Source organism: Urocitellus parryii, chromosome 11 (assembly GCF_045843805.1).
Source record: "Urocitellus parryii isolate mUroPar1 chromosome 11, mUroPar1.hap1, whole genome shotgun sequence".
In the NCBI taxonomy this organism is placed as follows: domain Eukaryota; kingdom Metazoa; phylum Chordata; class Mammalia; order Rodentia; family Sciuridae; genus Urocitellus; species Urocitellus parryii.
In genome coordinates, this window is record NC_135541.1 from 7812098 (window position 1) to 7884186 (window position 72089).

Sequence of the window (72089 nt, forward strand, 5' to 3'; positions counted from 1 at the left end):
TTGCCCAAGCTGGTCTTGAACTCATGGGCTCAAGCAATCCTCCTGCCTCAGCCTCCCGAGTAGCTGGGAGTAAAGATGTATGCCATGGGGTTTGGTGACTTACCAGAGCTGGACGATAGGCAGGGTGTTCTGAATCCTAGCAGTGCCAGAGAGTGACACAGGTTCCAGGCTTCTGTGCTTCTATGGCTCCTTGAAGCTTTTATGGGGTCTTTCTAATTCCCCCTCCTCTTTTCAACTCCTAGCTCCAATCAGAGTTATCTGGTTAAATAGTTGAATCTCCACCCACTTAATCCCACTGAACTTCTTCTTTTTTTCCCCAAATTAACTGATTTAATCAAAAGTCCATACCTGAAAGGGAATACCTGAAGAGTAGGGTCTCAATGAAGGACACATTAATTGTTCACTCTATATTATTGATTGATTTTTATTATATTTGACTTTTATAGTCCTGAGTGTGAGACAGGAAAGGGTTAAATCTGTTTTTGGTCTTAGGGAAAATCAACTGAATGCATCATTCTTGGGATTTCTTTGGCCATGCCCTCCTGTCTGTCTCTCTATATATACACAGAAATGATTTTTTTTGGTACTGGGGATTGAACCTTGGGACACTTTACCACTAATCTTCATCTCCAGCTCCTCATATTCTTTTTTTCCTGGAGACAGGGTCTCACTCAGTTGCCAAGGCTGTCCTTGAACCTGCCATCCTCTTGCCTCAGTCTCCTGAGTTACCAGGATTATAGGCATGCCCCACCATGCCCAACAAGCCACATGGAATTTACACACATATGTCAGAGTTACTCAGTGTACTAACTGTCACTTGGGTTTTATGTTTCCTAACATACCAGTTCATGTGCCCCCTCAGGCAGGGAGAGAGGAACCCCTGAAGATATGACTGATCTTCCAAAACTTGGGTCCAGAGGATTAGGCCGCAGCTATAATGGGAACAGAGCTGGGCCCTGGGCCACCAAGGCTGCTGTGTGTGGACACTAGAACTCTGGATCATCAAGGCAGTGGGAAGTACATGCAGCTATTTTTGGTGCCTGCCTGGGGCTTTGTTTTGGCGTGGTGCAGTTCTCTTGCGTGGTGGGTGTGGAAAGATTAAGATATCTGTTTTAGAAGGAGTTTAGAGGTCAGAAGGGAAGTAGCTACAAGAGGGACAACAGAGACCCTTCAATCTCAGTGCTGTCCTTGAGGTAAGGGACGGAGATGCCTTCTTTGATTCCCCAAAAAAGAAAAGGGGAGTCTCCATCTGGGATCAGCACAGTCAACCTGCTGGACAAGATTACCTCCAAAAAAGTGAATTGACACACAAAGCCAGAGAGCAGGCTAAGGGTCAGAACCAGGGGTTGAGAGTCTAGATTAAAAAAAAAAAAAAAAAACACTGAGAGCCAGGCATAGTGACCCACACCTGTAATACAGCAACTCAGGAGGCCGAGACAGGAGAATTGTGTTTGAGGCCAGCCTGGGCAGCTTAGCAAGGCCGTGCCTCAAGATAAAAAATGAAAAGGACTGGGCATGGAGCTCAGTGGTAGAGCACTCACCTAGAGATCCTGGGTTCCATCCCCTGTACTGAGACAGGCAGGAAGGAGGGAAAGAAAGAAAGATAGACCTGTGTGAACACCAGGAGTGAATGGTGGGCTCTTAGGGACAGGAGAGATAGAAACAGGGCCAAAGGCATCTGTTCCTTTCTCCATGGTGGCTGTCACCTGGAGCCTTTTGAGTTCCTCCCAAAGTGGGGTATTTCCCAGGCTGCATCAACCCTAATCAGTTTCTATGTCTCTTGAGCCCATAAGGGAATTCTCTGTAGCATAATGAAAGGAGAGAGTTTGAGAAACAGCCAATCAGCAGTTGGGGAGCATCAGAGTTAAAGAGTTGAGCACGTTCATGCAACCTGTCAGACGCAAGTGCCTATGGGAAAATGCAAAAGGGATCTTTGTTGGTGTGTGTTGGTGTTGCAGCTCCAGGGATTGAATCCAGGGTGCTGTCCACCGAGCTCCACCCCAGCCCTTTTTATCTCTGTCTCTGTCTCTGTCTCTCTCTCTCTCTCTCTCTCTCTCTCTCTCTCTCTCTCTCTCTATTTTACTTTCAGTGAAATTTTTTTCTAACTCTTTGAAAATTGACAAACCATCTCATATTGTAAAACTCAAATCACCAAAACATTCTTTCCTGTTCCCCATATCTCCACTCTCTGTTGTCTCAGTTAAATGACAGTCTCTATAATGAACCTCAACTACCTAGAACTTTCTTTCTTTAAGTATCTACCCATTTATTTACTTATTCTCATTAGGGCTATATGACAGCAGAATTCGTTTTGATTCATTGTACACAATTGCAGCACAACTTTTTATTTCTCTGGTTGTACACAATGTATGTTGCAGTCATATGTGTCCCCAGCCCCTTTTAAAATTTGAGCTAGCCCTTGATAAGTTGCCAAGGCTGGCCTGGAACTTGGCATCCTCCTGCCTCAGCCTCCTGACTTGCTGGGATTACAAGTGTGCACCACTACACCCAGATAGTTGCTTTTTTTGTTTTTGTTGGTTTGGACTGTGCCTTTTTCTTAAGTGTTTAGCAGAAATTACCCATGTTCACTTCACTTATGTTTGCAGTTGAAGCCTGCTTAGGATTATTTTTAAGACATAAGGAGGGTTTTTGATGAGAAATATTTGAAGCCCAGCCTTCAAATTTGACGTGTCTTTACCTCTTTCTTGCTTTGGGGCATCTCTTGAGGCAGCTGAGCAAGAGGGCTGAAATGGCAAGGTGTCACTCTCGGCTGCCACCCTTGACTTGGTGCTTGGGACTAGAGACAGGTAGGTGTTTCTGCCACCCAGGCAACAAGAGAGTGGCTCTCCAAAACCTGACTTTAGAAGAGACAGAAAATGCAGGACCCCAAGTAAAGTCAGGCCCATTCAGGAGGCAAAGGAAGACAGGGTTTCAAAGGCCACATAAGGTGCTTTGAAACCATTATCATTGGCTGGAAGGATTCAGGAACAAGGGTGGCCTTGGTCCAGGATGACAGGGACCTGCTGTAGGGTCTGCATCCTTGGACTCAATCAGCCTTGCATTGAACATGGTTGAAAATAAGTGCATCTGGGCTGAATGTGTAGAGACTTTTTCTTGTCATTATTCTCTAAGCAGAACATTGTAAACCGCTATGTAATGTGCCCATTGTATGCAGTGACATAAGGAAGGCTGAGGTGACTTAAAGCACACAGGAGCATGTGCATAGGTTAGGTCCATAGCAGGAACCCCTGGGCAGTTACAAAGCATGGGGATTCTTCAGCGTGCTCCCCAACAACCAATGGGTCATTGAAGAAACCAAAATGAAAGTGTAAAATGCCTGCAGACCAATGAACAGGGCCACACAAGATATTCAAACCTGTGGACACAACAAAAGTAATTCTAAGTGGGAAGTTCCCAGCAAGAAATACCTACATTAGGAAAAAATCTCAAATAAATGGCCCAGTGCTGCATGTCAAGGGACTGGAAAAAATAAGCATGGACTATGCCCCCAATTAGTAAAATTGGGAGAAGATATGAGTTAATTAACTTTACAAGTAGCTGAATTCCAGACATGTGCCACTCGAACCAGCTTTTCCTACTTGTTATTGTCTTGTGGACCAGGCATCACACCCAAGGGTGCTTTGCCACTGAGCCACACCCTCAGGGGGGATTTCGAGACAGGGTCTTGTAACCTTGTTTACAGCCTCACTAAATTGATGAGGCTGGCTTTGAACTCACCACCCTCCTGCCTCAGCCTCTTGGGCTGCTGGGACTATAGCTGAGGACCACCAAGCCAGCTTTTGCAGTTGTTTTTTGGAAAAGAATCTTTGAGGACATCAATTTTACATACCTGTGCAGACCAATTAAAGAATGCATTCCATTGTTTACATGTGGGTTCTGGTTCTTTCTTTTCGAATATTTCTACCAGGTACACAGCTCTGTTCCAATTAAACCTTACCAATGTGTTCACATCATTTTTGGACTTATTTATTTGTTTACTTATTTCTGTGATGCCTTGGATGGAACCCAGGCCCTTCCACATGCTAGCAAGTGCTCTACCACTGAGTGACTCCCCAGCTCCCTGAGTTAGTTTTGATGAAGTTCACTCATTTCTCTAGAAAAGCATGGGTTCTGGGTTCCTAGACTGTACAGGTGAAATTGGCCAGTGTTCCAGAAGGGGTTCTATACTGTTTTGATGCAGATGCACAAAGGACTCTGCATCTTTCAGTAGCCGCTCCAAGTGTTATAGTTAAAGCATCATCCCGGGGTTTCACAGATTGACTTCTAGACCACTCACATGTAATTGAATCAAGCCTTTATTGAAGCACACAGATGGCCACTGACCACGACATAAAGCTGTTCCCCTGATCAGCCCCAAACAATTGCAAGGTTGCTCTTTATAAGCCTGAAAACCACAAAAGGGGTGTTTGGGGGTCCAGCCAATGCAAGCAAGCCAAGTTACAGAAGCGGGAAAGTGCAGTCAGGTGGAGGGACGCTCAACCAATCACAATTAGCCCAGTCACCCCAGTTACAGAAACAGAGCCCTGTTCCCCTAGTTACAGAAACAATGCCCCATTAGGTAGTTCCATGTTCTTAAAGGTTTCTATAGCCAAAGGAAAAGAATATCTTGTCCTGGTCAGACCTTCTACTTGGCATGGTTGTTTTACAAGATGGAGTCACAAAACAATATGCAGTCACTTTGGCTGGACTATAACACAAGGAGTGGAACCGAGTCCCATCTGCCTGACACAGCCACCCTTACACACCCGGTCCTGTTTGTCATGACGTCCTACATTTGTGTGCTGTCTCACAGCACAAATGAACCTAGAGTCAAAAATGAGAAGCTCAAAGAGAGGTGAGTGCTTTATCCCCAGGGCTCTGGGAAGACTAAGAGCCCTCACAGCCCTTCCAGTGTTCAAGGGGTGTGGAGACACCAGGATATCTTCAAGTCCCTTTTTAGTCATGCTAATTCTTAAAAGAACAAATGATGACAGATCTCATTTTGCAGATCTTTGGCTTTATTTGAACCTGGAGTCCAGCAGCAGGGCAGAACAAATGCCGCTCAGAACCTTCCTCCCGCCACGTGTGCACGTTAGACTTAGAGCCACAGAAAAGGAACTTCCATGAAGAGAGGGTGAGGCACAAAGATCACTCTGTGGGTGACAGATAGGCTGGCTGTGCATGGCCCAGACTCTGCTACCTGTTCCAAGAGTGAGCTGCAGTCTGCTTACACATCCAAGTGGGTTCCAGTTCACTATGTGTGGAGAGTTATTCAACCGTAATTAAAACGCATTCACAGGCAGCTTTAGAACACCTCAAATGAAGACTGGGGGGACCTCGTTCTCATCCTTGGATGGGAAGCTAAGGCCAAGGTCGCTGCACAACCCCATCAGCCCAGTCCTCAGTGGAGGGAAGTGTTAGGGGAAGGTCTGTCAGTTATGTGCAACCCCCGCCCCACCAGAGCTTGTAATTTACTCAGATTCATTTTGAAGTATTTGCAAGTGTTATCTACCTATATGATTCTACTATTTTGCTGAAAGAGAATTTGGATACCTTCAATGGGCACCAATAGTTTGAGGACAGACTACCTAGGTGGATGACAGGCAACGTCTGGTGAGGCCCAGAGGCTCTGATCAAAGCACAGCATGGACACCTCCTGCAGGCACTGGGAGCCGGACACTGGGGCCTGTCGTATGCACAGATGCCCTTGCCAAGCGCATCCAGAGACAGGGACCTGAGGTTTCTGGGTCTACATGAAGATCCACGAGGAAGGGGCAGCGTTGAATGTCTGGGTGGCACTGAGGTCCCCTGAGAAGAGGTTTTCTTGCCTTGGCTCATGGTCAGTGCCTACGTAGAATGTTCCAGGCCACCTGTGTGCACCCGCACATATTAAGCCACAGAGTAGCCACACATCATGACCAGATTTCAGTTTGATCCCTTGACTTCCTGGGGCTGAACCTCATTGTTCACCAAGTACCCAGGGCTGTCTTTCTCCATCAGCACCTGGAGAATCCCAAGGTTTCATCAGAAAGCCAGGGAAATCCATCACAGAGGACGTCAGAAGACTAACCCTGAGATTCCCTTCATTTCTGATTGTTTATGGACCAGCCATGAATCACAATAGCTTCCTCCTGTGCCCATCAAGCCCGAATCCCATTCTAGAGATCCAGGTCCCTATGTATGTGTCTATGAAGACACATGTCCTGAAGGTCCTGTCCTCGGGGGGCTTCCCTCCAATGGAGTTCCCTGCTGAACTTTCCTTTCCCATCCACACCTCAGTCTGAAATGGTGGGCTCTGTGTTCCCTCCAAGGTGACCCTACATCCTGGTTATACCTCCAATTGCCTAGAAGTACGCTTTTAAAACACACCCAACTAGGCAGCTGTTGGACAGGAACAGTGAAGGAGGCCCTGGTTGTAGAGGAACATGCTGCCACATTGAGGACATGGGACAGTACAAACTTGCCATCCTCCTGCCTCAGTCTCCTTTTAATATTTTGAAACAATGTAGGTACGGACTTTATTTTTCTTTTTATTTGGCACTAGGGATAGAACCTAGGGGCGCTGTACCACTGGGCTACATCCCCAGTCCTTTGCATTTCATTTCAATTAATTAAATTATTCATTTATGTAGTTTGGGTACTGAAGATTGAACCCACGGGCACTGTACCACTGAGCTACACTGACAGCCTATTTTATTTTTATTTTTTATTTTAAATTTTGAGTCAGGTTCTTGCTAAATTGCTGGGACTGGCCTCAAATTTGAGGTCTTCTGGCCTTAGCCTCCTAAGTAGATGGGATAACAAGTGTACACCATCACACCCCATTTCAAATTAAAAGTTTCAAAAGGTACAGCATTTGTCTAGCATGTACAAGGCCCTGGGTTTGATCCATACCACCAAAAATAAATAAATAAACCTATAAATCCAAAACCTGTGTTCAAGTATAGTTGTTAGAGGTTGTTTGTTTGTTTTTTCTCAGGAATCTAATTGTAGTTACTTTTAGGAAAAAATCCAAATGGTGACCCATATGATAAATACTTAGAAGAGCCATGATTAAAAATCTGTTGGTAATATGCTGTAACCATCTATTAACAAGGTGATTTGGTTTTTTTAATACAGTGGCCTGTGGGAGGAAGCCAGAGCACAACCCGGGGCTCAGGCTCATGCTTCTAAACAGCTCTCAGGAGGACTGACACAGCAGAGCCATTCCTTTCTAAGAACACACACCCAACGACCTCCCAGGAGATTCTGCATCCTAAAATCACCACAATGAGGCTTATCTTTCCAATACATGAAGCTTTCTAATACATGAAACTGCGCCAAACCATAGCATAGGGATACAGCTTGATGTGACCAGAGCCATCTCAGTCATAACCACCATTTACCCACCAGTTGATCCTGACATACATCCCAAGTCCTGGAGCCAACAAAGTTGTTAACAATCACAGAAACATGTTGTCCCAGTCTCTGATTCCCAGACCTTTACTTTTCTTTCACCATTTCTTTTGTACTGGGGATGTAACCCAAGGATGTTTTACCCACCATTACTTTTTATTTTTTTATTTTAAGACAGGATCTCGCTAAGTTGCTGAGGATCTTTCTGAGTTCCCAGGCTGGCCTTGAATTTGCCATAGTCCTGCCTCAGCTTCCTCAGCTGCTGGGATTACAGGCATGCCTCCACCAGGTGTGGCCTGACCTGTTTCTTAATATCCACTGACATGTCAGACACTTTATTGTTTTTGAGAATGTCCAGGTATCATCCCAGTGGAAGTCCAGCATCTTGCTGGTGCCTGAGATATGCTTCTGTCCTTGTATCCAATAAATAGCACTGGATGCAATCCTGGGTCTATCTGTCCCTAGCATTGGTCTCATGGCCCCACCTGCTTTTGGAAGGTTATATAAGTTGCTTTGAGACAATTACCAAGGGCCACAGGGGTCCTGGAGTGTAGTACAGGGCCACATTTCTCTGGAGCACAAAGCAGTTGGGCTTGGGAACACATGATAGACTAATCAGAGGTCAATTTATGTAGGACCTTCAGTTAGAGATGTCACCAGCTTTTTAAGAGGCATCTCTGGCCTTTTCAGGTAGGAGACAGGCTGAGCTACTGGGATCAGCCCACTTAGGTGGAAAATTTTATTTTAATTTTTTTTGTTGTTGTTGTCACACAAGGAGAATCATCTAGCATTCAGGAGAGAAAGGATCAAAGTAAATCCCATTATCCAACCCTTGGTGGTGGTAGGTTGTCAGTCCGTTACCACATCTGCCTCTGCACATTGACAGGAGGAGTGTGTAGTTTAAGTTAGATAAAAACAAAAAATTTTTTATGAATTTGATAAAGTAAACCCCATACATATATCATCTCCAATTAAGCATAATTGAGTTCCTCTAAAAATATACCCTGAGCATTTATTTTGAACCCTGATGCAAAGAAAAGACCACCAACTCCAATTTTAATTTAAATTAAATTAAATTAAAGCAAGCTTGTGTTTGTGTACATGATGAGACTGATCAGCGGCTGTCTCTCCCAACACAGGCTAAAGACCAGCCCCCCAGAACTCCAGGAACAAGGTTTTATAGCTCAAAAAGTTGCAAAGGGGATGTTTTGAGAACTTATGGGTAACAATATTATGACAAGTATAATACAAAGGAGGATATTAGGTTAATGATCTACAGGGCATGATATTTCAAAGTAGGGAGTAAATTTAAATCCCAATATTAGAATTTCTGAGGTGCCACTGAGGTTTCAGAGATGGCTGTTATCTGGTCAGGGAAGGCCAGGCATGGGTGGGTTCAAGGCACAGGCAGGAATTGCAAACAAGTTTAGAAATCACAGTAATTTATAGTAAAACAGAAATGAACTTTTCATGGCTTTATGATGAGATGGTTCTCAATCTTAAAATGGAATCAGGCTGGGTTCATCACTATCCATCCCATACAGAAAAATATAATTTATCTTATAGAGAGAAATTCTATTTGCCTCTAGAATTTCCTTTGAACAAATGTCTAGTTGTTAGTTTTCTTATGTGTGGTTGACAATATCATGGTTCTGTTCTGATTTTATTTGTATTGTTAAATATGAGGGAGAAATGCTAATTATCAGAATATACTCAGAAAATACTTGAGTGTGCTGGGAAAAAGACTAATTAATCCATTGGATGGTTTAATTCACTGATTAGATTACAGCTCTCATGATTTGATCATTTCTCCTCTTGTATTAATACAGCAGCTGTTTTTTTAAGTTTAAAAAAACTTTTATTACACTGTATTTTTACATACTTATATACTGTAATAAATTGTTCTATTTTTGGTTATTGTTGTTTTCTTACAGTGACTAATGTATGAATCATATTTCCTCATGGGTACTTATGTGCAGGAAAGAACTGGGGGTTGTTACTATCTGTGGTTTCAGCATCCACTGGGGTCTTAATGTGTCCTCTGAGGATACAGGACAGGGGCTGCTTTACTGGGATATGCCACCTTGGAAATTGTTGACAACAGGAAAACAAAGAGTTCATCCCTTGAATTCTCAAGTTTCTATCCATTTACTTAAAGAATTCAGGTGGATGTGCCAATATTGTACCAGGGACATTGTGCAGGAAGATGGTGGAGGAAGGCCAGGTTTGGCTCCATAGAAACAAGCAGGAAGGAAGAGAATTCCACCGTGGGGGGAAAAAAGCCTAAATGATTTGAAGCATTTTCTTTCGGCTGGAGGCTACTTAACAGCGGCCTGGTGTGCTGGGGCTACCGTGCGCACATATTCTATCAGTGATCTGCATCAACAGCCCTGTGCAGCACTGACCCATCAACCATGAAGAAACAGACTAGGAGAAGGCCCCCAGCCTTTGCACCATTTCCTACCGGGTTACTCCCAACCTCGTGGAGGCAAGGGGAGGGCAACCAGGACTTCTGACTCCAAAACGTTTGCTTTTTGCTAATGGCCCCTAAAATTGTAAGTAAATTTCCTGTAAATTTTTTTCCAATGGAGCAAAGTGACCAAGGACTTGAGGGGAACACCCAAAGCACAGTGGGAGCAGATGCCAGTCCTTGCAGGTAGCTTTCCTCCCAGGGGCGCTCTCTGTGGTGTGCCCTTGGGTTCCCCACCAGCTCTCCCTGCAGACCTGGGCGTTCTGAGGTCAGAGGTGGCTTTCTGGGGCAGCTGAGGAAGTCTGTGCCTCCTGCAAGGACAGACAGCTTCCCCATCTGGACAGAAGGGCACTTCCTGGCTTTCCACCTGGTTTGCTCCGACCCCTCCCCCGCCCCGCCAGCTTCTCCAACTTTTTCCAGCTGCCCTAGTCCGAGGGATCCAGGGCCCTTCTAAGGTCTTGTTCCAGAAATCACAATGCACAAAAAGAGCTTGTGATGAGGCGGCTCCTGGGTTGCGTTTTGGTAATGGCCCCTCACCTCCAAGGAAGTGGGGCCCAGGAGCAGACAGGGCAGTGCCATTGGGGGAGCCATCAATGCTGACAGATCCCAGCAGGTAGAAGCTGCTGGAGACGGGAATTCTAGGTCTCCTACCCAGAGCCTGTGAGAGTGGGACCCAGGAATCTTTGTTGACCAATTTCCTTGGTGGCTTTTCAGGCATCCTAAAGTTTAGGGGACCAAGGCATCTCGCTGAAGGGCTGGGCCATAGAAAGCACCTACAAGCTCCTAAATCCTCCGCCCAGGCAGGGAGAGGCTGAGAATCCTCCCCTACTAAACACTGAAGTTGCGCGGGGGTTTGGTGACTTAATGGGGCCTCTTGACTTTCTCAGTGACTCCATCCTTCCCAGGTAAAGGGAGAGTAACCCTTCTTAATACAGCAGCTTTTAAAGGACACCTCCCTCATATCCAAACCATGACTGGGACACATGCCTTTGACCCATGTCCACTTCTCCCCAACTTCTCTAAGAGTTTACAGCTTCCACCCTCAGTGGATTATAGAGACTGGACTCTGCCTGCTAAGGTCCTCTGACAAGACTGGTTTTAGGTGGGGTAATGGCAACTCATCACCTTGAACTAGGGAGAGCAGGGAGGTGGGGCTGGAGAGGTGCCCCCAGGGCAGGGCTTCCCAAGAGCCAGTTGGCAGGCTTGCATAATGTTGCAACGTGGCCTAAGTTTGTTTTCATTTCCAGAAGGCTGTTGAGAGGACCAAGTTCCCCAGGATGAATTAACAAGAAATAGGGACACTATCAGAGGACTCAGTGGCACCAGGTGGGAAAAACTGGCTTGCACTGAGTGACCTTGGGAAGCTTGGCACCCTGGGCAACTTGACTGGAGGCTGATGATTTGCACTCCATAGAGGAGTAAAGCTTCTCTTGGGTCAGGAATATTTCTGTAGTGACAAGGGTAGCAAGACTGGCCATGCAGGCAGATGGGGAGTAGAGGCCTTTGGTTCTCAGAGAGGACATAAGGCCAGGCTCTGCCTGCAGCAGGAGTCAGGGGATCTTTAGTCCAGGAAAAGCAAAACCCAGCAGGAAAGCTAGATTCACCAGCAACTAGAATCCAGTTTTCCAGCTTCATCTACCCAGCGACCTCCAAGATGCCCCATATCTCAGGTGCAGAAACCAAGGCCTTGGGGCCAGCACCTTCATATCTAGCTGACAGAGACCTCAAGTGAGCCCTGAAAGACTCGAAGGCCAACATCAGATTGCATTCAAGTTCAATATCTCCAAGCATCAGGACACTACCCAGGTGCACCAACAGTGCTTCTTCCCCCACCACTGTGTCTAATAACAAAAATAAACAAACAGAAAATCACTTTCTGGGGTGGGGGAGGTCTAATTTTGAATTAATTTTCAAGTCTGCTCTCCAGAGTGAGCACCAAACACAGAAAAATGAAATCTGAAGCCAGAGCCACCTGTAAATCAGCCACTAGGGGGAAGGCTTGTTCCAGTGTGTCCCATCTCCCCCAAGCAATTTTCTACTGCTGGGTTCTAGAGCCACATTTCATTGTGCCCAGTAGAGGGAATGGTCAGCTGGAGGGTGACTCTGCCTCAGGTCTGGGTTGTCCATTTGCCATTAGCTGGTTTATTTTTCTGTCCTTTCTTCTCTTCCTCCTCCTCCTTATTATTTTTTGCCACCCTTTCTCCTCCTCCTTCTTCATCTCCTTCTTTCCTCATACTGGGCATTGAACTCAGGGGTGCTTAAGCACTGAGCCACATCCCCAGCTCTTTTTATTTTTTATTGAGGCAGGTTCTCACTAAGCTGCTTAGGGCCATGGTAAGTCGCTGAGCCTGGCTTTGAACTCACTATCGTTCTGCCATAGCCTCTCAAGCCACTGGGATTACAGACACTTGCCACCACTTTTGGCTCCCAGCCATATTTTATTTTGAGACAGGATCTCACTAAGTTTTCCAGACTTGCCTCAACCTCATGATCCTCGTGCTCAACCTCTTGAATAGCTGGATTATAGACAGGTACCACCATGCTCAGTTTAAATGTAAGCAATGCTAAAAGCCACAGATAGTATTTGAGAGCATTTGGAAATCAGAGATGGAAAATGCTAATTCTGAGATGAGGCTCGATTGTCATGTGTATCTTGTACACATGACAGTGTGCCACTGTGGAGTGAAATCCAGGGAAAGAAATAAATCAGAAGAGCCCAGCCTATTAAAAATATTGTGTAGTGCCAGGTTTGGTGACCTGCCCCTGTAATCCCAGCTAATTCATAGTTCAAGATGCCCTCTTCCTAGCACCTCCCTCAGCCCTGTTTTGTCAGAGTTTGACATGGAGTGGTGTCATTTTGATGGAAAACTTTCACCATTAGCTCCACCTGTAAGTGCACAGGAGTTCACGGCTGATAGACATCCTCAGCAAGGACTCAACCAGTTTCCTTGAGTTGTCTGAACCTGATGGCAACAGTTTGGAGTGCTTGTGGTTGTAGGAAAGTGTTTAAAACCCTTTAAAGCCAGGAAGGCAAGCATGGGGACTATAAAAGGAATAATCGCCAATGACGTAGAGATAGGTATGGTCATCCTGCTTGCTTGCCTGATTATTTATTTATTTTTAGTATTGAAGATTGAACCCAGGGGCGCTATACAAGGGTAAGTAAAAGGGCGGTCTCCCCAATGTGAATCAAATAACCAGGACACAGTTTTCAGAAAAAGGAAAAAGAATGTTTATTACTTTGCTAGCAAAGGAGGAACACAGGGGACTTCTGTCCCAAAGGCTGTGATTCTGCCCATCAGCAGGAACAGGTTGTTTTTAAAGAGGTGTTTCAGAGAAAATGAGATTAGAGAGGAGAAACCAGGAAGGAGAAGATCAGGGAAAGGAAGTTGAGAGAGGAGAAGGTTAGGGAGAAGGTTTGGTGGAAAAAATGTAAATTTCAAAGCCACAGGGGATATAGTGAGAAGCTGTGACTCCATTTTTGAGAAACGAGCCTCTACCTCAGAGCAAAGCCTGTCCAAGGAAGGGGGCATGACCCTCGCCATTGGAAAAACTCACAGAGCACTCCTAGGCACATACCCACCCTGCTGAGTTGTTTATGTACAAATAACAGGAGAGATCTGAGGCACCAGGCGTCCCTGACTTAGTTAGGCTAGGTGAGTACCCATAGCAACCCCCTAGCAACCACCAATCAGCATGAGACAGAAAAAAATACCTGGGATGCCAGATGACCCTCCCAGTAGTTTATGGTGGTTGATAACATGTTGAGAAACCATGTAGTTCAGCACATACACCCCTCTTGGCTTAAACCAATCAGTTCAAATGAATACCCCTTTTGTCCTGATCAATCACCCCTACCCAAATTGTTCCCACCAGTGAATGTGCTAATCATGTTTTATAGTTGTTGTTTGATTTTCCCGTGGTGTGTGATGATTTGCTAAAAGATCCTATGATGTATGTGAAGTCCCTGCCTTCCCCAAAGAGTGTATAAAACTGCTCAAACCCTGGGCTCAGGGCCTCTCAGTGTTACCAATTGCTGTGTGCACAGAGGATCCAGCTAGCTCGAAATAAACGCCTCTTTGCTGCTTTCATTGATCTCAGTCTCTGGTGGTCTTTTTGGGGAGGTCTGGAACTGGAGCATATCAATAGTAAAAGAGCATCCAGCGATCCCCTGTTACACATCCCAACCCCCCTCTTTTTTGGAGGAACTGAGGATTGAATGCAGGGCTGTTTGATCACTGAGCACATCCCCAGTCCTTTATGTTTTTTATTATGAGTCAAAGTCTCACTAACTTGCCCAAGCTGTCCTTAAATTGAAATCCTCCTGCCCCAACTCCTGAGTTGGTGGAATTACAGGTGTGTGCCAACGTGTGCACTACAACCACTTTTTTAAATACCCACCCCCAAATTTTATTCAGTAAAAGACTATAACACAAGTCACTTTTTTTTAAAGAGAGAGAGAGAGAGAGAGAGAGAGAGAGAGAGAGAGAGAGAGAATTTTTGAATATTTATTTTTTAGTTTTTGGTGACAAAAACATCTTTATTTTATTTTTATGTGGTGCTGAGGACTGAACCCAGAGCCCCGCACATGCCAGGCGAGCGTGTTACCTCTTGAGCCACATCCCAAGCTCACAAGTCACTTTTTCCTTTTTTTTTTTTTTTTTTTGGTACCAGGGGTGACCCCAGGGACAGTTAACCACTGAACCCTACTTCTAGTCTTTTTCAATTCAGGAAATACAACCTAATGGAAGAGATTGAAGGGTAAGTTAGAAGTGAAACATGGAGACCAGGCAGAGATACATAAGGGAGTTTACTTTTCAGACTTGACAAGGAAAGGCCATCTCTCTATGGAGAGAGGGCAAAACAGCCTTGAGTTCTGGGTCCTTTATGGGGGAGGCTCAGGAAATCAGAGCTGAGCGGGTCCCAAAGCTGGTGGTTAAGGGTCGGGTTGGTGTGTGTGGGGGGTGAGCCTTTCTCAGAAACACCCTTGGGTGGGAAAGGGAAGCTTTTTCCTGAAATGGCAGCTGGCAGTTAAGATGGCCATGGAGGTGCTAAGGAAGGACCTTATATTCCCTCTTTTTTGTTTTTTGTTGGGCCCCATGGGGAACAGGGATGTAGGTCAATCTTCTCTAACTGCCTCCTGCTGGGAAGGGGCAGTGTTTGAATCACTGGGACAATGAGGGAGGTTGAGTGGTGGTGCAATGCTGTCCAGGGGGCCCAGTTTTGGTGAGGGATTGGTATTCCTTCAGCAGAGGAGGGCTGTGTTTTCCTATGTTCAAGGTCTTGTTGGAGTTGTTTTATCTTGTCCTTTACTGACCAGATTGATTGCCATGTTAGTAGCATTCCTCCTGTAGGTTCAGACAAATCCACCTTTCTTGGCCCCAAAAAGGTCAAGGCCCCTTGGATTCTGCAGAGCCACAGCAGCTAAAGAATCAAGCTGGCATTGTATGCTAGTATGGTTTGAGCAAGTTGCTGTAAGTCTCCTGGACACTGCAATGGTAATCAATTTCTGGTGGTGGCACCCCTGGGAGGTGAGTGCAGAGTGAGGGAGGAGGCAAAAATGAAAAAGGGAAGGATGGCTCTCATGGTTCTGCAGTGTCCCCATGGTCCTCAGAGACCAAAGGAAGATTGGGTTTCAACCTTGGAGAGATGCAGTTTGAGAGTGCCTGAGGGTCTCACTGTATAAGGGGGCAGAGAGGACTGTTTTAAATGGGGGTTAGGAACTCGATATGGGATGCCCTCAAGGTGGGCCACCAAACAAGTGGTAAGAATGACCTGATAGGGTCCAGTCCATTTTTCAGAGAATTGAGAGGAGGAGGGAGCTTATTGGGGGTGGTTAAAGTACCAGGTCACCAGGAAACAGAGTGGAAGAAAGAGAAGAGGCAGAATTGGCATTGCCAGAACAACATCCCTGTGTTGCCAAAGAAGGTTCCTAGTGTATGCAAGAAGGGGCCAGAAAAGATGAGGAGCAAGGGGTAGTGGAGAATCAGAGGGTGGTGGGCTGAGCAGGGAGGTGAGCTCTCCCTATACAAGCTAAAAGGGGAGGTGTCGAGTGGCTTCTTTGGGAGGGGCTGTGACAGAGGAAGAGCCAAGGAAGGAGTTTAGTCCAGTCTAAATGTAATTCAAGGGGCAGTAGACATTGAGGGAAGCTCCCTTTGCCAAAGTGAAGGCTCTGATGAGGGCCACAAGTTCATCCTGCTGATATTGGGAGTGGAGGCTCCTACACAACTGAGGCTAGAGAGACTGTTGCCTACCCTGCCCATGAATTCCCTCCTGAAGGAAGAAGGAGTCGTCTGTGAACCATGTGTATGTTGCTTGGAGTGAGGGGCCTTCCTGTGTGTGGGAGGGGTGGGGAAGGAGCTTCTCCAGAGTTTCTAAGCATGAATGGGAAAGAGGAGAAGACGTGGAGGAGTTCTGGGGAGTGGAAATGAGAGTTTCAGGGTTTAAAGGTGAGCAGGTGGGGAAATTAAGAGTAGGATCTTCCACCAGAAAAACCTATAGAAATATCTCTGCTTTCAGGGGGTAAGGAATATAAGCCCTTGTATTTGGGGAGTTCCTTTAGGTGAAAGCGAGACAGGATGCTGAGTGGGGCCCCAAAATTGAGTTTCTTTATCTCATTAATGAGTGCAGAGGCTGCAGCCACATGGGGTTCATCTTCAAACAGTAGTGTCAAGACCCTTTAGTAGATAAATGATCTGGGACAAAGGTTGTACCCGGCATATGTCTGAGGACATGTAGAGCAGACCCTTTTTTTTCAACCACATAAAGGTGAAAAGGGCATGTGAGGTCAGGGAGGTGAAGAGAAGGAGAAACTTTTCTTCTGTGTTGTAGCCAAGGGAAATGTTAAACTGACAATTTTTTTTTTTAGTCTTAGGCCTCTTATGCAGCCAGCCAAGTCTGTCCTTCATATTTCAATGTTAGCTTCAGTGTTTCCTTGACCAGGGACATTGCTTCCCAGGGCTTTACAATGTTTAATGCCATTAGAAGAAGGGAGGGGGTTTCTGGGTCCTTGTTTGTCTAGAAGGAGGGTCTCTGGAGGAATTCAGAGCTTTAGTGGCTAGTATAAGCTGGGTGCAGAAGCAAGAGGATCCCAGGAAGGTTTAGATATGACACAGGAGAAACCTGCATAGAAGGAAATTCCTTCCATTTTCCAGAGTGTTATAAAGTTATAACAAAAGTTATAATAAAAGTTATTTTCAAAAGTTATAAGGATTCCATAAAATATTGTGCTTCAAGTTGCCATTAAGTGATCATTGTCCAAGCCATAAAAAGGCCAAGACTGAATGGAAAGTTGAAGTATTCAGGAGCCAAATAAAGTGGGGCTCCATGGGTGAGGGGGCAGCCGAGAGGGGAGTCAGATGGGATTCTGGACTGGGAGTTTCCCATGGCAAGTTGGATTGCTGCAGTGGCTACAGGGAGGTGTCCCCAGCCCTCGGACAAAGCAGAGTGAGAGAGGGGACAGAGTGAAAAGGTGTCACCACCACACAATTCTCTGGCCCTAGAGCTGAAGCCTTCCTGGGGCTGAGAGAAGGGAGTCCTCACCCTCTACTTCCCTAGTTCCAGGATTTGCCATAGAGAGTCTTGGTGCCTGGCCAGGGCTTTCATGAGCTCCACAGAGGAACTGAGAACCAAGACCCAAGAGTGAACTCGCCAAGGGGAAGGGATGGGAATGTCAAGAATCTTGGTGCTGGGCCAAGATCTAAGTTAACTTTCGTCTTTAGAGTGGAGACTTGTCACTGCCATCTCTAGGAAGTAGACTTGTGAGAAGGAAGGTTGAGGAAGAGCAAAGTCACTTCCCCAAGCGAGGCCAGCGTGTAGTAAAGAAGAGCCCTAGGTGAAGGGAAGAAGGTGTGTGGTCATTGTCCTGGGCTTCAGGCCAGGGATCAAAGCAGCCCAAATAGCTGGATAAAAGAGCAAAGCTGTTGGAAGAATGTATTAAGGCAGCTCTGCAAAGAGAGGGACAGCATCAGCAAGGAGGGACAGCAAGTGTTGTGACTGGGTAGAAAATGGAGGAGGTTTTGAGACAGATGTGAATGGGCTCGTGGTGTGAGGTGATAGAACTGGAAACATCCACCTCAGAAGCGAGTCATCGGAAGGCATTGGCCAACAGAGTGGGGATGGTCCCAAGGTAAGGGTGAGGGTCAGGGGAACAGCAAGTGAGTCTGCATGAAGCGACTATGAGGGGAGAAGGACAGCATAGCCCCCAACTTTGTGAGGATGTCACTACCCATAAGAGGAATAGGACACTTTGGATTGACCGAAGAGGATTGAGTAAAAATTAGAGAGCCACAAGCACAAACAAGGCTAGGTGTCTATAAGGGATGGTAGTTGGCATCCAGAACACCTTGAGGACTGAATATGTAGCCCTGGTGTCTAGGAGGAAGGAGATGGGCCTTCCTGAAATACACAGAGTTACCCTGAAGTTATCTCTTCAACACACAGTAGTTGGAGAGATCCCTGATAACATTGGGATCTATTGTGCCCTGAGTTTCTGTGAAGTGATGGAAGTGGTTGGGTGATGGGGACCTGGGTCTTGTCAGTCTTCTGCAGCCACTCCAAGAGTTGAAAAGTGGAACCAGGAGAGCTGGATGTCCAGGGGCTCCAATGAGCTTGGAGACAGTCAATGGCCCTGTGTCCATCTTGATGGCATTAGACGAAAACCCAGAGGCTTACAAGGCTTAGGACATGTACAAGCCCAAAGACCCATCTGACCACACTTAAAACATGGTCTGAGCAGACCTGAGGGATACTTCCTTTGGCCAGTGGGACCAAGCATAGATGCTGAGGCCAGATAGATGGCTTGAGCAAGCATCTGGTATCTCTACTTTCAGGCCTTCTTGTCTCCCTCATTATACACCTTAAAGGTCACTTCCAGATCCTCACTTGGGGTGTTAGGGGGCTCCTCTCAACATGCCTTAGTTTGGCCTTAATATCAGGGAAAATCTGGGAGAACAATTATGTCCTCAGTACTTGTCTCCAATCTGGAGCCTTAGGGTCCAGATTAATAAATTGTAATAAAGCCTTGGTCAGGCGATCTAAAAATGCCGAAGTGTTTTCATTATTATCTTGGAATTCTTCTTGGAGTGTTTCATAATTGAAAACCTTATGGCTGCCTTTCTAAGTCCTGCCATGAGGCAAGTAATGCATTGGATTCTACTAGTTATTCCTCAGGAAAATTATAATCTCAGATGGGGTCCTGGCCAGGGACTACTTCAATGTCAACCAGATGGGCAGGGGAGGTCTGATGTACCTCATCAGCATAATTTCTAGCTTGCTCCCAAACTCGCCTATGGTCTCAGGCAGGAGGGTGTTAGAGAAGATCATATGGACATCATGGAAGGTCAAATTATATGATTGAGTCAGATATTGAAACTCTTTGATACATGTGGTGGGGCTTGAAGTATAAATCCAAGCCCACTTTTCTGTCTGGGAAAGATCTGACAAAGAGAAAGTCACATGAACCCTTGTTATACCATATTCCCCAGCCACCTCGTGTATCAGACACAGAGATGTGGGTTGGGCAGTGGCAGCCTGTGAGCCTGTGGCAGGAGGAGAGAAGGTGGAGGGGTCGAGGGGACAGTTGTTGTGGCAGCTTCATCAGAAAGAGAACCAAAGAGAGAGAGGGATTAGGACATGGAAAGGAGAAGGCCTGAGCATGTGACATCTCTTTCCATTTTCCTAAACACTCACAGTAGTTGAAGAAATCCCTGATAACATTGTTGTCTAGAGTGCTCAAGTGGCAATTAAGAGTCATTATTCAAAGGATATTGAAGCCAGATCTGATTGCACAAGCAGATAAGTTTTGCGGGGTTTAGATCTGGAGTGAGAGAGACCAAGGAGACAGCCTAGAGGACTCTGGGAGGGAATGGATGAGGAGCAACCCATGAGTCATAGGATGTGAATTTAAACGTGGGCCATCCCCCAGTCTCTAGTATCACCTAGTTGAGAGCATGGTTATGGTCAAGTGGTTGTCAACCCTGCTGGCTAAGTGTAAAGCCAGGAGCCCATAGAGGCACTTCAGACCCAGCCAGGACAATGTAGTAGGGGCAATAGCCCGTATAAGGTACAGATACCCATAGATGGAGGGAAAGTCCATAGAGATTAAACCAAGGCTGAGAGGTCATCTCACCAGGAATAGTTCCCAATCATCATCGGTGGTTGTGTCTCAAAACCCAGGACCCAAGTAAATGACCACTTATACACTGAGTCGATAGGAGGGATCAGCAGTAGCTGTGAATGTTGTGCCTGGGGTGCCCCCAACCACATAGAGTGCCAGATGATCAACCATCACTTCCTGGGAACTGTAGGTCCTTTAGGTTGACTGGAGATGAAATGTCTGGCGGTGGGGGCAATGAGGGCCTTCGGCAAAATAGAGAAGCAGGTTCCATGATGGAATCCAGATTGGGGCCCTGGGAAACTCTACGATTTTGCTGAAAGGTCATCTGGATACCATTATTGGTACACATTGCTAGTTTAATTGAGGGAAGACTACCCAGCAGGATGGCACAGAAGGTTTGGTGAGGCCCAGAGGCTCTGGCCTGTTGCCAGTGCAGCCAAAGCCTGGGACCCAAGGCTTCTGGGTCTACACGAGACCCACAAGGAGGGGCCAGTGCTGAGTGTCTAGATGGCACTGAAGTCCCCTGAGGGATGGTTTTCTTCCAAATCCACTGACCAATTAGAATGTTCCAGGCCTGCTGTGGGCACCTGTATGCCTTAAACCACAGAGTAGATGGCACAAATAATGGCCAAATATCAGTTTGATACCTTGAGTTCCCAGGGCTGAACCTCATTGATCACCAAGAACCCAGGGCCACCTTTCTCCATAAGCACCTGGAGAATCCCAAGGTTTAAATTAGAAATCCAGGTAAATCCATCACACAGGACATGAGAAGACTCACCTTGAGATTCTGTTCATTTCTGACTATTTATTTATGGACCATCCATGAAAAAAATAGCTTCTTCATATGTGCATGAAGCCTAAGTCCCATTCTAGAAACCCAGGTCGGTAGTTATGACCCTATACAGACACATATGGCTGTATGCAGAGGGTCCAGTCTTCAAGGAGTTCCTTCCAATGTGTCCCCTGCTTCAGTTTCCTTTCCCCATCCACATTTCAAGCAGTGTCTGAAATGCTGGGCTCTGAGTTTCCTTCACAATCATACTACATCCTGGTTATACCTCCAGTTGCCTAGAAGACAGCTTTTTATGCACACCCAACTAGGCAGCTGTTGGACAGGAACAGTGAATGAGGCCCTGGTTGTAGAGTAACACAACATTGAGGCCACATTGAGGACATGGGACAGTACAGAACACAAGGGCATTTGGCTGCCTAAAGTCCTTCAATAGTGCCGTGAGCTCAGCACACAGTTGGGAACATCTCCCGGAGTGGATGGCACTCTGTGCATCATAGCTCTCCAGAGGGGCAGGGTACAGTTCTATGCTCAACTGACTCACCCTGGCAGTGTGAAGCAGCAGGTCCCTCAGGACTGACATGGAGATGCGGTTCCCCAAAAAGCACAAGATCCTGAGCTGAGAGCAGTGGCTCAGGGCAGGCAGGATGGCTTGGAGCTGGGAGTCTGTGATCTCACAGGCTTCCAAGTCCAGGCTCCTCAGGGTGGCTGCAACAGTCTCCAGAAGAATTTGGAAGGGCTCCGGACTGAAATTGGTCAGTTTGATGCCCCTTAGATCCAGTCATCTGAGCTGGCTGGTGTTTGGGCATCGGGAAAGGTAATTCCAGTTAGAATCTGAGAGCGGGCAGTTGGTTATTGAGAGGGCCTCTAGGGGGGTCTTAGGTGCCTAAGGAGAAACCAGGCAGTTAGTTCTGAGGGAGAAAATGAATTGGCCTAAACCCAATGTCTCCATGGCCATCCGAACATGGTTGACATTTTGCAGAATCTGCCCGTTCAGGTAACCCCATTTCAGTCTGAGCCTTTTACCACCACTTTTGTGACCAGGTGGATCCACCATCTCTAAGACCCCCATCCTCAAAAACAAGCAGAAAGCCACATCTCTGGTCAGAGGAGGTCAAGGGGAGTCATGTACGAACGGTAAACCAGGCAAGATGTGACAAAACCTACTGGGGTTAACCCCGGCAGGGTTCACACCCTGCTCCCTCAGCAAGGCCTCCATCCCTGCTCCTCACCCTGGACTGCAGATTCACTACCTGGAGCTCAGAACCGCCTTCCTTACATGAGCATTAGAGGTGGGTCTCTGTGCTCCCAGCTGGAGAGCACAGAGCTTCCCTGTTGGGTGTACAGGTGTAGGACTTCCCCTCCTTCATTGCCCTCTCCTCTACCCTGCTTTGCACCTCTGTTGCTAGACAGGCCTCCCAGAAAAGGATCCTCACCCGCCCTCACTAGCTCCTGTTCTCCCCAGCTGGCTTCTAAGCAGAGTTTTGCTTCCCAGACCATGAACCGTGGTTTAATCCTTTGCTCTAACACAGGTTAGGAGATCGAGCTTCAGGATACAATAGAAACCGATGATGGGTTATTTACCTTCCAGTGTCTTGTTCACCACGAGAGGGTCAGTGGCTGGCACACAGTAGGTGCCCTTTCATATTTACTGATACTGCAGAGGATGCTCACCCCCCTTACTCACCCCAGCACCTGCTCCAGGTGGCCCTCGAGGAGGAGGACAGCATCCACACAGAACTTCCGCAGGCAGTCCATCCTGAGGAACTGTGAGGTGAGCTGGGAGAGCAGCCTCTCCTGCTCCTCTGGGGAGGTGTGGGCAGGCACGCGGACCTGGGAGACAAGCAGCTTCCTCAGGTTCCTCATCTGGCCCAAGAAAGGAGCATAAGCAGCCAAGGTGGAGGGCGCCCAGGTGCAGTGCACTTCCACCTTCTGCACAGAGTCCAGCTGCAGCAGTCTCAGGACCTTCCTGGTGTGGCCAGTGGGTTTCCCAAAGATCGTCAGCCTATTGCAACACAGGTGCAGCCTGTCCCTTCTCTGTGTGACCCACAGGAACAAGTGTTTCAGGAATTCATCCAGGGTCCTTTTTGTGAGGTTCAAGTTTATGAAAACATTGAAGGGTGGCTTAGCTAACATTGCTGGACCATGTTTCAGCATGTGATTCTTCTTCATGTCCTCTGGTGAGCAGGCATCGACCATGGCTCCTGACCACATCCTCCAGAAGTTGTGGTGAACATTCCGCAAATCCAGCACCTGCAGTTTCCACCTCCTGCGGGGACCACAGCAGAGTCTCAGCCCTGAGGCCCCTTCCTTCCCCTCTCAGCTGCTGCCCCCTGCCACACCTCTTTCTTCTTCTTTTTTTTTTTTTAAAGAGAGAGTGAGAGAGGAGAGAGAGAGAGAGAGAGAGAGAGAGAGAGAGAGAGAGAGAGAATTTTTTTTTTTAATATTTATTTTTTAGTTCTCGGCGGACACAACATCTTTGTTGGTATGTGGTGCTGAGGATCGAACCCGGGCCGCACGCATGCCAGGCGAGCGCGCTACCACTGAGCCACATCTCCAGCCCACCTCTTTCTTCTGTCTTGCTTTTCTCCACCCACGTCCCTCCAATACAGGCTGCTGACCCGACCTGTAGCAGCTGAGTGAGGGGCAGATTCAGCCCTCTTTAGGGGTCACCGCAGCTGCCACAAGCACCCTCCACATCAGGGTCACATTCCCAGATGGGGCTCAGCATGGCCAAGGCCTCTCCAAAACCTCTCTGGTGGCACTCTTCAGCACCCAGTCTCCCCACCCACAGCCATCACTTCCCTGGTCCCCAGGGTTTTTCCAGGCCACCTGGGTCCCCCTCACCTGGGGCGATCCTGCTGGGCAAGCAGCAAGTCCAGCCCATCCAGGGCCACTCGGAGCATCTCCTGCTGTGGCTGCCTCATCAGGGCGCCCAGGGGCAGGCAGGTGAAGGGCCAGGCCTGCACCATTTTCTTCAGGACCTCAGTGTGTCCCCTGCTGAAGGCCTCCACAAAGAGTGGTGGGAAGAGCTCTATGGGCAGGTCCTCTAGTTCCAGGACGGCCCTGGACTTGTCGCTCAGCAGGCTGCGCCCTGCCAGCTCCAGCAGTGTGGGTGGGGACTAGGTGCTCATCCTGGGGAGTCTGAAAGAAGAAGGATCCTGGAAAATGGTCCAAGGAAAAGGCCACTATCTCATACATGTGCAGCCACTGGTAAGGGGTACGGGGGAGTCTAAAAGCTCACATCACCCGTAATGAGGGAAAGCCTTTGATTATTATTTTGTCCTTATAAAATGGGAAGTGGAGTGTCATAACGCAGTAGGCTCCTCAGTTTCAACAACTACCATGGCTGGGAAAGGACTAGCCCTCAAATGGATGATGTTACTTATAATTTTAAAAAATTAAATATGCAATTATAAAGTATGTACCCATATTATAAAAGATTGGAAATTACAGCAGAGTCACAAGGATATCTGTTACCCATGTGAGATTCTACCATCTTCTGGGGAGTGAAGAGACAAAATGAATTAGAATAGAGTCTGTGAATTGTTACATAATATGGTTTTAAGGTTTTTGTTTAATATGTTTAAACAAATTATAAAATTACAAAACACATAGGCCATAAAGTATCATGTTTTGGAGGGATAGTATTGGGGATTGAACTCAGGGCATTCAACCAATGAGTCATTTCTTCAACCCTATTTTGCATTTAGTTGGAGACATGATCTCACTGAGTTGTTTAGCACCTGATGTTGATGTGGCTGGCTTTGAACACTATTCCTCCTGCTTCCTCAACCTCCTAAATTGCTGGTTTTATAGGCATGTGCCACCAAGCACAGCAAAAAGTATAATTTTAAGGATGCACAATATAAATATTTTTATTATCAGAAAATAGAATTCCAGGGCTGGGGATATGGCTCAACAGTAGTTCACTTGCCTGGCATGCGTGGGGCATTGGGTTTGGATCCTCAACACCACATAAAAATAAAAAATAAAGATATTGTATCTACCTAAATCTAAAAAATAAATATTAAATAAAAATAAATAAATAAATCTTCCTTAAAAAAATATAATTCTAATCAATTAGATTGAAATAGGATTGCAATCTACTTAAGTAATTTAAAAGTGGGTGGGGCTGGAGCTCAGTGGAAGAGCAGTTGCCTAGGACATGTGAAGCACTGGGTTTGATCCTCAGCAGCACATAAAAATTAATAAATGGTGGGCTGGGCATTAGGTCAGTTGGTATATGCTTGCCTCATATGCACAAGGCCCTGGTTTTAATCACTAGCACTGCCAAATAAATAGATAAAAGAATGCAGTCCATGTAAATTTATTTATTTATGTATTTATTTATTTATTTATTTATTTATTTATTTATTTATTTATTTATATTAAATGCGGGACCTGTGTGCACAAGCCTATAATCCCAGGGGCTCCGGAGATTGAGACAGGAGGATCATGCATGCAAAGTCAGCCTCAGCAGGAGCCGGGCTAAGCAATTTAGTGAGATCTTTTCTCTAAATAAAATAAGAAATAGGGCTGGGATGTGGCTCAGTGGTTGAGTGTCCCTGAATTCAATCCCTGGAAAGCCCCCCCCCCAAAAAAAAAGAAAAGAAAAAAAGAAAGTGGAAATCTTAATGTTCAGGATAAAGGTAAAACCACTGAGAGGCAAACCCTAAGTCCTAAATTGGTTCATGAGGAAAAACAGAAAATTGTTCCTGAATTCCCACAGGTGAGGAGGTGAGGAGGTGATGCTCACGGCGATGTGGGACTTACGGGATCTGTCCAGTTGTGCGGCGTGCTCAGAGTCTCAGCATGTCGTGATAGTTCTCCTTGGGCTCCAGGACTCTTGTGTTTCTCCTCTGGCTCCGCAGAAACTTTTATGCACCTCCCAGACCACGCCCCCACCTCCACCTTTTGACTAGTATCCAATCAGAAAGCAGTATCTAATCACATGCCCCAATCTCCACCCAGGTAATCCTGATCGGATTTTCTTTCTCCAGATTAATTGACTGAATCCCATGTTTTTGCAGGAGGGCAGAATCAGGGAGAGTGAGGGCCAGGGTTGCCTCCGTCCATGTACTCCACACGGAGGACTGAATTTTGCCCATATGTGACTCTCCTGTTCCTGCCTGGAAGACAGAAAAGTACTGAATCCCTACAGTAAGAAAAAACAAAACCCCCCAAATATCATTGTGATATCTTTGCCATATCCAAAATATTTTTTAAAAAATATTTCCTAAAGATTCCATAGTAAAACATCTTTTTGAAGATACTAGTGTCATCCACGAAGAAAACAGATGGAAACCAGGTGTCCAACAGTCACGTAGGTGTGACATTACCTTGCAGTAGATCAGGGCCACTCAGGAGGAAGAATGGACACCAAGGGTGAAATCAGTCTTCTAGACTTGGGGCAAGACTTGTCCTGTTTGTCTGTTTGAACTGGGGATTGAACCCGTTGGTGCTCTACCACTGAGCCACATTTTAGGCCTTCTCCCATTTTTTGGGGAGGGGGATTTTAAGACAAGGTCTCACAAAATTGCTTAGGTCCTCACTAAGTTTCTGAGGCTAGCCTCAAACTTCCCATCCTCCTTCCTCAGTCTCCAGAGTCACTGGGAACACAGGCATGGGCTGACATGCCCCACCAGATGGAAATATTGAAATGCAGAGAGGGTGGAAACTGTGGGCAACTTGGAATGTTGGACAGAAAGACACAGGTTTGGATACCAGGTGTCCCTGACTTCAGGACAGCCACCACCTGAGAGCCTTCCCTCAGAATCAGGGACCCCCAAGGCACATCTCCCAGGCAGTTCCCAGGGCCCTTTGGGCTGTGAGAAGTACACAGACAGAGGAAAATATGAAGAGTCTAAAAAGCATAATTCAGGAATTGAGGACAGAGAGACAGAAAGAGAGGGAGTGCTTGGATGGTGAGCCATGTGAGGGGAGGACTTACAGGGGAGATGTAGAAGGAATGGTTTGATTGGCAGCAGTTACAGAATTGCATTTCTGCTTCGTTGTTCTGTCTTTGTGTTAGTCAGCTTTTTCACGCTGTCACTAAAATACCCAACCCCAACAACTACAGAGGAGGAAAAGTTTATCTGGGGACTCATGGTTTCAGAGGCCTCAATCCAAAGACTGCAGGCTCCATTGCTGGTGGCCTCACCTTCAAGGTGAGGCTGAACATCATGGTGGAAGAGTGTGGCAGAGGGAAGTGGCTCACATCATTAGAAAGCAGAGAGAGAGAGAGAGAGAGAGAGAGAGAGAGAGAGAGAGAGAGAGAGATGGCCCCTTGCCAGATACAAAATATACACCCATATTCACACCCCAAGAATCAGCTTCCTCCAGCCACACTCTACCCACCCCCACTTATCCCTAATCCCATCAGGGATTGATTCACTGAGTAGGTGAAGGCTCTAAACCAATCATTTCTCCTGGAAAACAGTGTCATATGTGAGCTATTGGGAGACACAGAATCTAAACCATTATTGCTCTTTAGGCTCCACAACAATTGAAATCTAGTCTCTGACTGAATTCTAAATTTCTCTGCCATTTGTCTGTGTGTAGCCAGCTGAAAGGGTGACTTCACACCACAGCCCTGCCTTCTCTTACCACCCTTGACTTGGTGCAGGAGGCAGGTAGATGTTACTGTCAACCTGAGTCACAACAGACAGTGGCTCTCCAAAGAACAAGGGTAGTCAGACATAATAGGGCAGGAATGCAGGACTCCCAAAGAAAGATGAGTCAGAGCCCCATCCAGGAGGCAAAGGGAGACCGGGTGTCAAAGGCAGCTTTGAGTCAATTCTCACTGGCTCCACAGATTCAGTACCAAGGGTGGCCTCAGTTCAAGGACAACAGGCAGCGACTGGCCAGGTGTCCTCCTAGAAAACATGGGGGTACATGGTGGGGTAGTTTTATGCACAGCTGAGGTTGTGGCTGACTGGTTTGTGATAGTTGTTGCACGAGGCAGTGCTGCCCACTGACCTTCTCCTCACAGCACCCTCGCTCCCCCTCATCAGGTTTTCACACACGTTACTCCCTGTTGATTTGAATGTCATTTATTTGTCCCTCTTGTGATGAAGATCTTTTCTCCTGAAGCATCTTGAATCATCCATTCTTTGGTTAGGGTTTGATTCTATCTTAGTGCCAGGATGCACTTGTCCTGGTTGGTTCAGTCCCCACTGGGGGAATTACTGGATGACTAGGAATCAACATAGAGACCATTGAGCCACATTTGAGCAACAGGTGGTTTTTCAGAGAGTGGCTCTCAGGCTCCCTCTACCTGGAAGTCACTGTTAAAATCAATTTTGTCTGTTCAATAGGCATTGGCTCTCTCATCTCCAGGTCCAGGCCTCTGATTTTCTGTTGGGAGCTGGATTTTGCAGAAAGTTTATTGTTTAGGTGTTCGTTTTAAAAAAAAATTGGTGGTGATTTTATTTAGTTTTAATTTTCTCTAGCAGTGGGGATTAAACCTAGGGAGGGTTTAACACTCAGCTACATCCACAGCCCATGTATTTATTTATTTATTGAGACAGGTCCCTCACTAAATTGCTCAGATTGGGGTCAAATTTGAGATCCTCATGCCTTAGCATCCTAAGTAGATGGGATTACAAGTGTGCAGCACCACACCCTATTTTGATTTAAAATTTAAAAAGGTAGAGCATTTGCCTAGCATTCAGAAGAACCTGGATTTGCACCCTTGCATGAAAAGTATAAATAAATATATAGATAAATAAATAAGCAAACAAAAAAAATAAGAAACCTGTGTTCAAGAACACTATTTAGAGTTGTTTTTCTTCTTTTTCATTTCTTTCTTTTTTGAAAAACTTTTTTGCATGAAGCTGATTATAGTTACTTTTATGGAAAAAATCTGAATGGTTACACTTTCTGATAAACACTTAGAATACCCATGCTTAAAAATGTGTTGATAATTTGCTTTAACCAGCTATTAACAAGGTAATTTGATTGGCATACATTTTAATATAGTTTCCTGAAGTATGTCTGAAAACATATGAGAATGTTTATGAATTTAGTGGAATTTTGAAGCAAATATTAATAAAAGAGCCAAATAAATGTAACTTGAACAAGGTTATATCCTGTCTTATTTGACAGGGCTTCCCATCTCACAAATTAGGCTAATTGCCTTAATGTCTTTCTTCTAGAATTACCTTGAGAAATTCTGGAGCCCTGTGGAACATCCCAATGTTAGCTCAAGGTCAAGTGACAATGTAGAATCTGATCCTAGAGAAGTTAGTCAACAATCTCAAAAGGTTTAAAGCACTTAATGAAAGTAAGGGCCTAGATCATTATGAAACATAAGTAATTTAGCAAAAATGCTGAAAGATTTTGAAACCTAATATAGAAAGTTGTGTCATAGGAAACAATAATTCAAATTTTAACAGAGATGACTCAGTTTTTCTTTTTCCAAGTAATCAGAGACCTTCTTAAAACCAACCTGAAGCTAGGAAGACTGAGAGTTCAAAGCCAGCCTCAGCAAAGGTGAGGCACTAAGCAACTCAGTGAGACCCTGTCTCTAAATAAAACACAAAGTAGGGCTGGGGACATGGCTCAGTGGTCACGTGCTCCTGAGTTCAATTCCTAGGATCAATCAATCAATAAATAGTAAAAGGTTACTCCCCACAGCTCTAGGACTGAGCATTGAACCAGGAGCACTCTGCCACTAAGCCACACGCCCAGTCCATTTTGTTGTATTTTGAAACAGGTTTGCCAAATTGCCAAGTCTGACATGAATCTTGCCATCCTCCTGCCTCAGCCTTCTGAGAAGGTGGAACTACATGCATGGCTCATCTCACCTGGCTTCAAATGTACTTGTTAGAGTGCAGCTATTTGGTGGTTGTTCATCTGGAACATTCCACATGAAAGCTATCACCGTTTTGAATTATCTTTGGTATAATTTGTCCGCCAATTTCCAAATGTGCTTAAGAATGAACCATAATAATCTCAGTTGGAGTGCAGAAGAAAGGCTCTCCTGGCATTCCTTGGAGTTTGCAGGTCCCATTCTGTGTTTTACTAATCTCTTGGGAGCCAAGAGAAAAAATTTGATGATCTTTTTTGGAAAGTCAGGGGTTTGGAGGCAGTGTGTGTGTGTGTGTGTGTGTGTGTGTGTGTGTGTGTGTGTGTTTATGTGGTTTGGGTAGAGTCCTCCTGGAAGTTCCTTTGATCAAAATATCAGACTTAAGGACCTTCTCTTACATGGTCTCCTGCCTCCACTTTTGTCAGGTTTTGGTACAAATAAATTCATTTTGTTTCTGCAGAGTTTCATAGTAGCATCCTCAGTAGGGACACTGTGGTCATGGAACATTCTCAGCCTTTACACAGTCACCGTTGGCTCCCTTGAGTTGTCTGAATCTGATGGCAATCATTTGGCATGCATGTGGCTGCTGGATCATGTGTGTGTGTGTGTGTGTGTGTGTGTGTGTGTGTGTATAGTACTGAGGATTGAACCTGGGACAATTTACTACTGAGCAATACCCCCAGCTTTTTTTTTTTTTTAATTTTGAGGCAGGGTCTCTCTAGGTTGTCCAGACTGGCTTGAAACCTTCAAATCTTTAAACAATAAGAAAACAACTAACCCAATCAACAAATGGGCCAAAGACATGAACAGAGACTTCTCAGAGGAGGACATACAATCAATCAACAAGTACATGAAAAAATGCTCACCATCTCTAGCAGTCAGAGAAATGCAAATCAAAACCACCCTAAGATACCATCTCACTCCAGTAAGATTGGCAGCCATTATGAAGTCAAACAACAACAAGTGCTGGTGAGGATGTGGGGAAAAGGGTACTCTTGTACATTGCTAGTGGGACTGCAAATTGGTGGGGCCAATTTGGAAAGCAGTATGGAGATTCCTGGGAAAGCTGGGAATGGAACCACCATTTGACCCAGCTATTGCTCTTCTCAGACTATTCCCTGAAGACCTTAAAAGAGCGTACTACAGGGATACTGCCACATCGATGTTCATAGCAGCACAATTCACAATAGCTAGACTGTGGAACAAAACCGGATTCCCGTCAATAGATGAATGGATAAAAAAAATGTGGCATTTATACACAATGGAGTACTACACAGCACTAAAAAATGACAAAATCATGGCATTTGCAGGGAAATGGATGGCATTAGAGCAGATTATGCTAAGTGAAGCTAGCCAATTCCTAAAATACAAATGCCAAATGTCTTCTTTGATATAATGAGAGCAACTAAGAACAGAGCAGGGAGGAAGAGCAGGAGGAAAAGATTAACATTAAACAGAGACATGAGATGGAAGGGAAAGGGAGAGAAAAGGGAAATTGCATAAAAACGGAAGAAGACCCTCAATGTTATACAAAATTACATATAAGAGGTTGTGAGGGGAATGGGAAAAAAAACAAGGAGAGAAATGAATTACAGTAGATGGGGTAGAGAGAGAAGATGGGAGGGGAAGGGAGGGGGGATAGTAGAGGATAGGAAAGGTAGCAGAATACAACAGTTACTAATATGGCATTATGTAAAATTGTGGATGTGTAACCGATGTGATTCTGCAATCTTTGTAATGTTTTGAACAACCAATAAAAAAAAAGAAAGAAACCTTCAAATCTCCTGTCTCAGCCTCCATGTTGCTGGGATTATAGGTGTGCACCATGGTACCTGGCCATAGAGCATTTAACACCTTTGAGAGATTGCATCACACCAGGAAGAAGCACCACACCTATGAGGAGAATGATAGCCTCGGACTGCAAAATTTCTCTGGATGAAGATTCCCAGGAACCGAGATTTATCCAACTGAATAAGTCCATGGTGGAGTGTGTTCTCATCTCATGAAAAGCACCCATTTCTTGAAAAACTTTTAGATTTTTATGAGAAACATCACTTTTCACGAATTAGGGCACAAACTCCTTTCTGATGAACAGCAGGACAAAGAGATCACTTCCCCTCTGGAGTGTGCCTGAGGCCAAATCGCTCTCAGACTGCACTGCTAGTAGGCAATTCAAAGGTTCAAACTGTAACAGTTGCTAAAATATTATTAAGTGAATTTTCCAATTTAGAGATTCCTACCTGAGGTAAAATTTCTCCTACAAAAGAATCCCTTCAGAGGATTGGTACTCTAGTCCATTTTCTGTTACTGTCATGAAATACCTGAGACATGCTTTTTTTTTTTTTAAGAGTTTTATTTAGCTCACAGTTCTGAAAGATACAAGGCCAAAATCAGGAAGCCCCCTTGGTTTGGCCTGTGGGAGGAAGCCAAAGAACAACCCGGGGCTCAAGGTCAGGCTTGTAAACAACTCTCAGAAGGACGGGCTCAGCATCCCAGGAGAACCATTCCTTTCTAAGAACACACAAAGCTTCCATTACCTGAAGCTTTGAGGGATAAATTGCACCAAACCATAGCATAGGGATAGAGCTAGATGAGATCACAGCCATCTCAGTCATTGTGGCCAGTTTGCCCACCAGCTGATCCCAAGCCCTAGAGGCCAACAAAGTTGTTAACAATCAAGAAAGATGTTGTTCCAGTCACTGATACCCAGACTTTTACTTCTCTTTCGACATCTATCTTTTACTGGGTATTTACCTCCCCTCACTTTTTATTTTTTATTTTGAGCCAGGATCTCCCTGAGTTCCTGGGGGTCTTTACATGTTCCCAGGCTGGCCTTGAACTTGCCATTCTCGTCCCTCAGCCTCCCCAGCTGCTGGGATTCCAGGCGCTCCCCCACCAGTCCTGGCCTGGCCTGTTTCTTAATATCCACTGACATGTCAGACACAGTATAGTTTTTGAGAATGTCCTGGTACTGCCCCAGTGGAAGTCCACTGTCTTGCTGTTGCTTGAGATACTTCTGCCTTTAGTCTCCAATAAGGGTCTTAAACTGTTTCTGGTATTAGGGAAGAAAAATGGAATTTATCATTCTTGGGGGTTCATTGTCCATGCAAACAAAACAAAAGAAAAACAAACAACATATGTTTACTAGATAAAGACCACAGAGATCCAGGTTTCCCACTCCTGTAATTGCAGCAACTCAGGAGGCTGAAGCAAAACGATTGTGCTCTTGAGGCCAGCCTGGGCAGCTTAGCAAGGCCGTGTCTCAACATGAAAAATGAAAAGGACTGGGCATGGAGCTCAGTGGTAGAGCACTCACCTAGTGATCCAGGGTTCCATCCCCTGTACTGAGACAGGCAGGAAGGAAGGAAGGAAAGAAAGAAAGATAGACCTGTGTGAACACCAGGAGTGAATGGTGGGCTCTTAGGGACACGAGAGATAGAAACAGGGCCAAAGGCACCTGTCCCTGTCTCCATGGTGGCTGTCACCTGGAGCCTTTTGGTTTCTCCTAAAGTGGGGTATTTCCCAGGCAGCTTCAACCCTAATCAGTTTCTATGTCTCTTGAGCCCATAAGGGAATTCTCTGTAGCATAATGAAAGGAGAGAGTTTGAGTAACCGCCAATCAGCAGTTGGGGAGCATCAGAGTTAAAGAGTTGAGCACTTTCACGCAACCTGTCAGACGCAAGTGCCTATGGGAAAATGCAAAAGGGTTCTTTGTTGGTGTGTGTTGGTGTTGCAGCTCCAGAAATTGAATCCAGGGTGCTGTCCTCAGAGCTCCACCCCTAGCCCTTTTTATTTATTATTATTTTTAGCTTCAGTGCAAATTTATTCTAATTCGTTGAAAATTGATAAACCATATCATATTGTAAAACTCAAATCACCAAAACATTCTTTCCCATTCCCCATATCTCCACTCTCTTCGGTTATCTCAGTAAATGACAGTCTCTACAATGAATCTCAAGTAACTAGAACTTTTTTTCTTTCATTATCTATCTATCTATCTATCTATCTATCTATCTATCTATCTATCATCTATCTATCATTCTAATTAGGCAAATATCACAGCAGAATGCATTTTGATTCACTGTACACAATTGCAGCACAACTTTTCCTTTCTCTGGTTGTACACCATGTAGCATTGCACCATATGTGCAGTCACACATGGCACATCCCTTTTTAAAATTTGAGATAGGCCTTGCTATCTTACACAGGCTGGCCTGGAGCTTGTCATCCTCCTGCCTCAGCCTCATGAGTGGCTGTGATTACACCCAGAGAGTCCTTTTGGTTTGTTTTTGTTGGTTTGGGGTGTGTCTTTCTCTTTTTCTTAAGAAATCACCCATATTTGTTTCACTTACGTTTGCAGTTGAAACAGGCATAGGATTATTTTTAAGACCTACATGGTGGTTTTAGCTGAGGAATATTTGAAGTCCAGCCTTCAAATTTGACTTGTCTTACCTTTTTCTTGCTTTTGGGCATTTCTTGAGGCAGCTGAGCAAGAGGGTTGAAATGGCAAAGTGTCAGTCTCAGGTGCCACCCTTGACTTGGTGCTTGGACCTTGAGACAGGTAGATGTTTCTGCCACACAGGTAACAACAGAGAGTGGCTCTCCAAACACTGACTTTAGAAGGGATAGGGAATGCATGATACCCAAGCAAAGAGAGTCAGGGGGCCCATCCAGGAGGCAAAGGATGACAGGATTTCAAAGGCCATATAAGGTGCTTTGAAACCATTATTATTGGCTGCAACAATGCAGTAACAAGGGTGGTCTTGGTCCAGGATGACAAGAAGCTGCTGAGAAGGGTGTCTTTTCATAAAAATATAATTTTGTGCAGGATGCAGTGGTGCATGTGTGTAATTCCAGAGACTCAGGAGGTGGAGGCAGGAGGATTGCAAGTTCAAAGCCAGCAAGAGCAACTTATTGAGGGCCTAAGCATCTTACTGAGACCCTGTTGCAAAATAAAAAATTAGAAAGGGTTGGGGATGTGCTTCAGTGGTATAGGAACCCAGGGTTCAATCCCCGGTACCTAAAAAATTTTAAAGAAAGAAAAATATTTTTTATGTACAATTTGTGGTGGATTTTGCATAAGGCTGTGGTTCTGTGAGTCTTTTGTTATGGCTCTGATTAGCAGGCAGTTGTGGTCCAGGATGCTCACTTCCTAGCACCCTGCCAGCCCTGCTGTGTTGGAATGGTGTCATTTTGATGGAAAACTTTCACCATTAGCTTCACCTGTAAGTACACAGTTGTTCACAGTTGATCAACATCCTCAGCAAGGACACAACCAGTGTTGGATTCCTTGAGTTGTCTGAAACTGATGGCAAAAGTTTGGAGTATGTGGTTGCAGAAATGTGTTTTGAAAGTAAAGTTACCACAATACTTGGAACAACCAAGAGATCTTTATTGCAGCAGTGCAACTGAGGAGAAAAAAAAGAGAAAGAAAAGAAAAAGAGAGCAATGGAGAGTAAAAGCAAGAGAAGAAAGAGAGAGAAAGAGCAAGAGAGAGGGGTCTGGCCCAAATCTAATGGGGTCTCTGGGTCTGCAAGCTGCCTTGTTGGCACAAGGGGGGTTGAGTGTTCAGCCTTGAGCAGGGGCTTGGGCATTTGGGCTTGAAGCAACAGGTGATAAAGAACAAGACAGAAGGGTTGGAGTGGCCAGGTCACCCTACATCTAACTTTGTTAGGCATACCCTGCAGACAGCTTATTCAGCCTGTCCTGAACCTAACATATTTAAAGCCCTTTAAAGCCAGGAAGGCAAGCATGGCGACTATAACAGAAATAATTGCCAATGGCCTAGGGAAAGGTATGCTGATCCTGCTTGCTTGCTTGATTGTTTATTTTTAGTATTGGAGATTGAACCCAAGGGAGCTATACCACTGGTTGCTAAAAGCTCAGTCTCCCTGATGCCAACCATATAAGGAATACACAGTTTTCAGAAAAAAGAAAAAGAATGTTTGTTAAATTGCTAGCAAAAGAGAAAATGTGGGAACTCCTGTTCCAATGGCTGTGTTTCTGTCCATCAGCAGGAACAGGTTTTTTAAAAGAGCAGTTTCAGAGAAAATGACATTAGAAAGGAGAAACTAGAAAGAAGAAGATCATGGAGGAGAGGTAATGGAGAAGATTTGAGGGAGAAAAATGTGAGTTTCAAAGCTACAAGAGATATGTAAAAGAGCATCAAGTAAGCCCCTATTGCACACGTAACCAATTCCTAACCTGCTGTTTTTTGGAGAAACTGGGGATTGAACACAATGTTGTTTGACCACTGAGCCATGTCCCAGGTCTCTTTTGTTTTTTATCTTGAGACAGGGTCTCACTAACTTGCGTAGGTTGTGCTTGAACTTACGATCCTCCTGCCTCAGCTCCTGAGTTGGTGGAATTACAGGAGTGTGTCACTGTATCCACTACAATCTATTTAAAAAAAAATACCTGTGCTCCCAAAGGATACAAGGGCAGAGAGGACTGTTTTAAATGAGTGTTAGGGGCTGGAGATGTGGCTCAGCGGTAGCGAGCTCGCCTGGCATGCGTGCGACCCGGGTTCGATCCTCAGCACCACATACCAACAAAGATGTTGTGTCCGCCGAGAACTAAAAAATAAATGTTAAAAATTCTCTCTCTCTCTCTCCTCTCTCACTCTCTCTTTAAAAAAAATAAAATAAAATAAAAAATAAAAAATAAATGAGTGTTAGGAGCTCGATATGGGATTCCCACAAAGTAGGTCACAAAACAAGTGGTAAGAAAGACCCAATAGAGTTCAGTCCATTTTGCAGAGAATTGAGAGGAGGTGGTGGGCTTTTGGGAGTGAGAAAAGTACCAGGTCACCAGGAGACAGAGTGGGGGAAAGAGAAGGGGCAGAATTGGCTTTGCCAGAACAACATCCCTGTGTTGCCAAAGAAGGATCCTAGTGTATGCAAGAAGGGGCCAGAAGAGATGAGGAGTAAGGGGTAGTGGAGAATCAGAGGGTGGTGAGCTGAGCAGGGAGGTGGGCTGTCCATACAGAAGCTCAAAGGGGAGGTGTCGAGTGGCTTCTTTGGGAGGGCCTGTGACAGAGGAAGAGCCAAGGAAGGAGTTTAGTTCAGTCTAAATGTAATTCAAGGGGCAGTAGACAGTGAGGGAAGCTCCCTTTGCCAAAGTGAAGGCTCTGATGAGGGCCACAAGTTCAGCCTGCTGATATTGGGAGTCGAGGCTCTTACACAACCGAGGCTAGAGAGACTGTTGCCTACCCTGCCCGTGAATTCCCTCCTGAAGGAAGAAGGAGCCATCTGGGAACCATGACTCAGAGTGAACTTGCGAAGGAGAAGGGATGGGAAGGTTGAGAATCTTGGTGCTGGGCCAAGATCGAAGTTAAATTTTGTGTATCAAGAAAAGATTTCTCACTGCCATCTCCAGGGGGTAGACTTGTGAGGAGGAAGGGAGGAAACGGGTAGAGTCACTTCCCATTGGGAGCCGGTGTGTGGATAAAGAAGAAGAGCCCTAGGTGAATGGAAAAAGGTGTGTGGTCAATGTCCTGGGCCCTCAGACTAGAGTCCAAACCAGCTCAATCCTCAGAGGGGAGAGAAAGTCTGTAGGATCAAGTCTGCTCTGCAAAGAGAGAGACAGCATCAGCAAGGAGGGAGAGCAAGTGTCGTGATTGGGCAGAAAATGGGGGAGGTTTTGAGACAGATGTGAATGGGCTCGTGGTGTGAGGTGATAGAAGGACTGGAAACATCCACCTCAGAAGTGAGTCATGGGAAGGTACCTGCCAACAGAGTAGGGGATGGTCCTAAGGTAAGGGTGAGGGTCAGGGGACCAGTAGGTGAGTCTGAATGGAAGCATCTATGAGGGAAGAAGCAGAGCATAGTCCCCAACTTTGTGACGATGTCCCTTCCCATGAGGGGAACAGGACACTGTGGAATGACCAAAAAGGATTAAGTAAAAATTAGAAATCCACAAGCACAAACAAGGCTAGGTGTCTGAAAGGGTTGGTAGTCGGCCCCCAGAACACCCTGAGGACTGAATATGTAGCCCCGGTGTCTAGGAGGAAGGAGACGGGCCTACCTGACATATGCAGTGTTACCCTGAGTTTCCGTGGAGTGATGGCAGTGGTTGGGTGATGGGGACCTGGATCTTTTCAGTCCTCTGCAGCCTGTCCTAAGAGTTAGAAAGGGCAACCCAAAGGGCCAGGTGGCTGGGACCCCCCATGTGCTCAGGGAATGTGAACAGCCCAGTGTCCCTCTTGATGACATTTAGGACAAAAATCCAGAAATTATGAGGCTTGGGACATGTACGAGCCCAGTGACCCATCTGACCACATTTAAAACATGGTCTGAGTGGTCCTGAGGGACCGTCCCATGGGCCAGTGACACCAGAGACAAATGGCTTGAACGAGCATCTGCTATCAGCTTTGGGATTTAGAAGCCCCCTCTCAAAGCATCTGTCACAAGGAGACAAAATTGCAATGTATGCAGTCCAGGGGAGAAATAAAGCATGTCCACGTGCTTTTACCCCTTTTCGTGCTTCATTTACTCAAATTACTCAATGCAATTTCACTCTATAGGTTCTTTTTATTTAATATTTATTTTTTAGGTGTAGATGGAAACAACACCATGACTTTATTTTATGTGGTGCTGAGGATTGAACCCTTGTCCCACCCATGCTAGGTGAGCACTCTACCACTGAGCCACAATCCCAGCCCTCTATAGGTTCTTAATCAAGAAAATGACAATCCTTAATGGTAGGCACCCCAATAGACATAATCAATTCACAGCAAACAATTTTAGATTAATTTTAAGCATTGCAAACACACTTAATCATGAGAGGCTAATGACAGACATTTCCTCTGCATGCTTATTCTTCTCAAGCCTTCTTGCTGAGCCAATCCCCCCCGCCCAAACACCCTTTATCTTGTAGGGGAACCAAAGAGTGCTTCTCCCTCCCTGTTCTCATGGGTAGATTTTAGGAGTCTCTGCTGTGTCCAACTTTCTCTTTTCTTTTTAGGACTTATAAGTTTCTTGGTTATCACCTGGATGGCCATCTTAAATGACAGCTGCCATTTTAAGGAAAACAGTTCACTTTCCTGACCAATGGTGTTTCTGAGAAAGGCTCACCAGCATTCAAATTAAACAATGCATTTCATTGTGTTCATATGGGCTCTGGTTCTCCTTACAGTTAGATTTTTTTTCAAATTAAAACTACCCCCTGGAGTCACATCAATATTGGATTTACTTATTCATTTATTTGTTCACATACATTTGTGGTTCTGGGGATGGAACCCAGGCCCTTCCACACCCTAGGCAAGTGCTTTACCATTGAGCTATGGACCCAGGCTCTCAGTTATTTCTTATGAAGTTCACTCATTTCTGAAGAAAAGCATGGGTTCTGGGTCCCTAGATTGTACAGGTGAAATTGGCCAGTGTTCCAGAAGGGTATCTAGACGTATTGATGCAGATGCACAAAGGAATGTGCACCTTTCAGTGGCACTCCAGAGAGTGGAACCCAGTCCCCTTCTGACCCAGCCACGCTTACACACCCGGTCCTGTTTGTCATGACATCCTACAGTTGTGGGCTGTCTCACAGCACAAATGAACCTAGAGTCAAAAGATGAGGAATTCAAAGAGCAGTCTGGGTGCTTTATCCCTAGGGCTGTGTGGGGACACATGCAGCTCTCAGTCCTTATACAATCCAAGGAGTCTGGACACACCAGAATATCTTCACGTACCTTTTTGTTCATGAAACCCCTTAAAACAACCAGTGATGTCACATCTCATATTGCAGATCTTCCTTTTCTTTATTTGATCCTAGAATCCAGCAGCAGAGCAGAATGAATGCTGTTCAGAACACCCCACCCCACCCACCACACATGCAAGTTAGACATAGAGCCAGAGGAAAGGAAGTGTCATAAAGAGGTGAGAGGCACACAGATCCCTATGTGGGGGACAGATGGGCTGGCTGTGTAGGACCTGGACTCTGCTACCTGTTCCAAGAGTGAACTGCAGTCTGCATACACATCCAACTGGGTTCTAGTTCCCTGTGTATGGAGAAGCCTTCAGGCCAAAATTAGAACACGTGCACAAGCAGCTTTGGGATAACTCAAAAGAAGACTGGCTGGACCTCCTTCTCCTCCTTGGATGGGAAGCTAAGGCTAAGGTCACTGCATAATCCCACCAACCTGAGTCCTCAGCAGGAGTCGTCATTTAGGGGATCTTGGTCTAGGACCAGACAGCACAGGCTGGGCCACCCTTTTGCCCACAGCCACCTCATCCTTACTCATCCTCTTATCATCTGCTGATTGAAAGCCTTGTGTCCCTGGGTAGGGAGAGATGGGAAATGTTAGTGGAAGATCTGTCAGTTATGAGCAGCCTTCTCCTCCACCAGAAGGTGGTAATTTATAAAGTTTTATTTAGACACATTTGCAAGTGTGATCTACCTATATAATTCTACTATTTTGATGAAAGCTAATTTGGATGGTTTCATTGGCCATGATTACATTGTTTCAGGAAAGACTTTGTAGCAGCATGATGGGCAAGGTTTTGTGAGGCCCAGAGACCCTATTTTATTCTCATTGCATCCGAAGACCAAGACACCAAGTTTCGAGGTCTATGTGGAGACCCACAAGTATGGGCGAACCTTGAGTGTCTGGGTGGCACTGAGGTCACCTGAGAAGGGCTTTTTGAAATTTTACTGTCCACTTAGAATGCTCCAGGCCTCCTGTGTTCCCCTACATGGATTATGCCACAGTGTAGCCACAGATAATGACCTGATTTCAGTTGGATGCCTTGAGTTTCTGGTAATTAACCTCATTGATCACCAAGAACTTGGTGGTATTTCTCCATCAGCCCCTGGAGAATTCCAGTGTCAAAATCAGAAAACTAGGTAAAACCACCATGGAAGATGTCAGAGGACTAATCTTGAGATTCCTTTCATTTCAGACTATTTATTTATGCACCATCCATGAAACAAAATAGTTTCTTCATATGTGCATAAAGCCTAAATCCAATTGTAAAAATCCAGGCCCCTTGTGATGACTCTATACAGACACATATGGCTCTATACAGAGGTTCCAATCTTCAGGGGCTTCCCTCCAATGTAGCCCCCAGCATCTGATTCCTTTCCCCATCCACACTTCAGGCAGTGTCTGAAATGCTGGGCTCTGAGTTTCCTTCATGATCCCTCTACATCCTGGTTATACATCGAATTGCGTAGAGGGCAGCTTTTTATACACACCCAATTAGGAAGCTGTTCGACAGAAACAGTGATTGAGGCCCTGGTTGTAGATGAATATGTGGCCACATTGAGGACAGGGCAAAGTATAGAAAATAAGGACCTTTGGCTGCCTGAAGTCCTTCAATAGTGCCGTGAGCTCAGCACAGAGTTGGGAACATCTCCCTGGGTGGATGGCACCCTGGGCATCATAGCCTTCCAGAGGGGCAGGGTATAGCTCTATGCTCAACTGGCTCATCCTGGCAGTGTGACAGAGCAGGTCCCTGAGGACCAACATGGAGATGCCATTCCGGAATAAGCACAGGGTCCTCAGCTGGGAGCAGCGGCTCAGGGCAGGCAGGATGGCTTGGAGCTGGGATTCCGTGATCTCACAGGCTTCCAAGTCCAACCTGTTCAGGGTGGCTGCAACAGTCTCCAGCAGAATTTTGAGGGGCTCTGGACTGAAATTGGTCAGTGTGATGTATCTCAGATCCAGTTGTCTTAGCTGGCTGGTGATAGGGCAGCGGGAGAGATAATTCCAGTCAGAATCTGAGAGCGGGCAGTTGGTTATCGAGAGGGTCTCCAGGGGTGTCTTCAGGTGCCTAAGGAGGAACCAGGCAGTTAGTTCTGAGGAAGAGGATGAATTGGCCCAAACCCAAGGTCACTGTGACCATCTGAACATGGTTGACATTTTGTAGAATCTGATCATTCAGGTCATTCCATTTCAACCTGAAACTTCCACCACTACTTGTATCCCAAGGTGGGTCCTCCATCTCTATGAATGTCACCCTCAATGACAAGCAGAAAGCCACATATCTAGCTCCAGGAAGTCAGGAAGACTCATGTGCCAAAGGCAAATCCAGGAAAGATGTGTCAAAACACACTGGGGTTAACCCCTGCAGGGCTCACTCCCTGCCCCTCAGCAAGGTCTCACTCCCTGCTCTTCACTCACAACCCCTGAGTCCTCACCTGGAGCTCAGACCTGCCTTCTCCAGGAGGGCATTAGAAGTGGGCTCCTCTGCTCCCAGAAGGAGGACAACAGGGCTTCCTTGTTGAACAGGTACAGGTGTGGGGGCGTCCCTCCTTCAAAGTCCTCACCTCTACCCTGCTTTGTACCCCTGTCGCTGGACAGGGCTCCCAGGGAAGGAACCTCACACCCACCTCACTAGCTCCTGTCCTCATCAGCTGGCTTCCCAGCATGATGTCACTTCCCAGACCATGAACCCTGGTTTAGCCCTTTGCTCTAACACAGGTTAGGAGATGGAGCTTCAGGATACAACAGGAACAGGTGATGGGTTATTTACCTTCCAGTGCCTTGTTCACCACGAGAGTCTCAGTGGCTGGCACACAGTAGGTGCCCTTTCAGATTTGCTGATACTGGCCTGCAGAGGATGCTCACCCCCTTACTCACCCCAGCACCTGCTCCAGGTGGCCCTTGAGGAGGAGGACAGCATCCATACATAACTTCCTCAGGCAGTCCATCCTGCGGAACTGCGAGGTGAGCTGGGAGAGCAGCCTCTCCTGCTCCTCTGGGGAGCTGTGGGCAGGCATGCAGACCTCAGAGACAAGCAGCTTCCTCAGGTTCCTCATATGGCCCAAGAAAGGAGCATAAGCAGCCAAGGTGGAGGGCACCCATGTGCAGTGCACTTCCACCTTCTGCACAGAGTCCAGCTGCAACAGTCTCAGGACATTTCTGGTGTGGCCGGTGGGTTTCCCAAAGATCTTCAGCCTATTGCAATACAGGTGCAGCCTGTCCCTTCTCTGTGTGACCCATAAGAACAAAAGAGACAGGAATTCATCCAGGGGCCCCTCAGTGAGGCACAAGTCTATGAATATCTTCAAGGGTAGCTTAGCTGCCATTGCTGCACCAAGTTTCAATGTTCGACTCTTCTTAATGTCCTCTGGTGAGCAGGCATCGACCACGGCTCCAGACCACGTCCTCCAGAAGTTCCGTGGAACCATCCGCAAATCCAGCACCTGCAGTTTCCACCTCCTGCGGGGACCACAGCAGTGTCTCAGCCCTGAGGCCCCTTCCTTCCCCTCTCAGCTGCTGCTCCCTGCTCCACCTCTTCCTTCTGTCTCACTTTTCTCCACCCACTTCCCTCCAATCCAGCCTGGTGCCCCCACTTGTACAGACGAAGGCAGGGGTAGGTACAGCCTCATTCAAGGGTCAGCTCAGCTGCCACAAGCACCTCCACATCTGGAAGCCTTTCCCAGATGGGGCTCAGCATGGCCAAGGCCTCTCCACCCCTCCTTGCTGGCAGCACAGGAAGCCTGTGGAGCACACTTCAGCACCCACTCTCCCTGCCTATACCCATCCCTTCCCTGGCACCGAGGGTGCTCCCTTCCAGGCCACCTGCGTCCCCCTCACCTGGGGCGATCCTGCTGGGCAAGCAGCATGTCCAGCCCATCCAGTGTCACTCGGAGCATCTCAGGCTGTGGCTGCCTCATCAGGGCCCCCAGGGGCAGGCAGGTGAAGGGCCAGGCCTGCACCATTTTCTTCAGGACCTCAGTGTGTCCCCTGCTGAAGGCCTCCACAAAGAGTGGTGGGAAGAGCTCTATGGGCAGGTCCTCCAGATCCAGGATGGCCCTGGACTTGTCGCTCAGCAGGCTGCATCCTGCCAGCTCCAGCAGCGTGGGTGGGGACTGGATGCTCATCCCGGGGAGTCTGAAAGAATAAGGATCCTGGAAAATGGTCCAGGGAAAAGGCCACTATCCCATCCATTGTCAGCCACTGGAAAAGGGGTACTGGGGAGTCTAAAACTCACCCCAACCTTAATGGGAGAAAGCCTTTGATTATTATTTTGTCCTTATAAAATGGGAATTGGAGTGTCATGTGACTTAAAGCACTAGGCTCCTTAGTTTCAACAACTACAGAGGCTCAGACAGGAGTTGCCCTCACATGGGTGATGTTATTTTTAATTTCAAAAAATTAAATGGGCAATTATAAAGCATGTGCCCATATTATAAAACACTTGGAAATTACAACAGAGTCTCACTGATGTCTTTCACACATGTGAGATTCTGCCACCTTAGGGGGGAGGTCAAGAGAACAAACAGATGAGAAGAACAGAGTCTGTGAAGTGTTGCATGAGATAGTTTGAAGCTTTTGGTTTAAACAAATTATAAAATTACAAAACTATATAAGCCTTAAAGTATAATTTGGGGCATGAGGCAATATTGGGGATTGAATTCAGGACACTCAACCAGTAAGTTACTGCCCCCAGCCATATTTTGTATTTTAGTTGGAGACAGGGTATCAATGGTTTGTTCAGCACCTCGAGCTGCTGTGAACTCTGGCTTTGAACTCTAATTCTCTGGCCTCCTCAAACTCAGGAGGTGTTGGGATTACAGGTGTGTGCCACCACACCCAACAAAACAGTGTAATTTTAAGGGCACACAAAATAAACTTTATTATTATCAGGAAATAGAATTCCAATCAATTAGATGAAATAGGATTGCAATCCACTTCCTCGGTTAAGGACTTTTAGATTGGCTTTTCTGGAGCTCAGTGGAAGAGCACTTTCCTAGGACATGTGAGGCACTGGGCTTGATCCTCAGCAGCAGGTAAGAATTATTAAATGTTGGGCTGGAGACATACCTCTGTTGATGGATTGCTTGCCTCACATGCACAAGGCCCTGGTTCAATCACCATACCAACAAATAAATAAATGGATAAATAAATTACACTGTCCATATAAACTTTAGAAAACAACAATTGAGAAAAAGAAAAAGTGCCGAGTGTGCGTGCACAAGCCTGTAATCCCAGGGTCTCCAGAGAACTCAGACCTTGGGATGATGCGATCAATTCAGCCTCAGCAAAAACAGGCACGAAGCAACTCAGGGAGACCCTGTCTCAAAGTACAGCACAAAACATGGATGCGGATGTGGATCAGTGTTTGAGTGCGCCTTGGTTCAATAGCCCAAACCAAAAAAAGAAAGAAAGAAAATTGAAAGTGACATAAACCAAAGTGTAAATCCCAGTGTTCAGGATCAAGGTAAAACTACATTGAGAGGCCAAATCGACGTTCTAAATTGGTTCATGAGAAAAGACAGCGAAAAAAAATTGTTCCTGAATCGGCACAGGTGAGGCGGGAACGGGGTGGTGCTCAGGGCAGTGAGGGACTTACGGGATCTGTCCAGGTGTGCAGGGTTCTCGGAGCCTCAGCAGGCCAGGCTGGTTCTCCTTGGGCTCCAGGACTCTGTGTTTCTCTTCTGGCTCCACAGAAGCTTTTATGGACCTCTCTAACCACGCCCCCACCTCCACTGATCGACTGGCATCCAATCAGAAAGCAGTATCTGATCAGGTTCTCCAGTCTCCACCCATTTAATCCTGATCCCATTTTCTTCCTCCAGATTGATTGATTGAATCCAATCTCATGAAAGTGCACAGAATCCGGGAGAGTGTGACAGTCAGGGTTGCGTCCTTCCAGGCACTCCACACCATGAACTCAATTTTGTCCATATGTGACCCTCCTGTTCCTCCCGTGAGACAGAAAAGCACTGAGTCCCTACGAAAAAACAACACCTGAAAATAGCTTTCAAAGGGGTCTTTGGCCATATCAAAATTATTGGAATTTTTTTCCAAAAATTCCATAGAAAAAACAGCTTTTTGAGGACAGTAGTGTCACCCACGAAGACCACAGAATGGGAACCATGTTGACAACAGTGACACAAATGTCGAGTTACCTTGCAGCAAATCTGGGCACACTCAGAGAGGAAGAGCAGACAAGGAGGATGGAATCAGTCTTCTAGACATAGGGCAAGACTTCTGTTTGTCTGTCTGTACTGGGGATTGAACCCATTGGTTCTCAACCACTGAACCACATCCCCTGCCATTTTTATTTTTTGCTTTTATTTGGAGATAGCTTCTCACTAAATTGCTTAGGTCCTCACTAAGTTGCTGAGGCTGGCCTCAAATTTGCCATCCTCCTGCCTCAGTCTCCTGAGTTGCTGTGATTATAGGCATGGGCCAACATGCCCCTGATGGGGACTTGGAAAAGTATAAAATCCACCAAGGGTGGAAACTGTGGGCAACTTGGGAGAGAAAGACACAGGGTTGGACAGCAGGTGTTTCTGACATCAGGAAGGCCACCCACTGGAGAGTCTTCCTGCAGAATCAGGGACCCCCCAGGACTCAACTCCCAGGCAGCCTTTGCTCCAGGCAGTTTCCAGGGCTCTTTAGGCTGTGAGAAGTTCACAGGCAAAGGCAAAATTGAAGAGCCTGAGTAAAAAGTGATTCAGGAATTGAGGAAGGAGAGACAGAAAGAAAGAGAGTGCTTGGATGATGAGCCATGTGAGGGGAGGACTTACAGGGAAGATGTAGAAGGAATGGTTTGATTGGCGGCAGATACAGAATGGCATTTCTGCTTTGTTGTTCTGTCTTTGTGTTAGTCAGCTTTTTCAGGCTGTCACTACAACACCCAACCCCAACAACTACAGAGGAGGAAAAGTTTATCTGGGGACACATGGTTTTAGAGGTCTCAATGCACACACAGCAGATTCCATTTCTTGGGCCCTCACTTCAAGGTGAGGCTGACCATTATGGTGGGAGATTGTGGCAGAGGGAAGGTGCTCACATTATTAGAGAACAGAGAGGCAGAGAGATGGCCCCTTGCCAGATACAAAATATACACCCCATATTCACACCCCCAATGATCAGAGTCCTCCAGCCACAGCACACTTGCCCCCTGTTCTCACTCAATTAATCCCATTAGGAATGAACTTACTGACAAGGTTAAGGCTATAAACCAATCATGTCTCCTCCAAAACCATTGTCTCACAGGTGAGCTGTTGGGAGACACAGCATCTAAACCCTGATGGTCTTCTTGGGTATCTTGTTGGAAAATATCCCTGCTCACATCACAGTTGGATACTTACAGTTGGCTGAGATGATCTTTGGTTTCCGTTTCACATAATGACTTACACAAATGACCCACATTTAATCTCCTATGTGTGCAGTGAAGTAGGGCTAAGGCTATTTCATAGAACTCATTGCTTTTTAGGCTCCACAACAATTGAAATCTAGTCTCTGACTGAATTCTAATTTTCTCTGCCATTTGTCTGTGTGTAGCCAGCTGAAAGGGTGACTTCACGCCACAGCCCTGCCTTCTCTTACCACCCTTGACTTGGTGCAGGAGGCAGGTAGATGTTACTGTCAACCTGAGTCACAACAGAAAGTGGCTCCCCAAAGAACAAGGGTAGTCAGACATAATAGGGCAGGAATGCAGGACTCCCAAAGAAAGATGAGTCAGAGCCCCATCCAGGAGGCAAAGGGAGACAGGGTGTCAAAGGCAGCTTTGAGTCAATTACCACTGGCTCCACAGATTCAGTACCAAGGGTGGCCTCAGTTCAAGGACAACAGGCAGTGACTGGCCAGGAGTCCTCCTAGAAAACATGGGGGTACAGGTTGTGGTAGGTTTTATGCACAGCTGAGGTTGTGGCTGACTGGTTTTTGATAGTTCCTGCCATCAGGCAGAGCTGCCCAGGGACCCTCCCTTCACAGCACCCTGCTTCCCCTTCATCAGGATTTGACATAGTTCCTGCCTGTTGATTTGAGCACCATTTTTCCCGCCTTGGGATGAAGATTTTTTTATCTGGATGCATCACACAATGGTTAGGGTTTGATTCTCTCTCGGTGCCAGGATGGACTTTTCCTGGTTGGTCCAGTCTCCCATTGGAGGGAATTAATAGATGAGTAGGAATCAATGTTGAAACTCATTGAGCCACATTTGAACAAGGTGGGTTTGGAGGGAGTGGCTCTCCACCAGGAAGTCACTGTTAAATTCAATTTTGCCTGTTCATTAGGCCTTGGGTATCTCATCTCCAAGTTCCAGCCTTTATTATTCTATGAAGAGTTAGACTTTTGCAGAAATTTTATGAGTACAGGTGTTCATTTTTTAAAAATATTTAGGCCTAGAATTTATTTATTTTTATCTTTTATATTTTGGCATTGGGGATTGGACTCAGGAAAGCTTTACCACTGAGCTACATCCTCAGCTTTTTTTTTCATTTTTTTAACTCATTACTTAGTTAATTATATTATTCATTTATACTGTTTGGGTGCCAAGGTTTGAACCCAGGGGAACTATACCACTGAGCTACATTCCCAGCCCATTTTTTAAAAAAAAAATTTGTTTTGAGACAGGTTCTCACTAAATTACTGAGAAAGGCCTTGAATTTGAGATCCTTCTGCCTTTGCCTGCTACGTAGATGGTGTTATGGGGAGTCCCTCCAGAAAGCACTCTAAGTCTGAATTTCAAATCAAAAGAGAGCTTTACTTACCTGACTAGGGACTGTCACCCACCACAGAGACTCAGGCTCTGTGAGAGGACAGCAGCCTCCTGGTCCATCCAAAGACAATATAAGCACAAAATCCACAACTCAGTGACTTGCTTATCGTAAGCAACCAATCATAGAAATTAAAACATGAATAATTGGGGCCTCTGGGCTCTAGGCAGGACCAGAATTTTCCAGTCAGCAAGCCAGCACATTAGGTTTGCAATTCAGTTGAGCAGGGTCCTGGGTTCAAGCAGAGCTAGACCATCACATCGTGAATTTTTTTGGGGGGAGCGGGTCAGAAGGGCTCGAATGTACTTCAAAGTCACATAGACCCACAATAGCATTCAAGCCCTTGATGTAGCTCTCCATGACCACCACTGCATCCTGAGTAGGGTACAATCTGTGGGGTACAAAGTACAGAAAGGCAATTATTTTAAAGTAAAAAAAAACAGCAGTCATTTCAGTTTCTCAGAAACAGCTCTTGTAACAGTTGTTCATAGGAGGCAGCAAAATGGAGTCTCAGGCATGCCTATGACAGTTCTTACCTTATAATTGTCTTGTCTCACTTGTCAAAACTTTATATCCATCATCCATATTTTTTTTTTACTAATCTAGAACCTATTATTGACACATGTAATGATTATATTTATCAGTTCATACCATAGCAGATGGGATTACAAGTATTCATAACCACACCTTTTTTAAATTATAATTTGAAAAGGTAGACAATTTGCCTAGCATGCATGAGGCCCTGGGTTTGATCCCTACCAACAATCAATAAAGAATTGAATAAATAAATACATAGATATATAGATGAGAGACCTGTGTTCAAGTAAACTTGTTAGAGGTTTTTTCTTCTTAATCAATTAATCTGATTTTAGTTATATTCAGGGAAAAAATCCAAATGATAGCTCTTGATGATAAAAATTTAGATTTTTAACATGGTTAAAAATCTGTTGGAAATTTACTATAACCAGCTATTAACAAGGTGATTTGATTGGCATACATTTTAATATAGAATCCAGAATTATGTCTGAGAACATATGAGATATTTTATGAATTTTTGCCATTTTAAAGCAAATATTAATAAAATATCCAAATAGATATAACTTGAAAATGTTATGTCATATTTGACAGGACTTCCCATCACATCAAATGAGGATAATTGCCTTAATGTCTCTCTTCTAGAAATCCCTTGAGCAACTATGGAATTCTCTAGAACATACCAATGTTAGCTCAAGGTCAAGTGACAATGTAGACTTTGATCCTAGAGAAGTTACTAAATAATCTCCAAAGGTTTAAAGCACTTCATGAAACTTGGGGTCCTAGATCATTATAAAAGATAAGTCATTTAACCAGAGTCATGAAAGATAGTTAAAGTGAATAAGGAAAGTTATGTCCTATGAAATAATACTTCAACTTTTAACAGAGATGATTCAGTTTTCCTTTTCCCATGTAATCAGAGAACTTGATAAAAACTTGAAGCCTAAAAACTTACTCTCTCCTCCTCCAGTACTGAGCATTGAACCAGGGGCACTCTACCACTAAGCTACCTGCCCAGTTCTCTTTGTTTTATTTTCAAACAGGCTTACCAAATGGCCAAGTCTGGCCTGAATCTTGCCATCCTCCTGCCTCAGGCTCCTGAGAATCTGGAATTACAGGCATGGCCCACCTCACCTGGCTTAAAATGTACTTCTTAAAGAGCAGCTGTTTGAGGGATGTTCAACTGGAACATTCCACGTGGAAGCCATTACTGTTTTTAAATGTCTTTGGAATCATTTGCCCACCAGTTTCAAAATGTGCTTGAGAAGGAACCATAATAGACTCCTCTGCAGTGCAGAAGAAAGGCTCTCCTGGAGTTTCTTGGAATTTGCAGGTCCCATTCTGTGTTTTATTAATCTCTTGAGAGCCAATGATAAAAATCCTATGATCTTGTTTGGAGAGTAAGGAGTTTAGAAGCAATTTTTTTTTTGTGTGTGTAATGTTGTGGTTTTGTCAGAGTCCTCCTGTAAGTCTATTATCAAACTTTCAAGCTCAAGGACCTTCTCCTGCATGGTCCCCTGCCCTCCACTTTTGTGAGGTTTTGGTACAAATAATTCCATTTTGATTCTGCAGTCATTCACAGTAGCATCATCAGCTGGGACACTGTGGCCGCAGAATATTCTAAGCCATTACATGGTCAGTATTGGCTCCCTTGAGTTGTCTAAATCTGATGACAATCACTTACAGTCTCCATTATCCACTGAGGGTGGGAACTGTGAGCTCTTTGGGAAGTTGGGGAGCAGAAGATACGAGTCAAAGGCAAGTGTCTCTGATTTTTTTTTGGATATGAGGTGTCCTCCAAAAGCCTCTGTGTTAATGCAGGAGGTGAAATGATCAGATCATGAGAGATCTAATCCAATCAGTGGATTAATCCATCAAATGGATATATTTCTCTCTCTCTGTGTGTGTGTGTGTGTGTGTGTGTGTGTGTATTCTGATAATTAGCATGTTTTCAATCCTAGATAACCATTGACAAAATGCAGTTTCAGAAGCCCTCTCTGGCTGCTGAGGTCCTCTGACAATGACTGGTTTTAGCTGGGTTTCCATAACCCAGGGAGGTGCCATTCCAACCAGAACACAGTTCAACTTTCCTCCTCAGGGGTCTTCCTGGGTCTTTTCCAGAGCTTTTATTTGGCCAATGTCTTTTCCAAATTCAAAGAGTCCTGTCCTTTCTGTCCTACAGCCTTTCAGTCTGATACCTTGTCAGGACTCTCGAGATTACCTTATGACCCAAGCCACTGGAGTGAGAAAGGGTGTCGGGGGATGACCAGAGTGTCTGGCTGGGAGATTCCCACAGAAGGCACACAGGAGACCACTCATCACCTGGAACTAGGGGAGAGCAGGGAGCTGGGGCTGGAGAGGTGGCCCCAGGCAGGGCTTGCTATGTGGCAAGTGGCAGGCTTGGGCAGGCTTGGAACATGGCCTGAGCTCTGTTTCCATTTCCAGAAGGCTGTTGAGAGGACCATGTTCCCCAGAGGGAATCAACAAGAAGCTGGGACACCAACAGATGACTTGTTGCCACTGAGGTGGGAAAGACTGGCTTGCACTTGAGTGACCTTGGGCAGCTTGGCAGACCCTGGAGGTGGCCCTGGGCAACTTGACCCGAGGTTGCCCTTTTGCACCATACAGAGGAGTAAAGCTTCTCCTGGGGCAGGGAAGAAACCTGCAGTGGCAAGGGTGGTAAGACTGGCCTTGGGGGAGTTGGGGAGTTGAGGCCCTGGGTTCCCAGGGGCCATAGGCAGCCAGGCTCTGCCTGCACCAGGGGTAACAGGAGCTCTAGTCCAGGAAGAAACAACACCCAGCAGGAAAGCTAGATTCACCAAACCCGGGGTCCAGTTTTCTAGTTTCATCTCCCCAGGGCCCGCCAAGATGCCTCTACCCAGGTGCACCACCAGCCCCTACACACTGTCCAGTAACAAAAACAAACAAACAAGAAATCACTTTTGGGTTTGGGGGAGATTGGTTTTGAATTAATTTTCATGGCTACTCTCCACAGTCAGCGCCAATCACAGAAAAGTGTAATGTGAAGCAAGAGCCACCTAGAAATCAGTGTCAAATGAGCCATTAGAGGGCAGGCTTGTCCCAGTGTGTCTCCTTTCCTATCAAGTAACTTTCTACTGCTGGGTTCTGGAGCCAGATGTCAATGTGCCCAGTAGAGGTCACTTGAACCCTACATATTTTCACATATCAACAATCATTGGATTTGTGGTGGGTACCAGGGATTGAACTCAGGGGCACTCAACCATGGAGGCATAACCCCAGCACTATTGTGTATACATTTTAGAGACAGGGTCTCCCTGACGAGCTTAGTGCCTTGCCATTGCTGAGGCTGGGTTTGAACTCGTGATCCTCCTATCTCAGCCTCCTGATACACTGGGATTACAGGCATGTGCCTCTGTGACTGGCAACCATGGTTCTTTTTTTTTTGATTATTTTATTTTTTAATCTTCAAAATTTTCTGCCATGACACAGGAATGCATGATAGAAATGGCTCAACATCTTCACATGAAACACTTGGATTCATTTTCATTCACAAATTTTTCTTAAAACATCTATAATTTCATAATTCCCACCCATTTCCAACCATTATCACAGATTTAACTGACCATTAAACAGTAGTTGCCAGCATTAGATAGCCGGAACGCTTTCTGCACATTAGTAGTGTCTTTGGAAACTACCACCCAAGAGTATCACAATTATAAATTTCATTGTACATGGCAACTCCAAAGGTGACTGATGTCCCCAAATATACTCCCTGCTTATTCATGGAGAAGTATATCCCCCAGGTACTTTGTTCATTTCTTGTTCTTACAGAGAACAGCATATGCTGACCTGACGGTGTAGTTCTCATTGCCAACAGGTGGTGATACTTACTGGTGCTCTCTGGTAACTACATACAGAACATACCGAAAAAAGTCAGGTTGCTTAGAATCTACATCTCTTGTTTTGTAAAGAACTACTTTGAGGTTTTTAAAAAACAGTTGTAAACAAAAGGAAAGAGATACACACAGACATATATCTATACACAGAGAGACCTACACTGAGTATTGTGATGTGGTGCACATCTTCTTACGTAGAGCTACACGCTAACAGAATGTCTCTACTCGCCCCTTCACACACCCACACCCTTCCATACAGCGTGTGAATATAAACGTAAGTGTCCTTGGGAGTTCACTGGAGTTTTCATATTACCAAATGATGATGAAATACCTGATATGTATTACTCCTGAGAAGATACAAGAAGGGAATGACAGTTCTGATGCACTTTGCAACCATGGTTCTTAGTATGAAAAACTAACCCAGGTACATTTAAGCAGAGAGACAACTGTAAGCATGTTGTAAAGCCCACAAGATTACTGGGAAAGTTGGGACAGTGCTGTGGAAGTGGGCAGGGACCAAGGGAAGCTGGCTAGAGTTGGGATGGGCAAAGGTGTGACATCTGCAGTGGAGGGGAGAAATAAATCCTATTCACACACTAATGCTTTTTTCAATGCTTTGTTCACTCAAATCACTTAATACAATTCACTGTATAGGTCCTTAATCAAGAAAATGATAATCCTTAATGCTGGGCACTGCAATACACATAATCAATTAAAAATTAAAACTTCTAAGTTAACTCTGAGCACAGCAAACACTTAATCATGCCTGACTCATTATAGACATTCCCTCTGCATGCTCAGCTCAAGTGCCAGGTTTAGAGTCTCAAGTCTTAGGGTTGAAATCCAGTGGATGCTCACTCACTCAGACCACAGTGATCAGGTCAGGAACCAATGAAGGCTACTTCTGGGCTGGATGTGACAGCTGATTGAGGAGACAGTCTTAAGAGGAAGTCGCCATTCTCACCAGGGTCAGGATGTGGCTGTAGAGTTTGAGAGCAGTGAGGATGATGCAGAGGATGAGGCAGATGATGAGAAGAGGTGGGACATCAGCGCTGGACCTCATTGGCTCTCCAGCATGTGGCCATGAGTGCAGCTGGCTGAATGTCTGTTCACTTGCTCCATCATTTCTACTAAATGTTGGGGCTCTGCTCACCCTTTCAGTCCCTATCAGTTATTACCTTGTTTCTTAGTGACATCCTACATTCTGAGGTCATGACCTCTGGTTTGACAGTTTCTGCCCTGACCTCTCACTTCTGACTCCCATCAGGGTGAAGGCAAATGACCGTGACTTCACTCTGAGTTTTAACGGGGTTGTGGACAGAGACTTGTCTTTATCAGCTGTGCCTGATTCATACTAGAGGGCTCTGGAGGTTGTGTCTGATGGACCTGCAGGTTCATTTTCAACTGGAATTAATTAGGCTGAGGCCATTCTTAGGTTAAGGCCATCCTTACAGCCAGCCTGGACCACAGCTTGGACCCCCCACACACACCCTGATTAGGACCTGCTTCCAGGTGACATAGCACATTTGGGGCACTGGCCACACCTTAGGCATTAACCCCAAACCACATCAGGAGGAAGAAAACTACAATTGACTTTTTCATTCCTATCAAGTGATGGTGGACCCTGTCTTACTTGGAGACTCCCATGTTGGTTGTGGAATTCCTTGACACATAAAGGGCTTTGTTTCAGAGGCCAACTAAACTACACCTCAGCTACAAACAAGAATGAACACGTATTACCTATCTATATATGTATGTATGCACCATCTCTAACCTAATCTATTACCCCTGAAGTGTCCTGCTGTCCTCCCTCGCCAGAGTTCTTGAGAGTTCAGAGAAGGGGAATGTGATGGAGATGTACAGGAACAGACCTCTGTACATATTTATGTGTGCATATCCATTTTTAACTCTCCCAGGCTGTCCTCCCACTCCAGCCAGTACTGTTGCACTAAAGGCCAGTGTAGGGGGCCACCTCTGAGCCATTTGCATAGTCTCTACTCAGCATTGAAACCAAGGAGATTTTGGTGTGGCATTGCAAGTCATTCCATGGGTTATTACAGAAAGCACATGACCTCAGTCTTCCCTGAGTTATAGAGACTGCTCTGTGGCTCTGCGGTTGGATGTTACCTGTCAACCTGGGACAACCCACTCATTGCTTTATTTGGTGAAGCATATTCTATGGAAAAGCCTTTGTGTATACCCCATGGAAAAATAAAAAAAAACATGCTCTCACTCTCTCTCTCTCCTTCCAGTGTGGAAGCAGCACCCTTAATATCTCAGAGCTAGCCCATGCTTGGATTTCAAAATTATTTCTGTGTTCTGTGATTTTTTGCTGTGTCTCACAGCCAGCTTTCTGCAGGAAGGGAACACAGCATATCTTGTCAGTGCAGGCCACAGGCAAGAGTACAGGTTCTTGAAGGTGTTGGATCTAATGGGAAGTCAGCCCTTTTTATATTTTATTTTGAGACAAGGTCTCATGAAGTTATCTAGGGCCTTGCTAAGTTGCTGAGGATAGATTTCAATTTGCAATCCTCCTGCCTCAGTTTCCTGAGGGATTCCATGCAAACAGCAGTGTGTCTGGCTTACATAACAGGGATATTTAAACTTTCAAATAACAAATAGGAAAGTTCAAAACAAAATGGTGAGTGTTAAGCATGGCCACAGTAAGAGGTTAAGAAATGCATGAAACCAGGAGAAGGAAACCAAGGAAACCAAATCACAAGTTACAAGGAAAAAGATGGAATCCAGAGTACTGGTATCAGAGGGAGGTTCTGTTCAGGTTAAAATGCTCTTTGATAACTATAAAAATTTTCTAAATCCCAGAGAAAGCCCAAAGGAAAAACCAAAAATGACAGCATGTACACAAAGGACAAAGAAGGAAATCCAAACTTATCCCGGAAGAAAACACCAACCCACAGAAACAGACTAGAGAGTAGGGAGGAAAAGAGAGAAAAAGAACTAAAGAGAAATCAGAAAAAGATACTAAAAACAAATAAGACCAGTCAGAAATAATTCTGTATCTTTCAAAAAAACGCCTTGAATTTAAAGGGAATAAACTCCCCAATGGATTTTCTTTTTCAGTGAACTCAGTCACCTGCTGTCTACACGAAAGTCACTTCACCTCAGTACACACACAGAGTGACAGTGAAGGGATGTAAAAGATATTCCACATGAAGGAAACAACCTAGAGCAGGAATGGATAGACTCCTCTCAGGTAAAACAGACTACAGGGACACAGCCACCCACCAGCACGGTATACAGACCACCCCAACTGGAGGAGGGGCCCAGCCGCCCACCTGTGTGGACGCCTGACAGAGCTCTGGACAAACATAAGGTTTCCCTAACATACCCCACCTCATCAAACACCTTATGAGAAAAACTGCTGGAACTCACCTTGGAAAATCCCATCAACCCTTAAAACACACCAACTGGTGGGCGTGGCTACCAGCTCCATTCTGCAGCAGAATAAGCACCTGGTTTACATCTCGGAGAATAACAGTAGAGAGGCCACAGTTGGAAGCTCACGTCCTCTCACACTGACTACCACCACTACCCTGAACCCAGAGATTCAAGCTAGGAATAGACAACGCCACCAACTGGAAGAAAAAAAAAACAGAGTTCTTAGAGATATTTTTTTTTCTTTTTTTTTCTTCTCTCTTTTCACCCATTCATCCAGTCTCCTCTACCCTTCCCCCTCTGGTCCTTGGAACCTCAACATATGTGAAGCCAAGAATTGTGCATGAAAAAGGTCTTTAACAACTAAATCACTAGAATAATATAATATAGAGGAATTGCATATGCCCCACCACCTTTCCCCTTTTTATTTATTTTCTTTTTTCTCTTATTTTCTTTTTCCTGCTCTCTTTTTTCTTTTTCTTTCCTTGTTATTTGTTTTTCTCCTTCTTACTCCCTCTATCCCACTTGCAACCCCTTAAATTTTACTATTTATACGTAGGGTAATCTTCTAAATACAGATAGGAATTTGAATCTATACATTCTTCCATAAATTACCCATCTATTGGTTAGAGCTTTCCAAAGTTACTAAGTTAGATTAACCCCATACCCTCACTCCTTTCCCCTTAAACATAACATCCTACACCTGAAATTCAGTTTTCTTCAAACTACCAGAAATGGTATGCCTTTCATGAAACTAATGACTATATTTGTAAATGATATTTGAAACCAACATTTGTAGACATAGAGTCTAGCTATAAATGTAGTAATAAGGAAAAGGTGTGCTTAGATGATATACTATTGTTATTGGGAATGTTAACATTGTCTTTCTCCACAAAATGGAGACTTTGCAACTATACAAGAGCAATATAAATATATAGGGGGAAAATCAATAACACAACAGTTTCACAAAGCAGAAAGAAATGTGAGCAGTATGAAAAGACAAGGAAAGAAAGACCACAAGCAATGCAGGTCAACTCAACTTTAGAAGAGGTAATATCTGCAGCAGATGGAATGTCAGATAAAAGATTCAGGATATACATTCTTTAGATGATCTGGAGTCTCAAGGAAGACATTACACAGCAAAATCAGACAATGAAAGATCATTTTGACAATGAATTACATGAACAAATCCAAGAAGCAAAAGATAAACTATACAGGGAGATAGAGGTTATAAAAAACAAACAGAAATCCTAGAAATGCAGGAAGCAATAAACCAAATTAAAAACTCAATTGAGGGATCCAACATGGCGGCGGGCACGGAGAGATCAAGTCTCTGACCCCTTTAGCTGTGTGGGCATAGGGAGACGTAAACTGTCTAAATGCTGTTTGCTCAGGATCACTAGGCAATGCTGAGCTGACGTGGATCTGGGGCGAACAGTCTGGGCCTCTCAGAACACACAGAGCCTGGATCAGCTGCATTCAAGCTCTGGTTTGCCTACTTCTCATGACTCAGCACTAATGACCCCGCTGAAATAACTGGTGGGCCCTCCTGAACTTACAGAGGTAAAAGCCAACTGAGCCTTCATAGGCAGTGGCCACAGGATTGTAACAGGGCTTGGGAGAGACATTCAGGACCCACCCATTGCATTGGTAACCAGACAAAGGGAACGAACGGTTACCATTTGCATGGGATACCACCATGACAGAAAACTGATGTCACGGGCGGAGGAGATAACTTCATTGAAGCCAGCATCAACAGGTGTGTAATCCCCTAACCATCTCTCTCCACACAGCAGGGAAACCTTAAGGGCCCCTCCCAGCTCTCCCGTGAGCGCAATAGCCAGACCGAGGGAATCAGGAGTGGTGCAGGACTAGTGGCAAGGAACTCCTGGCTACCGCTCCCACCAGTGCTGACAACTGAGATCCCTTGCACCAGCTACCGGGGGAGTGGCTACCAGAGGGCAAGCAAATTTGCTGGGGGTTCTCAGCCCCAAGCTCTACAAACTTAGGGTCTGAGGGAGGCAAACAGGGAGAGTATGCCCAGACGTTCATGAAAACAGGGCTCCCAGGAGCACCAGACCTGGTGTGTAGCTAGTATTGTGGTGAGCGTCACAGGTGAGCGGGGCCCAGCTTGAGGAAACACAAGAGAAGGCCCTAGGCACTCAGGATTGGAGACCCTCACAGTCTGGGAGGAAGAGCTGCTGCACAGTGATTGGTTCCCACCTATTGATAAGAGAAGCTTGGCCCAGTGGGCACAGCTCCACCTACTGGAAGAGAAGTTAATAGAGCTCTATGACTGCATTTATTATTTTTTTTCTTTCATTTTCTTTTTTTGTTGTTGTTGTTCTTTAACTTTTTTTAAATGTGTTCAATTTTTTAAATTTATTATTATTATTATTATGTTAAACTTTAATTTTCATTTTTTATTATCTTTTTTTTGTTTTAAAGTTTTTTTCTTTCTTTATTTTCTATTTTTTTCTTTTGTCTTTTCATTTCTTTTCAATTTTCTTATTCCCCCTTCCTTGAATTCTACCTGCCTACTCTCATTCTCTTTAGTGACTTCTTCCCTTCCTTTCTAATATCTTTTCTCCCAAGCATCAAATAAATTTATAAGTGTAAGCAAACTCAGCAGTCAAACAGAGCAAGAAGTAACATGAGCAGCATAAAAAAAGCAAGGAAGAAAAGGAGTGCAAACAATGAAGGACAGCCTAAATATTCAGGAGGACCTAGACTCATCAGAAAAATGGTCATATAAAGAACTCAAGGAATACCTTAGACAGATGGAAAGGAACCTTAAAGAGGATACGAGACAGCAAATCCAAACAGTGAAAGAACACATTGAAAATGAGTTACATAAACAGATAAAAGAAGAAGTTAAGCATCATTATCAGGAGATAGAGATTATAAAAAAATCAAACAATAATTCTAGAAATGAAGGAAATGATAAACCAAATTAAAAACTCAATTGAGTGTATCACTAACAGAGTGGAGCAAGTAGAAGCCAGACGTCAAATAATGAAGACAAAATATATCATCTTGAAAAGAGTCTAGCCAACTCAGAAAGGCTGGTAAAAAATCACGAGAAAAACATCCAAGAGATATGGGATAACATAAAAAAACAAAACTTACGAGTCATCGGGATAGAGGAAGGTACAGAGATTCAAACCAAGGGAATGAGTAACCTGCTGAATGAAATAATTACAGATAACTTTCCAGATATAAAAAAGGAAACAGATATACAAATTGTAGATGCATACAGGACACCAAGCACACAAAATCACAGTAGACCAATGCCAAGACACATTGTTATGAAGATATCCGATATACAGAGAAAGGAGGCACATTGTTATGAAGATATCTGATATACAAGAGAAAGGAGGCAGATTACATTCAGGGGTAAACCAATAAGGTTAACAAAGGATTTCACAGACGCTGAAAGCGAGAAGATCCTGGAACAACGTTTTTCAAACACTGAAAGACAGTGGATACCAACCAAGAATTCTGTATCCAGCAAAATTAAGCTTCAGGTATGACAATGAAATAGAAATCTTTCATGATAAACAAAAGCTAAAAGAATTTGCAGCCAGAAAACCAGCATTGCAAAGCGTCTTGAGCAAAACACTACATGAGGAAGAAATGAAAAACAACAACCAAAACCATCAGTGGGAAGAGCTGCGGTAATGACAGAGGGTGGGGGGAAAGCTAACCTTGGAGAAACAAACTAAATTTTAAAAAAAAGATAAATAATTAAACATGGCTGGCAGTACAAACCATATATCAATAGTAACTCTAAACGTTAATGGCTTAAACTCTCCAATAAAGTGACATAGGCTGGTAACATGGATTAAAAAAACAAATCCAACAATATGTTGCCTCCAGGAGACACATCTGATTGGAACAGACATACACAGGCTGAAGGTGAAAGGTTGGGAAAAAATATATCACGCACATGGTCCTCGTAAGCAAGCGGGGGTGGCTATCCTCATATCAAATAAAATCGACTTCAAGACTAAGTTAATCAAAAGGGATAAGGAAGGACATTATATACTGTTAAAAGGATCCATTCACCAACAAGATATAACAATTATCAATATTTATGCACCAAATAATGGTGCTGCAACGTTCATAAAACAAATTCTCCTCAAGTTCAAGAATCAAGTAGACCACAACAAAATAATTATGGGTGACTTCAACACACCTCTCTCACCATTGGACAGATCTTCCAAACAAAAGTTGAATAAAGAAAATATAGAACTCAATACCACAATCAATAACCTAGACTTAACTGACATACATAGAATACATCAACCATCATCAAGTGGATATACTTTTTTCTCAGCAGCACATGGATCCTTCTCAAAATTAGACCATATATTATGCCATAGGGCAAACATCAGTAAATATAAAGGGGTGGAAATAATACCATGCATTTTATCTGATCATAATGAAATGATACTGGAAATCATTGATAAAAGAAGGAAGGAAAAATCCTACATCACATGGAAAATGAACACTATGTTACTGAATGATCAATGGGTTACAGAAGACATAAAGGAGGAAATCAAAAAATTCTTAGAGATAAGTGAAAATACAGACACAACATATCGGAATCCATGGGACAAAATGAAAGCAGTTTTAAGAGGGAAATTCATCGCCTGGAGGTCATTCCTCAAAAAAAGGAAAAACCAACAAATAAATGAGCTCACACTACATCTCAAAGCCCTAGAAAAGGAAGAGAAAAACAACAGGAAATGTAGTAGAAGGCAAGAAATAATTAAAATCAGAGTGGATATCAATGAAATTGAATCAAAAGAAACCATTGAAAAAATTGATAAAAATAAAAGTTGGTAGTTTGAAAAAATAAATAAGATTGACAGACCCTTAACCATGCTAACGAAGAGAAGAAGAGAGAGAACTCAAAGTACTAACATTCTGGATGAAAAAGGCAATATCACAACAGATGCTACAGAAATACAGAAGACAATTAGAAATTATTTTGAAAACCTATATTCCAATAAAATAGAAGATAGTGAAGACATTGATAAATTTCTTAGGTCATATGATTTGCCCAGACTGAGTCAGGAGGATATACACAATGAAATAATATGAGAAAACTTCCCAGACTTGAATAATGAGAGAGAATTCCAAATCCTAGAAGCCTACAGGACGCCAAATGTGCAAAATCATAAGAGATCCACACCAAGATACATTATAATGAAGATGCCTAACATACAGAATAAGGAGAGAATTTTAAAAGCTACAAGAGAAAGGAAGCAGATCACATTTAGAGGTAAACCAATCAGGATAACAGATTATCTTTCAACACAGACTCTGAAAGCTAGAAGGTCCTGGAACAACATATTTCAAATGCTGAAAGAAAATGAGTTCCAACCAAGAGTCATGTATCCAGTGAAATTAAACTTCAGGATTGAAGATGAAATTAAAACCTTCCATGATAAACAAAAGTTAAAAGAATTTGCAGCTAGAAAACCAGCTTGACAAAACATACTTGGCAGAACATTATAGGAACAGTAAATTGAAAATAACAATGAAAACCAACAGCAGGAGGTAGTACAGTAAAGGAAAAAATAATAAAAGAGAAAAAACAATTCAGATTAAGTAACATAAATAAACAAATATGGCTGGAAGTACAAACCATATCTCAATAGTAACCCTAAATGTTAATGGCTTAAACTCACCAATCAAGAGACACACGCTAGTAGAATGGACCAAAGAAAAAAATGATCCAACAATATGCTGCCTACAGGAGACGCATTTGATAGGAAAAGACATACATAGACTGAAGGTGAAAGGTTGGGAAAAATCATATCACTCATATGGACCTCGGAAACAAGCAGGAATGTCCATACTCCTATCAAATAAAATAGACTTCAAGCCAAAGTTAATCAAAAGGGATAAAGAAGGACACTACATACTGCTCAAGGGAACCATACACCAATAAGACATAACAATCATAAATATATATGCCCCAAACAATGGTGCAGCTATGTTCATCAAACAAACTCTTCTCAAGTTCAAGAGTCAAATAGACCACAATAAAATAATTATGGAAGATTTCAACACACCTCTCTCACCACTGGACAGATCTTCCAAACAAAAGTTGAATAAAGAAACTATAGAACTCAATAATATAATTAATAACCTAGAATTAATCCACATATATAGAATATACCACCAAACATCAAGCAGTTACACTTTTTTCTCTGCAGCACATGGATCCTTCTCAAAAATAGACCATATATTATATCACAGGGCAACTCTTAGAAATTATAAAGGAGTAGAGATAATACCATGCATCATATCTGATCATAATGGAATGAAACTGGAAATCAATGATAAAAGAAGGAAGGAAAAACCCTGCATCACTTGGAGAATGAACAATTTGTTACTGAATGATCAATGGGTTACAGAAAACTTCAAGGAGGAAATTAAAAAATTCTTAGAGATAAATGAAAACACAGACAAAACATATCAGAATCGATGGGGCACAATGAAACCAGTTCTAAGAGGAAAATTCATTGCTTGGAATTCATTCTTTAAAAAAAGAAAAAAAAAACCAAATAAATGATCTCACACTTCATCTCAAAACCCTAGAAATAGAAGAGCAAAACAACAGCAAAAGTAGTATAGGGCAAGAAAAAATGAAAATCAGAGGTGAAATCAATGAAATTGAAACAAAAGAAACTATTGAAAAAAATTGACAAAACTAAAAGTTGGTTCTTTGAAAAAATAAATAAGATCAACAGACCCTTAGACATGCTAATGATGAGAAGAATAGAGAGAACTCAAATTACTAGCATACGGGATGAAAAAAGCAATATCACAACAGATACTACAGAAATACAGAAGATAATTAGGAATTATTTTGAATCCTTATACTCCAATAAAATAGAAGATAATGAAGGCATCCATAAATTTCTTAAATCATATAATAAGCCCAGAATGAGTCAAGAGGATATACTCAACCTAAACAGACCAATATCAATTGAGGAAATAGAAGAAGCCATAAAAAGACTACCAACTAAGAAAAGCCCAGGACCGAATGGGTATACAGCAGAGTTTTACAAAACCTTTAAAGAAGAACTAATATCAATACTTTTCAAGCTATTTCAGGAAATAGAAAAAGAGGTAGAACTTCCAAATTCATTCTACGAGGCCAATATCACCCTGCTTCTTAAACCACACAAAGACACTTCAAAGAAAGAAAACTACAGGCCAATATATCTAATGAACATAGATGCAAAAATCATCAATAAATTTCTGGCAAATCGGATACAGAAACATATCAAAAAGACTGTGCATCATGATCAAGTAGGATTCATCCCTGGGATGCAAGGTTAGTTCAATATATGGAAATCAATAAACGTTTTTAACCACATCAATAGACTTAAAGATAAGAACCATATGGTCATCTCAATAGATGCAGAAAAAGCATTCAACAAAATACAGCATCCCTTTATGTTCAAAACACTAGAAAAACTAGGGATACCAGGAACATACCTCAGTATTTTAAAAGCTATCTATGCTAAGCCTCAGGGAGCTTAATTCTGAACAGAGAAAAATTGAAGGCATTCCCTCTAAAATCTGGAACAAGACAGGGATGCCCTCTCTCACCACTTCTGTTCTACATAGTTCTCGAAACACTGGCCAGAGCAATTAGACAGACACAAAAAAATTAAGGGCATAAAAATAGGAAAAGAAGGACATAAATTATCACTATTTGCGAGTGACATGATTCTGTACCTAGCAGACCCAAAAGGGTCTACAAAGAAAATACTAGAGCTAATAAATGAATTCAGCAAAGTGGCAGGATATAAAATCAACAAGCATAAATCAAAGGCATTCCTGTATATCAGGGACAAATCTTCTGAAATGGAAATGAGGACAAACACCCCATTCACAATATCCTCAAAAAATGGGAATCAACCTAACAAAGGAGGTGAAAGATTTATACAATGAAAACTACAGAACCCTAAAGAGGGAAATAGAAGAAGATCTTAGAAGATGGAAAAATATACCCTGTTCATGGATAGGCAGAACTAACATCATCAAAATGGCAATATTACCAAAAGTTCTCTATGGGTTTAATGCAATGCCAATCAAAATCTCAATGGTATTTCTTGTAGAAATAAATAAAGCAATCATGAAATTCATATGGAAAAATAAAAGACCCAGAATAGCAAAAGAAATTCTAAGCAGGAAATGTGAATCAGGTGGTAGAGCTATACCAGACTTCAAATTATACTACAGAGCTATAGTAACAAAAACAACATGGTACTGGAACTAAAATAGGCGGGTCGACCAATGGTACAGAATAGAGGACACAGAGACCAATCCACAAAATTACAACTATCTTATATTTGATAAAGGGGCTAAAAGCATACAATGGAGGAAGGATAGCATCTTCAACAAATGGTGCTGGGAAAACTGGAAATCCATATGCAACAAAATGTATCTGAATACTTTTCTCTCAACATTAACAAAAGTTAACTCAAAATGGATAAAGGAGCTTGATATCAAATCAGAGACTCTGCATCTGATAGAAGGAAAAGTTGCCTCCATTCTACATATTGTTGGGTCAGGCTCCAAATTCCTTAATAGGACACCCGTAGCACAAGAGTTAAAACAAGAATCGACAAATGGGACTTACTAAAACTAAAAAGTTTTTTCTCAGCAAGAGAAACAACAAGAGAGGTAAATAGAGATCCTATACCTGGGAACAAATTTTTACTCCTCACACTTCAGATAGAGCTCTAATATCCAGCATACAAAAAGAACTCAAAAAATTAAACAATAAGAAAACAAATAACCCAATCAACAAATGGGCCAAGGACCTGAACAGACACATCTCAGAGGAGGATATACAATCAATCAACAAGTACATGAAAAAATGCTCACCATCTCTAGCAGTCAGAGAAAGGCAAATCAAAACCACCCTAAGATACCATCTCACTACAGTAAGATTGGCAGCCATTATGAAGTCAAACAACAAGTGCTGGAGAGGATGTGGGGAAAAGGATACCCTTGTACATTGCTGGTGGGACTGCAAATTGGTGTGGCATATTTGGAAAGCACTACAGAGATTCCTTGGAAATCTGGGAATGGAAGCACCATTTGGCCCAGCTATTCCCCTTCTCGGACTATTCCCTGAAGACCTTAAAAGAGCATACTATAGGGATACTCCTACATCGATGTTCATAGCAGCACAATTCACAATAGCTAGACTGTGGAACCAACCTAGATGCCCTTCAATTGATGAATGGATTTTAAAAATGTGGCATTTATACACAATGGAGTATTACTCTGCACAAAAAATTACAAAATCAGGGAAATGGATGGCATTAGAGCAGATTATGCTAAGTGAAGCTAGCCAATCCCTAAAAACAAATGCCAAATGTCTTCTTTTATATAAGGAGAGCAACTAAGAAAAGAGCAGGGAGGAAGCACATGAGAAGAAGATTAACATTAAGTAGGGATGAGAGGTGGGAGGGAAGGGAGAGAGAAGGGAAATTGCATGGAAATTGAAGAAGACACTCATTGTTATACAAAACTTGGGAGGCTGAGTCAGGAGGATGGGTGATTCCAAGCCAGCCTGGGCAACATAGTCAGACCCTGTGTCAAATAAAAATATAAAAATTTTGGGGGGTGTAGCTCAGTAGTAAAGTGCCCCAAGTACACAATCCCTGGTACTACACAGACACACACACACATAGTCCAGCAGCCTCATGCATGCCAAGTGATTGTCATCAGATTTAGACAACTCAAGGGAGCCAATACTGACTATGTAATAGCTTAGAATATTTCATGGCCACAGTGTCCCAGCTGATGATGACTGGTGAATGACTGCAGAATAAAAATGGAATTATTTGTACCAAAACCTCACAAAAGTGGAGGGCAGAAGACCATGCAGGAGAAGGTCCTTGAGATTGAAAGTTTGATATTAGACTTACAGGAGGACTCTGACAAAACCACAACATTACACTCACAGAAAAATGCTTCTAAACTCCTTACTCTCCAAACAAGATCATAGGATTTTTATCATTGGCTCTCAAGAGATTAATAAAACACAGAATGGGACCTGCAAATTCCAAGAAACTCCAGGAGAGCCTTTCTTCTGCACTGCAGAGGAGTCTATTATGGTTCCTTCTCAAGCACATTTTGAAACTGGTGGGCAAATGGTTCCAAAGACATTTAAAAACAGTAATGGCTTCCACGTGGAATGTTCCAGTTGAACATCTCTCAAACAGCTGCTCTTTAAGAAGTACATTTTAAGCCAGGTGAGGTGGGCCATGCCTGTAATTCCAGATTCTCAGGAGCCTGAGGCAGGAGGATGGCAAGATTCAGGCCAGACTTGGCCATTTGGCAAGCCTGTTTGAAAATAAAACAAAGAGAACTGGGCAGGTAGCTTAGTGGTAGAGTGCCCCTGGTTCAATGCTCAGTACTGGAGGAGGGGAGAGTAAGTTTTTAGGCTTCAAGTTTTTATCAAGTTCTCTGATTACATGGGAAAAGGAAAACTGAATCATCTCTGTTAAAAGTTGAAGTATTATTTCATAGGACATAACTTTCCTTATTCACTTTAAATATGTTTCATGACTCTGGTTAAATGACTTATCTTTTATAATGATCTAGGACCCCAAGTTTCATGAAGTGCTTTAAACCTTTGGAGATTATTTACTAACTTCCCTAGGATCAAAGTCTACATTGTCACTTGACCTTGAGCTAACATTGGGATGTTCTAGAGAATTCCATAGTTGCTCAAGGGATTTCTAGAAGAGAGACATTAAGGCAATTAGCCTCATTTGATGTGATGGGAAGTCCTGTCAAATATGACATAACTTTTTCAAGTTATATTTATTTGGATATTTTATTAATATTTGCTTTAAAATGGCAAAAATTCATACAATATCTCATATGTTCTCAGACATAATTCTGGACTCTATATTAAAATGTATGCCAATCAAATCACCTTGTTAATAGCTTGTTATAGTAAATTCCCAACAGATTTTTAAGCATGTTAAAAATCTAAATTTTTATCATCAAGAGCTATCATTTGGATTTTTTCCCTGAATATAACTGAAATCAGATTAATTGATTAAGAAGAAAAAACCTCTAACAAGTTTACTTGAACACATGTCTCTCATCTATCTATCTGTGTGTTTATTTATTCATTTCTTTGCTTATTGTTGCTAGGGATCCAACCCAGGGCCTCATGCATGCTAGGCAAATGCTCTACCTTTTTAAAATTTAATTCAAAACAGAGTGTGGTGGTGAACACTTGTAATCCCATCTGCTGTCCTGGGAACTGATACATACAATCAATAAGTGTGTCAGTTATCGGTTATGGATTAGTAAAAAAAAAAATATAGATGATGGATATAAAATTTTGAAAAGTGAGATCAGACAATTATAAGGCAAGAACTGTCATAGGCAGGCCTGAGACTCCATTTTGCTGCCTCCTATGAACAACTGTTACAAGAACTGTTTCTGAGAAACTGAAATGACAGCTGTTTTCTTATTAAAAAAAAATAATTGCCCTTCTGTGGCTCATTGGTCCAACAGCCCTGTATCCAACCCCCAGTTCCTCCAAAATGTGGGGTTTGGGGATGTGATTCAGTGCGGAACAGGGGTTCCCTTGATGCTTTGACTCTAAACTTTTTTTCCCCAAATCTCCTCCCTAAACTTCTCCTCCCTAATCTTCTTTTCCCTGATCTCCTTCCTGGTTTCTCCTCTCTAATCCCATTTTCTCTGGAACACCTCTTTAAAAACAACCTGTTCCTGCTGATGGGCAGAATCACAGCCTTTAGTACAGGTCCCCTGAGTTCCTTCTTTGTGACCAAAGTAATAAACATTCTTTTTCCTTTTTCTCAAAACTGTGTCTTTGTTACTGGATTGTTATCAGGGACAAGGACAGAGCTTTCGGCATCCAGTGGTATAGCACCCCTGGGTTCAATCTTTCCTATGAAAAATAAATAAATAAGCAAGAAAGCAGAATGAGCATACTGGCCAGTGGTCCTTCTATAGTCCCCATGCTTGTTTCCTGGTTTTAAAGAGTTTTAAACACTTTCCTACAACCATACACACTCCAAACTACTGCCATCAGTTTCAGACAACTCAAGGAAACCAACACTGCTTGTGTCCTTGCTGAGGATGTCTATCAGCTTTGAACTCCTATGTACTTACAGGTGAAGCTAATGGTGAAAGTTTTCTATCAAAATGACACCATTCCAAAACAACAGGGCTGGCAGGATGCTAGGAAGTGGGCATCCTGAACCACAACTGCCTGCTAACAGGAGCTGTCACAAAAGAATCACACACAGAACCACAGCCTTATGCAAAATCTTAGGGCCTCACTAAGTTGCTCAGACTGTCTTTGAACTTGCAATCCTCCTGCCTCTGCCCCCCAAGAATTTGATATTTTAGACATGCACCACTGTGTCCTGCTCATAATTATTTTTTCTGAGGAGAAACCCACACAGCAGGTCCCTGTAATCCTGGACCAAGGCCACCCTTGTTACTGAATCCTTGCAGCCAATTATAATGGTTTCAAAGCACCTTATGTGGCCTTTGAAACCCTGTCTTCCTTTGCCTTCTGGATGGGCCTGACTTTACTTGGGGTCCTGCATTTTCTGTCTCTTCTAAAGTCAGTTTTTGGAGAGCCACTCCATTGTTACCTGGGTGGCAGAAACATCTACCTGTCTCCAGTCCCAAGCACCAAGTCAAGGGTGGCAGCCGAGAGTGACACCTTGCCATTTCAACCCTCTTGCTCAGCTGCCTCAAGAGATGCCCCAAAGCAAGAAAGAGGTAAAGACACGTCAAATTTGAAGGCTGGGCTTCAAATATTTCTCATCAAAAACCCCCATTATGTCTTAAAAATAATCCTAAGCAGGCTTCAACTGCAAACATAAGTGAAGTGAACATGGGTAATTTCTGCTAAACACTTAAGAAAAAGGCACAGCCCAAACCAACAAAAATAAAAAGGGCAACTATCTGGGTGTGGTGGTGCACACTTGTAATCCCAGCATCTCAGGAAGCTGAGGCAGGAGGAGGCCAAGTTCCAGGCCAGCCTTGGCAACTTATCGAGGGCTATCTCAAATTTTAAAAAGGGCTGGGGACACATATGACTGCAACATACATGGTGTACAACCAGAGAAATAAAAAGTTGTGCTGCAATTGTGTACAATGAATCAAAATGAATTCTGCTGCCATATAGCCCTAATGAGAATAAGTAAATAAATGGGTAGATATTTAAAAAAGAAAGTTCTAGGTAGTTGAGGTTCATTATAGAGACTGTCATATAACTGAAACAACAGAGAGTGGAGATATGGGGAACAAGAAAAATGTTTTGGTGATTTGAGTTTTACAATATGAGATGGTTTGTCAATTTTCAAAGAATTAGAATCAAATTTATAAATAGATAGATAGATAAAAAGATATATATAGATAGATAGATAGATAGATAGATAGATAGATAGATAGATAGATAGATATAGATAAAAAGGGCTAGGTGTGGAGCTCCATGGACTGCACCTTAGATTCAATCCCTGGAGCTGCAACACCAACACACACCAACAAAGACAGGTTGCATGAAAGTGCTCAGCTTTTTAACTCTGATGCTCCCCAATTGCTGATTGACTATTACTCAAACTCTCTCCTTTCATTATGCTACAGAGAATTCCCTTATGGGCTCAAGAGACATAGAAAGTAATTAGGGTTTATGCAGCCTGGGAAATACCCCACTTTGGGAGGAACCAAAAGGCTCCAGGTGACAGCCACCATGGACACAGGGACAGATGCCTTTGGCCCTGTTTCTATCTCTCCTGTCCCTAAGAGCCCAAAATTCACTCCTGGTGTTCACTCAGGGCTATCTTTCTTTCCTTCCTTCCTGCCTGTCTCAGTACAGGGGATGGAACCCAGGATCACTAGGTGAGTAATCTACCACTGAGCTCCATGCCCAGTCCTTTTCATTTTTTATCTTGAGGCACAACCTTGCTAAGCTACCCAGGCTGGCCTCAAACACAATTCTCCTGTCTCAGCCTCCTGAGTTGCTGGAATTACAGGTGTGGGTCACTATGCCTGGCTCTCAGTGGATTTATGTTTAGACTCTCAACCCCTGCTTCTGACCGTGAACCTGTTCTCTGGCTTTCTGTGTCAATTCACTTTTTTGGACGTAATCTTGTCCAGCAGGTTGACTGTACTGATCCCAGATGGAGACTCCCCTTTTCTTTCTTGAGGAATCAAAGAAGGCATCTCCCTCCCTGACTTCAAGGACAGCACTGAGATTGAAGGGTCTCTGTTGTTCCTCTTGTAGCTACTTTCCTTCTGACCTTTAAACTCCTTCTAAAACAGATAGTTTAATCTTTCCATGCCCACCATCCAAGAGAACTGCACCATACCAAAACAAAGCCCCAGGCAGGCACCAAAAATAGCTGTGTGTACTTCCCACTGCCTTGATGATCTAGAGTTCCAGTGTCCACACGCAGCAGCCTCAGTGGCCCAGGGCCCAGCTCTGCTCCCATTATGGTTGCGGCCTAATCCTCTGGACCCAAGTTTTGGAAGATCAGTCATGTCCTCAGGGATTCCTCTCTCCCTGCCTGAGGGGGCACATGAACTGGTATGTTAGGAAACATAAAACCCAAGTGACAGTTAGTACACTGAGTAACTCTGACCTATGTGTGTAAATTCAATGTGGCTGGTTGGGATGGTGGGGCATGTGTATAATCCTGGTCACTCAGGAGACTGAGGCAAGAGGATGGCAGGTTCAAGGCCAGCCTTGGCAACTGAGTGAGACCCTGTCTCCAGGAAAAAAAAAGAATACGAGAAGCTACAGGTGAAGATCAGTGGTAAAGTGTCCCAAGGTTCAATCCCCAATACCGAATAAAATTATTTCTTTGTATATATAGAGAGACAGATACGAGGGCATGGCCAAAGAAATCCCAAGAATGATGCATTCAGTTGATTTTCCCTAAGACCAAAAACAGATTTAACCCTTTCCTGTCTCACACTCAGGACTATAAAAGTCAAATACTAATAAAAGTAAATCAATAATATAGAGTGAACAATTAGTGTGTCCTTCATTGAGACCCTACTCTTCAGGTATTCCCTTTCAGGTATGGACTTTTGATTAAATCAGTTAATTTGGGGGAAAAAAGAAGTTCAGTGGGATTAAGTGAGTGGAGATTCAACTATTTAACCAGATAACTCTGATTGGAGCTAGGAATTGAAAAGAGGAGGGGGAATTAGAAAGACCCCATAAAAGCTTCAAGGAGCCATAGAAGCACAGAAGCCTGGAATCTGTGTCACTGTCTGGCACTGGTAGAATTCAGAACTCCCTGCCAATTGTTCAGCTCTGGTAAGTCACCAAACCCCATAGAGACCCCATTCAGGCTGCCTGGTGGCATACACCTTTAGTCCTAGCTACTTGGGAGGCTGAGGTAGGAGGATTGCTTGAGCCCATGAGTTCAAGACCAGCTTGGGCAACTGAACTCAAAACAGAACCTCTATGGGGTCTACTCTGAGCCACTCTTACCCAGTGACATAAGCCTAGGAGAGGTAGCACATGTCTGTAAACCCAGCAACTCTGGAGGCTGAGGCAAGAAAAGAACAAGTTGGAGGCCAGCCTCAAATTTAAAAAGCAAGATCCTGTCTCCAAATAAAAAATAAAACGAGCTGGAGGTGTAGCTTGGTGTTAGAGCACCACTAGGTTCAGTCCCAGTACCAAAAAAAAAAAAAAGAAAAAAAATGCTGACAGGTAGTTTGTGATGGCAAAACGAATATCATATTCTGTCTCTCCAAAGGACCAGATGTCTGCATTTCTTGTCTCTAAATGTGTTTCACCTTCATCCCAGTAATTTTGATTTCTGCTTTGGTTTAGGTCATATTAAATTTCTTTCCTTCTGTTTTTCTTTTTTTAGATGAATTTTCACATATTTATCAACTTTAATTTCAAAATACTTCTTCCGTTGCCTCTTCATGGTAACTTTGATTCCAGTTAGAGAAACAGACTCAAAAAAGTTAATGGGACTCAAAGGAATGGCTACTGCAGTTTTCCAAACACAATTGTCCTTCCTTCTCTTTGGGTCTTATAGTCTTAAGACAAGTCTCTACTTAAATAATTTGACACAACATCTTTAATGGTTGCTGGACTGGAGCAGGCATTTCAGTCAATATCTGTTGAATGATGAAGAGTAAGGATCCCTTATTCAGAGCAAAGCACTGAT

The 72089-nt window shown here is 44.0% G+C and overlaps 1 pseudogene; it reads right to left on the minus strand.

Moving 5' to 3' along the window:
• Positions 1–21082: 21082 nt before the first annotated feature.
• On the minus strand, positions 21083–43411 carry LOC144249158 (PRAME family member 8-like; annotated as a pseudogene).
• Between the last annotated feature and the right edge of the window lie 28678 nt (positions 43412–72089).